The sequence below is a fragment of the Ischnura elegans genome, chromosome 1 (genome assembly GCF_921293095.1).
Source record: "Ischnura elegans chromosome 1, ioIscEleg1.1, whole genome shotgun sequence".
Lineage (NCBI taxonomy): Eukaryota > Metazoa > Arthropoda > Insecta > Odonata > Coenagrionidae > Ischnura > Ischnura elegans.
The window spans coordinates 163,830,994-163,903,082 of record NC_060246.1 but is presented as its reverse complement, the minus strand read 5'-3'; the positions used below and the strand labels follow the sequence as shown (position 1 = coordinate 163,903,082).

Genomic DNA, 72,089 nt, shown 5'->3' with positions numbered 1-72,089 from the left:
GCACATAATAACCAAAGATGAATTTTCAGGAAATTTGAGGGAAAAATGACGGTCCTTGCAAACATCGAGTACGACGCCTGATGTATGCTGAAATTATTCGGGACTTAATTTCGAAAAACTGTTCCTGATGGTAAAGCATAGGAGAGGATTCATGTTATTGGAAATTTATTTTTGCAAAAAATGGTCATCATCTGCTTCTTGCACTCGAAGGTTCATTTAATCATAGGATCCTCCAATGAAAGTTTATTTCCTCACTGAGCGGTGTGCAATTCACCAAATTGCCTTCAACTGCACGTCGTATCGTGCATTGCACTACAAGCAACAGGTACGCAAATGGAATTATTTACTATTATTTAGTGAGAGGGCCACTAAATCTTTTGTCCTCAAGCGAATATTGTTTCATAGAATGAATTAATTGTTCATTCACTCCACACGGAATTTAACACTCATGTTTCCTGTTGATAAAAATCCTTCACCACAGAAAAATAGATGTTATTAAATGGGTTTAGTTAATTTTGGTTTGAGAATGAAAATATAAATTTAGCCCCAGTCTCGTTAGAACATCCCCTTCATAATAATCGAACCCTCGGTTGTGCGAAAGGCGTTGAGTAGCGAACGAATAAGGCTAGTCGAATATTGGAAGGAGGACATTTTAAATTCATTAGTTAAGAAATTCCCCCGTTCTTTAAAGATCTGTTGAAATAAACTTTGAAACTATTCCTTTGTGACCTTAGAAATTATAAAAAAAACATTGCGATCCATTTGCAGAGGTCGTATCTAAAGTAGCCAAGTCAAATGAGTAAAGTGAAATCCTTGAAATTCTAAATCATATATGGTTGAGACCCACACTTACAATGAAATCCAAGAAAACAAAAGCCATGGAGGTAGATAGAAAGATAAGTGGAAAGATAACGATCAGGAAGAAATTACGGTGTTATGCTACTCTGGTAATGTACCGGAGAATAATAACAAATGATCCTCTGAAGTAAAAAAAAACATTGCGTTATTCAAGTAAACGCTTCAAATTAAGAGGTCTTCTAGTAAATATCAGCGCTAGTGACGGGACTTGGAAGAAATTGCTCAAAAATTTTGAATGGAGTGTGTTGACTCATGGATGTAAGACATTGGCACTAAGGAAGGGTGAGGTGACCAAACTAAAAGCAGACTTAAGGTTTGGAGGATGGTAGAGGGACTATTGTAGGTGGGCAGGCAGAGTCCTAATTGAGCGCGTACCAAATAAAGGCCATTCAGAATAAAGTAGGTATTGGAAAAAAAAAAAATAAACACTTATGGCCATATGACAATTAATAAAGCACCAAAACTTCATACTGAATCATAAAGTAGGAAATATTGTTAGCCAAAGACAGACAAGACGACTAAGACGTTTATGCGTTAAAGAATAGGCGATGGGAATTACGTCTCTTTTTCGAAAAATAAAGTAAGTCTAGTACAGGCGTAAGCAACCATTTTACAATTATTTGATCTTACTTTCAACCATATTTTTCACAATATAATGTTTTCTTTTATTACAACGCAAGCAATGACGGAGGAGATAGATGTTCTAAAAGATAAAAGAACAGCTTAGTAGGTTATTTAGGCTTCACACTATTAACTATCTATATGAGAACCGTGTGTATCGACACACAAGTTTGCTTATGGGAATACTCTCGCATGATGTATGCTAGTGAATCACCCCCTGCCGAACACCCTAGACGTGACTCGCACAGTATTATGTAGATGTAGATCTATTCCAAGGATCTCCTAATGGCACACCCCTTAACTGATGTTACAACTAAATACATTTGGATGAAGTGAGCGATAAGTCAGGAGCCTTCGCCTAAAATTTACTTCATCCTTAAGATATCACCGCAAGAACATACCAAAAGCTGTTGGGGTTGCGAAGAAGAGAGCTCATTCAACGTTGATAGATTTTCAGTAATTTTTCAAGAGACAAGACAATAAGACTACTTTATCAGGTTAAAATACTATCGAATAACAGCAGGAAATTCTATTATAAGTAAATTTGAGACATAAACGTGATAATGTTACAAAGGAACCAATATATTGACCCCACCCCCAAAACAGCAGCGTAATGATTACGGCAAACCATTGGCCAAGTGCCAAGATACCGAGAAGATCACTCGTCAAGGTATTCAGAGGACGCAACGAATACTCAAGTGTTGGTAAGATTTCAGATGCCACTAAGAGGTCTAATGGTACATTTAGAAACAAGTAAACTATTCGAGGGAAAATATGTACAAAATTCCTTCGCCTCCGTCTCGAAAATCTGCATCAAGAAAACCTGAACCCAAAAAGTTCCATGCATCTTATCTGGTATTATCTCAGATATTTGATTTTTTTAAATTCATGTAGGGACAAGGCAAAAAAAATAAAAGTTTTTCCGTACGCATAAGCACACAACCCCCCACATGGAAAAAATTCCTACTATTTCCAGTGAAGATGAAAGACTAGCATACCAATGGCAAATTTATGGCATATAACATAATAAAATGTTGAAAGAGGAAATCTACTTACCATTCATTCCGCACGGCCTCTTTCCAATGTGGAAGAATCCAAAGAAATATCACTCGCATTGCTAACACACCACTACTTTCACAAAGACTCGATTCGCTGCAAATAATAAGAAAAAGACGTACATTAATATGATGGTGTCGTCATTCAGGAACCAGGAAAGCAAATGCATATTAGCTGAATTATTACATCCGGCTACAATACGACGACGAATAGATTTAGACAGGAAATGAAATTAGCGAGAAATGATAGTTAATTCACTTACAGATTCAAACGTCTTTGCTAATAAATTTTCTTTGGACCACGTAAGCCAACGGCCAAGACGAGAAAATTAAATACGAAAATTCAAAGGTCTCGGCTGGTTGAATTCGGAGGAAACTCCGGAATAATTGCGATATATTTGAGCAATGACCACCACCTGCCGAGTACACAAAGTAGAGGCGTCTATTATCACCACTCAAAACGATATATTAAGAACTGAGTCCCCCGCAAAACACCAAGTGACCGATAACATCAGGGTACGGCAGTCTACAGTCAAATGGGACAGTCTTACAAAATTCGATTATCTCGGTGACAAGCTCCCGAAAACTCTCTTGAGAATTATCTTATGCCAAGAGCACACGAATGCGTGAGTACTCGATTACAATCGCTTTCAGCCAAAGATGGGGTACAAAAATCATTGTATTATATAGCTGTTTTCAAAATCCTAAACAAATGAACCGAGTAGCACGTACGAGTAATCTAAGGAAAAGCGCTTCGTCAACGATTCACAATCACTCAAATAACACTAAAATAATGAGAATCCACTTAAGTGACAAAGTTATAACAATATTACCAATGTATCGCTGTAAGGGGCAATCCACCAACATATGATACGTGAGAAATTCAGGAAACATTACCGAACATAGATTACGAGGCATTGCAATCACTGATGAACAATCGAGACGTATCTCGTCTCACAATAGCAATCGAATCCGTGAAAGTGAATAAACTATAGCTATAATGGACGGATTGCAAAAATATTCAAACTATTCTCGTATTGACTGGAATAATGAAATCATAAACATCACTTACTAAGATATCACAAAAACACTTCCTTCAAGCGTTGAGTATCTTTGCAAACGATAAAACAAGATGGCGGAATAAAGCAGTGAACTCACGAATAATTATCGTCAATAATCACATCACAGCAAATAATATCTTACACTATAAAATGAAACAGCAATGAAATAGATATGAAACGTGTAAACGATGACTTAAACATGGCTTGCTCACTTACCTCTTAACTCCGCGTCGGCTATCATCAGACTGATGAGGATCGCAGCTCCGCGGGAGCGAATAGCCACACGCGAGTGAAGGTCGCCTCTGACGTCACGAAAAAACGTCCGAAATATTTTCTTAAAAACTGTAAAAATGGAGTTTTTGTGTGAAATAAATTAATAGGATTTATATGAAATTAATTTTAAAAAGTAATAATTCATATTAATTTGAGTAAAATCGTTTAGTTTTCTGAAAAATTGTTTTAACTGGAGGGGAAAAATTACTACGTCTCCTGTTGATCTCCTCTCGCGAAATTTGATTGGCTATTGTTTTCTTGTCTCTGATTGGCTTTTGTTTACTGTCCTCGTCATACGAAATAAGTTCGTGAGCTTCGTAGCCAGGACGCCTTTGACTTAGGGACAGTTTAAGTGCTCCATTCAACCACGTGCCACTGGATTCCATTGTTAATCCTCCCCACCTCCTAACTTTCACGGCACACGTCGATATTCCACCCCCACCGAACCACGACTGTCTTGTTAACTGTCATCAGATTATGACTCATTCATTTGTTCTCGTCAATTCAAACTACTTGCAACATGTTAACGCAACAGTGTTTATTCCTACGGACCACCGTCTTTGACTTCTTCGACATCGATGTGACGCCCAACGGACATACGGATTCATCGACGCGAAAGTTTATTGCACACAGTTCACGCTGCAGAAATTAAAAAAGGAGTGAAACAATGTGTGAACGTGAGGTTACAAATACAAGGCAACCATACGCAAACAGCGGCTTGCTGGGACGAAATTCACGTGAATGATCGCGATTAAGTGAGTGAGTACATTATTATCAATCTGCATTTTTATTGCCATCATAATTTTCATTCCATTGCTTGGTACACCGGTTGTCTGAAAATTTGTATCAAAATACGACAAATAGGCAGATTTTTGGCATTTTATGATGCAATTTCACTAGTTATCAATCCTCTCTATAGCTCCTAAAGGGGTAATAATCGATATTCCTTCAAACTTCGGGGTATGCCGATGGATTCTCAAGAGTAAAAAAAACTTATTAGTTTCCGCCACTTATGCACGTTTATCAGAAAACTTCTTCATTACCGTTTTTCTGGGCAGCGACCCTAAGATTGGATCTGCTTTACTGCTCAAATAGATCGTGAGTACGGAGGGAGGGTAAGATTTGGTACGAACGTGCTTGCGGAGCAGAAATTCAAGGGAGTGGTCGTGATTACTCGAGTGTTGAAGTGCGAATACTATCTATTAAGTGCCGTCATCATAGATAATAGATTGCTTTTACGCAGCTCTCCACTCATCTCTCCTGTCAGCTGACCTTTCCATAACTACGCCTATAAATACCTTCGTATTGAGTGAGCGATGGCATTGATTATATTATCGTAAACCCAATCAATAACACTTTTACGCCCCAATACAAATTTTCAGTCGCGCACTTTAACTGGCACACATGAATTAATATCCCGCGAGCTCATCGGGTGGCATTGAATGCGTTATCGGCATTGCTTTTTTAATGTTCAGTTCTGTAGCAATTAATTTTTTTTCATTTTCTCAGGTTACATTCCTATTTCTCAGCAAGATTTAGTTAGAATAAAAAATGTGGTCAGTCATCGACATTTACTGTTGTCATTTGTTTATTTAATTATTTTATCAGTATATTGCCAAGAAGTGATGAAGATAAAGATAACATTTATTCAAACCATATGATTCATATAATGGTTATCAGATGTTTATACTTCTATATTTTCATGTCGTGTTCATTGGTGTAATTTTTTCAGTTTCGCTGAACTGAGCGTTTTCCTTGCCATTGACCTTGGTGTTCGTTGGGGCTGCTGTGACGTATATGAGCATGAAGTGAGAAGTTGATCTGGTGTGGACGCCTGGTACGAGCATCTTTGCAGAGACGACATTCACGGGAATAATAGTGTTTACGTAAGTGAAATTTTTTTCATTCTCGTTTAAGTAAAATTGTAATCTATATAGGGGTGTCAACTCCCTCCCTGTCTCTAAGATGGCTCACCATTTCAAACCTAAAGGCTAAATCCTACAAAACAGGTGACTCGCCTCCAACCGCCGTAACCTTTAATTTGTACGTATTTCAATAAGCCCTATACGTCCATCAATAAGTGATATTTTTGGCAGCATTCCGCTTTGTTGGGTGATTATCCGAAAGTTACTCTAGACCGCTAAATAGCTCATTGGATGTGAGGTCGACGGGGTAGTAAGAGGGTAAATTTATACGAACACGCCTTACGAGGAGGGAAACTATCTTTAACTCATTATAACCCAATGCCGATGCTAAGCAACATTAAAAATTTATACACTTTCGGCTATATTGAGGAAGTATTTAAACTGCGCATTATTTTGTGGTGCGAATTATAATTACGAAATATTTATCTCCCACGATAATTATGATTGAGTCCAACATTTTCAAGTTTTCAAAATGAGAATCTTGAAACTTGATTTGTCCCCGAAGCAGCTCGGATTTCGAAAAGGTTGAATAAATTCTATTTGTGACTATTTTCCCTTGATAACTTTCACCATTTCCAATGTTAATATTGAGGCTGGGGTTCCTTTGTTGGCTTCAGTTAATTAGGCGGTTCTCGTGTATAATGCAAGAAAAACACCGAAAGTAAATTTATCTTTATTTCGAAGTATGCCCTCGGCCAGTGCAATCCGTGGAAATAACAAACGACTATCGGACCGATTTTCTTCCGACCGCAACCTTCAGTTTTCAGCACATTTTTCGGGAACCGTTTGAGCCCCCACCTCTAAACTCCTCCCTCGAACCTACCTCAACTGACGACCACCTCTGCTTCGAATGAATGACCGTATCTTCAAGTAAAAATCCCCAATCAGTCCTCGTTTTTCCCAGATGATCATGTATGTTCTAAGTACAGTAGAGCGTAGCTAATCCGAATAGTCACGAGACATAATCCATATTTTCAAAAAGTATGCATATTCGAACATAACCAAAAGAGGGCGTTTGACTCATTAAACATTAAAAATAAAATTATGGAAAACTAGAATTCACTATTATTCTGACTGTATAATCGGCAGCAAGCAAGTTAATAAAAACATTTCAATGAAATATTCCTAAATTTCTTCATATGTACTTTTTAGTCTCTCTATCTTCTGTTCCGCCAGATAAGAATCCAAAGTATCAACGGTCCTGTGTTTTGACAACCGGTTTAATAATGCTTTGCTCACTTTACAAAGTCTCTCTTTACGGTAAAGTGAGACTTTAGCTAAAGTTCGTTTCAGAGTCGTCCCAAGGATCTCACCTTATAAAGTGGCACTTTAGCTCCTAAAGTCTCCATCGTGCATTCAAATTTTGAGTGTTGGCAATGAACGCTGCGAAAAAGTGAAGAAAAAGATGACACACGATATTAAATGCGTAGTTGTTTACATGTTTCTGGCGACTGGGTTTTCGTGTTATATTTTGCTAAGATTTTATTAAGTTGCATTTTCTCGTTTTCTCATACTATGTGCAAATGTAAATTAATACTGCGTCATTGAAAGCTTATCCCCACTAGCTTTTTTGTACGTTAATGACTGAGTTGGCTGAATAAAAGCTCACTTTTAATTAGCTTCGTGCATTGGTAATACCCTTCGATGTTTCCAGCGAAGTAAATATTCTAATGCTGATATTTTCACGTCATTTTATGATCATTTTCTATGATTAACTGCATGCGGTTGTTTGGACTTCATGTTAGTCGAAGTTTGATGGTGTACGTTCATTGAAGGTGGGTGAAATAGTGAAATTCTCTCGCGTTAACTTGAAACTGTACCAATTAATTTGAAGATTTACCGATCAGAGGTTGCCTCAGTTGGACGTATATTTTGAATGCGGTATGGATGTTTGTTGAATTATTTTGTGCTTACAAATATTTTAATTCTTGGAATGTTGACCTAAGGGGTTATATATTCTAGAGAAATGGACGTGAATGTACATTCAAGAATATCTATATCATCAAAGCCAATGAATGAATAGCCACGCAATGAAACATGTTGAATGTGACAATGGACTTATATCCATAAATATCTCTTTGTCTAATTCAAAAGATGCCTCGACATATGTGAATACATAACCCGAGTATCCATTCACGAATTTTGTAGTAAAAAATGTCAATGAAGTCTGTGATGCTGTGTAAATAAAATTTCATAACATTCCTACATCCTCGAGAAAACATTGCTTTGCTGCAGATAATATGACTATGAAGGAAAGTATGTTTCACTTTTTATTGCTGCCTTTCATGACGAGATCTTATATCATCATGGTGAACATTCAAATGCATAGTCGAAAAACGAAACAGAAACTCGACTCTAGTTTCAAAATCACATAAACGTGTTAAACGTGATATGGAGGCATACGGAAAGAGTACATTAAGCAAATATTGAATGAAAACGCTTAAAATGCAATGCAAGGTATAGAAACTAGCATTTGGCCGGCCAAACGACATGAAAATCAAGTCTTTCCTTACGAAGGCTATTGACGCCAATGTAAACAGAATTTTGCTATCATATAAGGAAAATTCTAGAACATAAACGCATAAATAACCTAAGAACTTAACAATTAGCTTGTATACAAAATCAACAAAAATTATGCCAACCTTTCCAACCACTTACTGTGTTGTAATTATCACACGACCGATAGAGTTAAACTTCAAAATATAAGTAATGGGACATCTCCATCAATACTGATTCGATATATTTTCAGGGAAAAGACATATATTACGTGTCTGGTTATTTCTTGAAACTCGCCAGTCTGATGCTGTGTTCTCACCATAAAATTAGTTCCTATTCATTTCCGTAACCCAAATATCTTCATATTTCAACTTCAATAACAGCCGGTGCAGCCATATTTATTCGTCCGTAAAGGACACTCTAGCCCTAAAGTGAGCTCCGGTTGGGCACTTTACGGTAAAGTGACGATTCGGCCATTTTGCTTCTAAAGTGGCGTTTATGAAACGGAAAAAGCAGACTTTAGCCCGGCTAAAGTATACTTTAGCCTAAAGTGCCGTCTATGAATCGCACCCTAAGTAAAATAAGAGAGAAGTTAAGAAATTTTTTTCAAGGGTGAGATTTCATTCATACGAACGCTAATATAATATTTTATAGCAACTTTTTTTACATAGCCCTGAACTATCCGATACTCTAATTTATTCTCACCTACCGGGGCTGGATTATTATAAAATACATTATTATATTTACTATTTAAGGTTCCGGTATGCAATTATTTAAAATCAATGGTGATTTAATTTGAAAAAGGCGCTTGTGATTGATATTTGTAAATTTTACCTAGTACTACTCTTGCGGAGAGAATGAAAACAGGTCCATGGTAGCACAGGCGGATTTAGGTGCAGGGGTCACATGCCCCCTACACACAGAGACTTAAAAAATGTAGAAGATTTTTAATACGGCCCCGTTATCATTACTTTCGTATTGTTTTGTGTTTCGAAGCGTTGAGATGAAGATTGCGTTTCGTACAGTAATTTTTGTAATTTGTTCTTAATCCAAATTATGAGAAGACCGTTGGCCTTTCAGACCCATGAAACAGGCCTTTCCGAATCCCCCCTTAAAAAATTCTGGATCCTTCCATGTAAGGTAGCACTGCTATCCAGTGGCTCAGCGAGGGGGGAGGGTTTTGGAGGATAACCCCCCCCCCCCCCCAGAGCTCAGAGAAATTTTTAAGTTTAATCCATTTTACTTAATTTGATTGATATTACTTATGGACTAGTGTAAATATTAATAAAAATATCCCTCACTAAGCCGTAATATTCACAGTATTGAACCATTTATCTTCAAATTCCGCAATTTATTAATCTCGCACCTACCGCTGATCCTGGTGGGCATACCATACCCCCACACACACCGGTATTAACTGCACCGAAACCCCCCCCAGCCTTAATTCTTAGCTGCGCCCCCGCCGTGGGATAAAATATAAAAAAAGCGGCCAATATTAATTTGCCATTATTATATATGAAGCTCTATGAAATCTTTCCAACTACATTTTTAGGCAATATAACATGAATCTAATGAAATTTCGCCGGAAACATGACCCGGCGAGTTTTTTTTAAGCAAAGTGGCGGAGACTGAAAAATATTTTTTTTTAAATGGACACTCTTAGGACGGCTATAATACGAAAGGAACATTTCATTGAAATTTTAATTCATAGTTCGCAATGAAAAATTAAGGAAATAAGTAGTTTAACATAAAAATAAATTGTTTACATGAAACTATTTAAGTTACTATAAGTCGTCCGAAAGTGCACCACCAAAATTCTAAAGACGAACTCCCTTCATTATATTTATTTTATTTTTATTTTATTCCTTAACCACCGAATACTGCTCATGTTGGCCATTTTACATCGGGGTATTCAACAAATTTAATAATTAAACGCACACGAACAACCATGCCCTGGACAGGGCAAACCTACCCAGGCAGGACTCGAACCCGCGACCTCTTGTTTGGCAGGCAAGAACGTAACCCCTCCGCCACCGAGGCCTCATAACTTCAATTAACCACTTCACGAAATGAACATCACCGAACCACAGAGCAATGCTTTTCGTGCCGTCCCTCGGGATACGGAGGACACAGCGAAGCACAAACAAAAGAATACTGAAGAATACCTCGGGTAGACCCTCCTGAGAAAGCAGTGAATCGGCAAAATTGTCTCTTTAAGAGAGCTTTAGTCTATACCCGTAATAGATTCGAGAGCAGCGGATAAGGCTGTTTTTAAGAGTACTCGTAATTGCCATGACAAGGTGAATTATTTCAAGTAGCATTGCATGGGGGGGGGAGGGTGTTATATTTTATTTACGAATGAAAATCATCGCATTCTGAGAGCTGTTATCATCAGAACAACAGAAAAACTCCCTAGCGATATTTCACTTCCACAATACGATCTAAGTGCTCACTGGAATTGCAGTCTTTGACTCTCAAAAAGGATAAGTTGTCATTAATCCTCTGGGCTACTAAGACTATGGCTGAAAGAGAGACCGCACTTTCTTAAGGCAATCTCCTCGATGGCATGCTTCAGTTGAGTCCATCCGCGATGTAAAAGGAGTGAGTTAATCTCACAGTATGGTTGTACTCAGTTGGGGGGGGTCAGGAGGGGACAACTGCCCCCCCTCCCACCTAGAAGCGAAAATTAATGTAATTCTAACCGAAAGTTTGGAACAAATTTTATTTTGAAGAAAAAAGGTTCGAGCATAAAACGAGTACTTAAATAATTCTTTCAAGCAAAATATTTAGAAAATGGACTACGGCTTGCCCCTTCCTCTAGTTGTGATCCAGGGTACATCCTTGTCTCGGTGGTCTAGGGATAACTACTGTCACTATGTCTAAACATAGGAGATAATACTGAATGCGGGTGAGGTGACGTCGAGATGCCAGTAAAAGAAGAAGGCAGGGATATGGACAAGTGAACAAAACAACCGACTAACGACGTGTAATCTAGCGATTAACTTACCATTTCAAGTCAGAACATCCCGAATGAACTTTAAAATGCATCTAACTTACTGCCACCTGACTCATCCACAATCCTTGATAATCAATACTCACCACTATGAATTGCAATTGCAGGCGCAATACATATTTAAGGATTTGGAGGACAAAACGACTGATCCAGAAAAACATTCAGTTCATCCCTGTTAATAAAATTCAATTGAACTCAAAATAAGGAACAATATACGAAAGGTTATGGAATTCCCTCTCCCTGAAAAAGATCCACCAATTAAAGTGACATTAATCAAGGTTATCTGTAAAATAAATTAGCATGCATGAAATTCTGCTAAAAACCCTAATCAAAGTAACTCAAATTAAGTCTTCCTATCGATTAAATAGTTTCAAACAACGTCTATGATAACATCACCCAAACCATATCGGGTTTACTTTTAACCTTACGAAAAAATAAGGTTACCATCTTGACATTTTTAGCGTTAATACCTATAGTATATCCCATTCCGACATTTTCCCGATCACTGATATGAGAATTGAATCACACTGCGATAAATAACTATCGGCTGGCTAGTGGCTAACCTTTTATGAATCGCCCGAAAGTGCACCACCACAATTCTAAGGACGAACTCCCTTCATTTCAATCTAAACTCCTCACGATCTATATTCAATTTCTAGACTCGAAAATGGCGTATTTTTCCAGTCGTCACAATAACGAATATATACAACTCCTGATAACGTGGACTTGTGCGCCTTCTTGAAAAAAATCTGAAGCACTTAGAAAAAACATGAATAACGAATGACACGTGAAATCTTGAAAACATGACATCGGCGGGTATCAGCATTCCGTTAAACGTGAAAAACTGTACCGAAGAAAATGTTACTCTTGACCGGAATTCAACACCGAATATTATGTAATAATCAAATGAAGATAGCATTACCGCTGCATCTCGTGGGGATAACTAACTACTATTTGATGTACGGGTGAACTCCGATAGATTATAATTACACCCACCAAAATACTCAACATTCCCGCTCTGTTCTTCGAGAAGTTTTGTAAATGATTGTTTAGGCGTCAGTTGTGTCGCTCATAGATTCATTGTCATTAACTATTTCCACCCTAGCGGACGAGGTATTTCTATCCTTTAATCTAATTAAGTACCGACTTCATCATGAGTTAACTATCGCTTCAGCACTTTCTCCCGTCTCTATTACTGATTAGGAAGCAAAATGAATGCAAAAAATTTATCTTAGTAACCATCGCACAATTGAAGAAATTATGAAACCGGACTAAGACCAAAATTTGAATGCGAAATCCCGATTTGAAAACTAAGCAAGACACGAACATTAAAAAAATATAATCAGGTGAGCGAGAAAGATGAGCCATATTCGTTGTCATACATACAATCTTCCGTGTGAACACCAACATGAAAGCCACACACACGACTACACTAAGAATATAAGACAAAAAAATGAATGGACAGAAAAAAGGTATATGTGTATTAGAGATTGGGAATAGGGATAGGTTGCATGGGTTTCCTGTCGCCACCCAAAGAGGTACCATGCTAGCATCGTTGGAACCCAATTCTCGGCCTTCGTCATAGAAGCGACGAAGGCCGAATGGCCGGCCCAATCACGCATCTCGTATCTACACCTCTCATGATGATAGATACGAGAGACGTCCTACTGTGCCATGTTACAGCCCCGCCTTCAAAACAGGCGAATGAAAGGCTGCCTTCGGAAACGAGAAATGACGAGACAATATTAATATTTCCTTAACAATACTTTATTACAACATGTAGAGTCGCATATTGCTTACAAACAGGTAAAACACAAATAAATTACACTATAATATAACAATTACAGAAAAATATAAAGACGTGCAAAAGCATTCATTAAAAATTAGAGAAACATTATTTCACATTCAACCCAAATAAATGCTGCTATTATATCATTAATGGAGGAATGGAAGTTTCATTTAATTTCCTAATGCCTTTAGGTGTGTGTTTGAGAGTCACATTAATTGCCTAACATCTTTAAGTGTCCTACCTAACCCATCAGCTAAGTCACTTTATTCTCCCTCCACTTCTCTAAGGGGTTTATACTCTGCACGCTCCAAGAAGATATTTAATTTATTACCACTAAACGACACAACTTAATTCAATTACGCGCGCGGAACAAAATTTAAGATGATTTGAAGAAAGTCGTTAACGTAGGTTAGACAATCTAAATCTGTCAGAATAATCTTATTTCAGAATTAGGGTAAAATTAACGGAAACTAATTTATCACAGCCACCTGAAAAAAAATACACACGACATAATGAAATCACAGCATAAGAAATAAGCACTATCGAAATCAGTTGAAGCACAAAAATAATGAAAATAAGCTATTTCTTTAACTATAATATCGTCCACCTGAAAAATAAACTACGCACTACGCAAAGTGCCCTATTCAAAGGAACTCGGAAAGAGGCAAATTTGAAATCAACGGGAGAGGATTCGCACAATCATCAACTTGGAGCAGTGAACAGAGCATAAAATGTTTCTCCAAAGCCCTCGGAGGGCCCTACCGCGAATTGGCCATGTCTCGTGAAGTAACCTTAACCACCCTACACACTGTGTGCCCTGGAAGAGGAGTCGATCCCTTACCTCGAATCATCTGCAAGGTCCCTCGGCGGAAGAACTCTGCTTTCCATCGGCGATCCCACGTCGCACTGCACTAATCACACGACTGACCATTTCACAAGAACACTATTACACTCACACTGCACTAATCACTCTCTTCTCTGCTCCTTGCTGCACTAATGATGATCTTGTAGAAGGTGGTCGAAGGTGAGGAGATCGAAGCCACAATTAAGTTAAACGAAGACAATTGAGAAACGATTGCGGAAAATTATGCTGTGAGAATTGCGAATGAAGAGCATTTATGGAAAGCTACGTGTTTTCCAGGGAGTATTAGAAGAACTTAATGCAGTGTTAACAGACTTTAGAAAGAAAGACGAAGTGAAAAAGTTCGAACTCGTGATTTCGATACCCAGCAAAGTTTAGAAAAAGTCGATGAAATCGGATGATTTAGAGAAAAGCTCAAGAAAAAATACATGAAAAACTAGAAACTACCCTGGACTTGCTGAAGTAAACCACATGAAGTAGAAGGAAGTAAAGATTGTAAAATTGAGTTTCGAGATACACGTTCTGAGAAATAATCTTAGTCCCCGTGAAAGACGCGTGCATTGAGGATAAGATTCAAATAGCATTACTGAGAGTATTAGAGGATCCAGAAGAAATTTTATTATGGTAAAAAACAAAAGAGATTAACCAAGGTGAGCATTGGCGCAAGCCGCTTTTGTGTACGAACATCAACGAAGTAAAGAAAGACTCAGTGAAGACAGATTCAGGTGCTCTGCGAGATAATAGAGCATTGAATAAGAAATATAGTAAAGCAAAATGAAAGATAACGAGTACTATGAACAACTTGCGATGTGCTAGGAGTAGGAAAGGAGAAAATTCAAGTGAAGACTCAGCTGGGAGAGCATTTATTACGGAGCAGAAAATTGAGGAACGGACCGAGACATAATGACTCCCAACGCAGTTGCCTGAAATAAAAGGATTAAATATATTTTAATATCTAATTTAAATTGAGTACTACGATACAATTATTAAATACTAACATTAGCATTTGATATAGATTATGTAAGAGTCAGATTAGGAGGCTAGTAATAAGGCCGATGATATTGGTAGAGATTAAAAGACACTACGGAGTGAAAGCACAAATATTCACGAGTACACACGATAACCATATTAAGATCTCATATATATCCAAATAAATTATGGCAGACAATTGAAATAATTCTTGTTCTTCGGCATTCAATGATCGACTTACATTTTGAAAGCAGGAGACGAGGCAACCACGATGTCCAGGAATCCGCAGACACACCAACGCTTCAACTTCTACGTTACGATCACAGGCAGCACTCACGTATGTTAACAGCACGACGGACGAAGAACCATTGAGAACCAGAAGTGAACGCTCTTTGCCTTATATACACATCTAGAGGAACACTCCAGAACAAATGAATTGGAGAACTTTCGTTTAATGGTGTTCGTTAATATTATGTATAATAGGGTGGGAGAGGGCCTTTCAAAAGCGGAGAAAATGACGACATTCTTGAGAGCTGGCGTCAAACAAAAGGCAATCACACGACCATCTCTCTCCCTACCACCCCGACTGCCAATAATAAGGAGCTGCATGAAGTCTGGCCCGCATACCGATAGCCGTCAAGAGGCCGAGAGCGCGTTCGATGACTGCTATGTCCCGCACAACCCGAAAATGCACCCTCCGAATGCTCAGGCGAAGTATTCGATTTTGTCCGATTCGACTTGGAGGCAAGCAATGGAAGGGCATGGGATTTTCCACAGCACCGACGACTCAGAAGATCGTGTTCACGGAATTATCTGACGATGCCGATACGAACGTGGATCTTCACACTCAGCAGTAACGCAAATGAATATTTAAAAAAATTTACAAAAACGTGATACTGGCAATATTTCTAGATTTTATGATCGGGCAGTCTACATCCTTTCAATAGCTCTGCACTTTTATGTGTTCCTTTATTGAAAAATACAGTGATCACCATTTATGCAAAATGCAGTCGCCTATCTGCCCTTCAACACGTCACTAGGGTGTTTGGCAGGGGGTGACAAGGCATCAGCTTTCAGCGTGCAACATGATCCCTGGTTAGTCCTACGTAAGCGGTGTCTTAACGTTGGACTACGTCAGGTGATCTGGCGTAGACGTTAAATAGTGGTATCCTGGCAGGCAGTATGTATCACTCTAATAAGACGATAGCAACTTTTCCCAGCAAAATGGTTGTCTCCTGGGAATTTCAGACACACTTACATAGTTTCAAGGATATATAAATCACTTTATTCCGTCATGACACAGATAGAGGGTTTGAAAGAGGGTGGGGTTAATTAGGGTTAGGGAGGACGCATTTTGGCAGTTGGTGTTTGGGATGTGGCCCGGGTGGTACCCAGGGGCGGTCTGGCCAGTTCGGCTGTTCGGCGATCGCCCTCACAACGTCGCTTCTATTGTGAGGCATACATGAAGGGCGTAATTAGAAATGAAGCAAATTACTTGAACTTCAGTTTTATTCAGTTTTCAAGTTCTAATTTTCCATTAGTTGCTTTAACATAAGAACTTACATGGGTGAGTCTCCAGGGCGCGAGGGAGGTTAAACGCCCCTAACTGGCTTCACTTGCAACTGACTACACATGCACCACCCGTACACCCCAAGCACCAACTACCAAAATGCGCCCTTCCTACCTCCCTACCCCTAATTAGACACCACTCTCCTTCAAACCCTCATCTAAGTCATGACGGAGTAAAGTGATTTATATATTTTCAAAACCAACTGTACCTGAAATTCCCAGGAGACAGCCATCTGGCTGGGAAAAGTTGCTATCGTCTTAAAGTGATGCATGACATTGCCTGCCAGAATTCCGCTATTTAACGTCTACGACAGATTACCTGACTTAGTCCAACAGTATGACACCGCATACCTACGACTGACCAGGGATCATGTTGCATGCTGAAAGCTGATGCCTTGTCACCCCCTGCCAAACACCCTTCTGACGTCTCGAACCTTTTCCCATAGAAAAACCGTGAGTAATGCAGAGCTATTAGAAGGTCCTGCCCGGTCTGCCCGGACCTCCCGGTCATAAAACCTCGAAATATCGCAGATAGTTAATCAATTATATATGTTAAGTTCTCATCAGGTACTCCCTGCCTCGCTCACTTCAAGGCTCACGTTACCTGCCTTCTCTCTCTCGCTTCTTCCTTCCCTCCCCTTGCATCCAAGTACGCCTTCAATAATGCGTAGACACCCACGAGTCCCACTTAACTGAAGGGGTCAGGTAAGTGAAAACAGGGACACATGAAGCAAGCCTGCCTTCGCTACACCAAGTGCCGAATAGGGCAGAAGCGGACGCGACTGAGCTACCGGCGCCGGAGTCAAACTCCAGGAGCAAAAACCCAATCCCATTTAAGATTAGTGGATGGAATGCACTGAGGTAACCCACGTCCACATTCACGTTGGGCCTAGACAGGTTTTTTTTCGGGCTCCTTGGCGAGGTTCATCCTCACCGCAGATTTTATTGCAGACTACTTTTTGAAGCGAAAACTTCCCATTGCGCGTCACGCACTTTGTTTCAGAGGGGTAAAAAAAAACAAGAACTCGCGTGATCGTCGCCTCAAAACCATCATCGCCTGGCTGTTAACGAAGGAGAGGGAAATTAAGAGAGAAAGATTTTTGAAATTGATCGTTCCGCAAGCCTGAAAATATATTCTAAAGCAAAAATGGTCGCTACGTTTAGTGTTGCCAATATTTTAGAATAATAGAGTTTTATTCCACTCATATTCAATACATTACATCGAGAAGAATAAACCCTGTAATAATTGTGGAATATATAGGTACCCCTATGTGGAAAGGTTTTGGGGCTACCATCTTACACTATTGAGAACACGACTGGTGCTAACATACATAAAAATACATTTATTTCGTTTAATTGAGTGATTTGTTTTCTTGACAATTGCATTCGAATGTGAATTTACAGTAATTTACACATGGATAACTTTTCTTAACAAATACTAACATAACATACTTTCTCTCCTCACGCATTAGAATTACATACAATGTACCTTTATTTGAGAACGTTTTATACTACCTTTCTTAGCAGAAACTCTACTTCCTCATATTGCAAAGGCATTTTTTAACTGCGGATACAAAACCCCATCCCTAGTTTTTGGTCGATTTCGTTCATAACAATAGTTATAAAAATTATTTCCCTCATTTCGGCTAGTAACTTGGCTTTTCCGAGATTGTATTCCTAATCCAGTTGCCGGCATACCGTTTTTAGTATAAATATGAAACTTGCAGGAAACGTATATTGTACATTTTTACCGTATTATGCTTTCAACTCAGTTTGAACGTTGTTATGTTTGTTTATATATGTTTTGGACGCAAAATATGGAATTTCGTAAGGTACAAATCAATCGCCCGCAAACTATCTTATCTTCCTGTATGGGTCCTTATACGCTGCGTATGAAATTTGAAAAAAACTTTATTCATGTATTTTTTTGGTGAAAAAGTTATAACTTTATCTTGAGTACGAAAGGAATTTTGAATTTTTATTTTTCTCAAATATTTTTACCGCTCCATAATTTAATACGCTTGCTACTTCGCGGCCTTTTTTGTGGATTTTTTATTCAATTGTCGGCTTACAGTTTTCAACACCATCCTAGAAACTGCATGGAAAGTTTTTGATGCCTAATTTCTCACAAAGGTAAATCTTTTTATGTTTTTAGCTGAGTTTGGACGTTGCTATATTCAGTTAGGTATCTTTGAGCCTAAGTGTCCTATGTTTGTAGGGTGGGAAGCAGTAGCCTACTTAACTATTTAAGTCTTTCCTGGTGAATACTTCTGACAAATATTTCTCGGGTTTGCATCCAGGTTAAAGACAATACCTTAAGACTACATTTTTACGGAATGGCTATGGAAAACAAGAGATTTTTAAGGCCCTGAGCAGATTCAACATAAAACAAAAGAGTTGCCCGGATGAGCCGCCTGAAAAACCGCTATCAACAGCCTTAATCCCATATGTGTCAACCATATCTGGTAAGATCCACCGCATTCTACGACGGTATAATATCAAAACTTTCCATCTGCCACCACCTAAATTAAGGCACCGCTTGGTGAGGGTGAAAGATCAAATTGGGTTGAAGACACCAGGGGTTTATGGAATACCTTGTGAATGTGGTAAAATGTATGTGGGGGAGACAGGCCGAACGATTGAGACGAGGCTGAAAGAACACCGGAGATTTTTCAGATTAGCGCAACCAGAAAAGTCGGCCGTGGCGGAACACAGCATTAATGAAGACCATGCTATTAAATGGGACGACACCAAAATCCTTTGCCATGCTCAACGTTACTGGGACCGCGTAGTTAAGGAAGCAATAGAGATCCGCCTCAATCCCAAAAATTTCAATCGGGACACCGGCTATCATCTAAGCACTACATGGAGACCTGTAATCAGCTGTATGAAAAACATAAGGGTTAAACGTGAAGAATTTCAAAAGACCTACAGCCAATCGGACGACACCTGAGCCGTATTGTTGTCCTCGGTAAACGGTCGATCCAGTTCAGTGTGAAATTGAACTTCGATAAAGTAACACAGCCTTGAGGATGGAAGACAAGTCGTCTTCCGAAACGTCGGCTTACATAAAAGCTTTAACCTGGATGCAAACCCGAGAAATATTTGTCAGAAGTATTCACCAGGAAAAACTGAAATCGTTTATTATTCACCTCTACGGGAAGGAGATACATCGCTATGTTTGTGAACTTGGTGCGTTGCGGAAGGAGAAGGCAAGACTTCTTTGCAGTCTTAATTTTCTCGTGAAGTGCCGTGACGAGGAAGTCATCCCAACCTTTGCCAAGATCAAGTCACCACTGAAATCGAAGAAAGTGGATCGTATCCTTCGACGGACGAGTTTTGCCTTGCTTAGAGAACGAATTCAGGACAAGAGACGAAGTCTGGATTGCAACGCAAGAAGACTAATGGACCTCCACCTTCGCCTCTCTACCATTTTATCACCACTCGATTGGGAGTTTGTTGATCGTGCAACTAGTGCTTTGGGAGAATCAGTTCACAAGCAAGACACGGAAAGGCTGAATAAGAAGTTGATTAATAGAATGTCTTCCGAAAAACGGCTCCCCACGACTGATCACCACCGGACAGTTATTGACCTAACTGATGAGAGGATTGATGAAGGTACATTTTCAGTTCTTTCTAAGGGACTGAATTTCGCCCCCGCTCCAAGAAATATTCCATTTGGAGATATAATTGGAGGGGTAGAGGAAGCAATTCGGAAACTTCCCAGTGATGCAGCCGAGGAGGTAAGAAGTGATATCTCTCATGTACTTAAAAATGCAGTTCTGCCCAAAGCCAACTTTTCTAAGAATGAGAGGAATGCTCTGAATTCTTTGAGAAGAAAAACTTCAATCGCTGTTCTTCCTGCGGACAAGGGAAATGCTACCGTTCTTATGAAAAGTGATGATTACCGTCAAAAGGTTCTGGAATTACTTAGTGGCAGTACGTACAGGAGAATACCCCGAGACCCTACGGATATCATCGCCAGAAGGACCTCAAAGTTAATTAAAGAAATGAGTTTGCCACCAGAGACAGCAAAGAACCTGCTACCTCAAGCACCAGTGCCTCCTAGGTTTTATGGGTTGCCCAAGATTCATAAGGAAGGAACACCGTTGAGGCCGATTGTCAGCGCAATTAACTCTCCCACATATTACGTTGCCAAATATCTTACGGGTATCCTAACACCATTCTTGGGTCTCAGTGAACACCATGTGAAAAACTCACTAGAATTTGTGAACACTCTTAAGGATATTCGTTTAGATCCTACCGATTTGATGGTTAGTTTGGATGTGGTGTCTCTCTTCACGCGGGTCCCTCTTGTTGACACCTTGAGTCTGCTAGAGAGTAAATTTGATACGAAGACGGTCAAACTTTTTCATCATGTGCTCACGTCTTCCTTTTTTTCTTTTGAGGATATTTTTTATGAGCAAATGGATGGAGTCGCAATGGGTTCACCAATATCACCGGCTATTGCTAATTTCTTCATGGAAGATTTTGAGAGAAAAGCCCTCGATACCGCTCCCTGCCGTCCAAAATGTTTTTTCAGATATGTGGACGATTCCTTTTTAGTTTGGCCACATGGTACAGCTGCATTGCAGGAATTTTTGACACATATGAACAACCAACACCCGAGCATCACATTTACCATGGAGGTAGAAGAGAATGGGCGACTTCCTTTCCTGGACATCCTAATACATAGGAAAGAAGATGGGAGCCTAGGTCATTCCGTTTATAGGAAGCCAACGCATACTGACCTATATCTCAACGGACAGAGCCACCACCATCCATCGCAGAAGGCCGCTGTATTTTCTACCTTGGTCCATAGAGCCAAGTTAATGTCAGATAATACAAGCATCTCAGCCGAGTTAGACCACCTTAAGACAACATTTTTTACGGAATGGCCATGGAAAACAAGAGATTTTTAAGGCCCTAAGCAGATTCAACATAAAACAAAAGAGTTGCCCGGATGAGCCGCCTGAAAAACCGCTATCAACAGCCTTAATCCCATATGTGTCAACCATATCTGGTAAGATCCACCGCATTCTACGACGGTATAATATCAAAACTTTCCATCTGCCACCACCTAAATTAAGGCACCGCTTGGTGAGGGTGAAAGATCAAATTGGGTTGAAGACACCAGGGGTTTATGGAATACCTTGTGAATGTGGTAAAATGTATGTGGGGGAGACAGGCCGAACGATTGAGACGAGGCTGAAAGAACACCGGAGATTTTTCAGATTAGCGCAACCAGAAAAGTCGGCCGTGGCGGAACACAGCATTAACCCATTACCGGCCGAGTAAAGAAATAGTTGAAAATATATAATTTTTTCTTTTCAATTGACCTAAAAACATGCTAAATAAGGTAAATTGAAAATGTGGGCCTTCAAAAAAATTTTCTTATGGTAAAAAAAAAATGTTGCGTTTTCGCAACGTTGGCCGAATCCGGTATCAGTATGCAGTTATGCAACCCGCATTATAATACATTGCCGCCTCATAGGAATATGCTGTTTTTACTGTCGGATATAATCCTATACCTTTTTATGCCACGTATATGACAAATATCGTCATATTGGATAAATAAAATCCTTAGATATTATGTTTCCAACGAGATGTTGTTGTTATTTGACCTAAATCCACTATAAAATAGACATGCTTTACGGTTTGAAAGAAATAAGTCAAAGCGAAAATTTTCTCAGAAGAGCATGTATTTCACATTTTTTCATTGACTTTAATTTTATCATTGCAGATTGAATTACAAAAATTAATGGCTAATTATGAAATACTCAAGCATTTTGGGTGCAATGGAACATAAAATTTCGTACATTCAAACATGGTTTGGCTTTTACACTGTTTCGGCAACTACTGAATTTTTTTTTAACTCTCTGGCCAAATTCGTCCCTTCATGCTTCACGAATCCGTGATGAATTATATGGCCTAACTTTTTCTATGTTTATGGACGCGAATTGTATAGGGGTACGTCATCTACTGACTTATTCACTTCACTTTTTAGATGCGTCCCTGCTAGATACGATTTGGAGTCTACCAGTGAAATTTACTTCCATTGCATAACCTGTACAATCTCCTGGCGTTAGTGCAAACGCTGTCCAGTAAGTTGATAAGCTAGGACCGTTTTTCCCCTGAATTCTAGTGCGGTAATTTTCATTTGCATTATCAAGTAGGTCCACACCTCCCATGTATTTACTATACTCCCCAATAACATGAATGGTATTTTCTTTTATTAACATAGAATATTATGTGAAATAGTATTTTCTTTTTTCTGCTGAAACTTTTCCCTGTGCCAAATGGAAGCGAAAAACTTGTATTGCTGTCTACAGGGACAATCTATTTATCATTCCATCGAACAATACTAAGACCTTGGGCTTTATCAAATGTTAGTTTTCATGTTCCTCTCGGTTTCACGTCGATGGTTTTATTATATTCTATCAGGCACTCCTCCGTTATACATATTTACTCGTATTTTCACGGATGGCTCCATTGACAAATAATCCTTTTTCTTTCAAAACAATAAATAGTCTTCAAGATGAAAAGAAGTTATTGAAAAACATACGATGATTCGAGGATCAGGGATAATCTTGAGAAATTCCAGAATAACACTTGCTTCCAAGCCTAAATTTCGATAGAAGTAATTTTCTATCGTCTGGTTGAACCCTAAAACCGTCTGAATAACATAAGCACCAAAGTTAAAAGCAAAATCTAAAAGGCTTGTTTTAAAAGAACATTTATGCACTGTAGTGACCAAAGTAAGGTACCATTTGCTCATTATTTCAAAATTTATGCGCAAATATTCCGAATTGTAATAATTTTTCAAGTCGTCAAATTGAGGTCATAATTTACAAATCTGTCATTTTTGTCCAGACAGGAATTGTCTGAAAAGTGTAGATTATTTTTTATTAATCTAAATATGTTTTGGTTCAATCATTGCCGAACCATTTCTACGCCTTATCGTCTTCATTCACCCAATATCCTGTTGTGGAAGTCGGTGATATCGCTGAATCGTGAAGTAAGGAAGAACTAATTCGGATTGAAAGTACAAAGTTGTGTGTTCCATTCCACCCGAAATGCTTTCATGTAATTCATAAATAATCATTATTTGTTGTAATTCAATCTGTTGTGATAAAAATGTCAATTAAAAACTGGAAAATACGTTATCTTCTGTAAAAATATTCACTTTGACTCATTTCTTTCAAGCCGTAATGCATCTCTATTTTATATTGGATTTAGGTAAAATAATGCAGCATCTCATTGGAAATATAATATCTAAGAATTTTAACTATCAAATATGACGGTATCTGTCAAATACGTGGCATAAAAATGCGTAGGATTATATCTGACAGTAAAAACGGCATATTCCTACGAGACGGAAATATGTAGTAATGCGGGTTGCATAACTGCCTATAGATATCGGATTCGGCCAACGTTGCGAAAACGCAACATTATTTTCCGGATCTGATTTTCGCTTAATGTTGACTCCCTGACGAAATATAAGCTTTAATATCTGTTAATTGAAATTTCTACGTCCACATGGACGAATAAAAAACTTAATAAAGGGAATAGTTACTCTTAGGAAAAATTATTTATCTTGCTTAACAGGAGACTCGAAAATTGACACATTTTGAGTATTTTTATAAATATCGAAATACTTATTAAATGTCATTATAATCTCACTAAAAATCAGTTTAAACTTATTTTTATCGAAAAAAGCGAATTTTAAATGAATAAAATTCAATTGAAACATTTTTTTTGCATTTCTCAATAATGTTGCGTTTTCGCAACGTTGGCCGTAAATGGGTTAATGAAGACCATGCTATTAAATGGGACGACACCAAAATCCTTTGCCATGCTCAACGTTACTGGGACCGCGTAGTTAAGGAAGCAATAGAGATCCGCCTCAATCCCAAAAATTTCAATCGGGACACCGGCTATCATCTAAGCACTACATGGAGACCTGTAATCAGCTGTATGAAAAACATAAGGGTTAAACGTGAAGAATTTCAAAAGACCTACAGCCAATCGGACGACACCTGAGCCGTATTGTTGTCCTCGGTAAACGGTCGATCCAGTTCAGTGTGAAATTGAACTTCGATAGAGTAACACAGCCTTGAGGATGGAAGACAAGTCGTCTTCCGAAACGTCGGCTTACATAAAAGCTTTAACCTGGATGCAAACCCGAGAAATATTTGTCAGTAGCCTACTAATTGTAGTATCATACGACAAAGGTCCATATATGCTGCGTATGAAATTTGGATGAAACTATAAAATTATTTTTGGTGAAAGAATTGTAACTTTATCTGGATTACAAGGGGAGTTATGAATTAGTAATGGTCGCACCCCGTCAAGCTTTCCTTACTGGCCTGAGTCTGCGCTGAAAGCTCCCACCTCTCAAGGAGGACGTTTTGCCATTAGATAGGTAGGCGAGGTGTGGCTATTGTTTTGACGAGGAAGACATTTTCCTTAAGGAATGATTTTTTTCGGATCTCTAAACTAAAAAAACAATGCACTGTTAACCTTTCGCTAACGGCCGTAGCCTCTTCACCACATTTGGTAACATCAGCTGTAAAAGTATTTGTTAATCAATTCTTAAACCTAGCCGCTGCAAACGAACACAAGAGGTAAGGATCAGCAAATGAAAAGAGGTCGAAAACTCATCGTGAAAATTTATCAATGGAATTGGAAAGGCTGGAGCAAAACTCTTTACAAACAATCACGAAACCGCTGCTTTAAATAAACATTAAATTGCATAAAATTACATTAAAATAGGAATGCGAGATTGGATCTATAAACTAAAAAACAATGCACTGTTTGGACTAGCCACGCCAAATGATCGACTTAAAAGCACCACAAGATACAAAACTAAAATGGATGTTGTTTTTACAAGACATTTGGATGGATTCGAGTCAAAATTGTTTGTTCCTTACTTCAGTTACCATAAGCCTATATTATCAGTTTTAGAATGTACAAATAAAGACAATGATAGCAATACAAGATTAACTGAAATTACTGATGAAGATGAGAACTCAGATATTGTTAATACTGAAAATAGATAATTACATTCCGTTCATTTATTAACATGGACTTCTTGTACATTTTTAGTTAGTGTATATTACCTGTATAAATAGTATATGTAACAATTTTCCAATTAGTAAAAATAATTAGTTCAATATAATTTTTAATTAAAATATTACTTTTAAAATAAATCGTCGATCATCGTCCTCAATTTTTGAACATATAAAGTTTTCACTTCCAACGGCAGTCCCACGAATGCCATGTTTTTTTAATAATGGCTCTATTTGCTATAACAAATTAATTTCTGTAACGAAAGGGCTGACACATTTGTCTGACATGAGACGAAACGTGTGGTATTCTTGATTTTCTTAGGTTTACTGAGACGACAGGGTATTCAAATTGATCATTTTTAATAATAATTATTCAGAAACAAGATGGATGGATAACTTCCATCTTAAAGGTAGATATCCATCAACAACTTCAGCAATACGTTAAGAAAAAAAATAAACACAACTGAATAAAATAAATAAATAAACAAAATACAAACGATTACATAGCACTTAAAGAAAGAGAAATATCTCTGCACAACAGGTATTGGTATAATTCTTATAAAATCTACTATACTCAGAATATTTTAAATGCTAATTTTAAATACTTTTCTTTTATGTAGTACTCATTCGCGTCTTACATTCTCTGGTAATGAGTTTCAACATCGACCTATTCTTGAAATGGAAATTATTCAGATACGAGAACACACTTATCCTAACGACGCGAAGGTCCTTCAACTCCTGGTAACAGCACTGGATCGCTTCTATTGCCATGTCATTCAGTTCCCTCGTCGCATTTGCCTCTACATCTGGAGTCGCCTCAAATCTTCTTCCTTTCAGCGGTGTTTCTAGTTCTGAGAGAGAGAGAGAAGGGGAAGTCGCAAGGAGCGAGGTCAGGCGAGTGAAGAGTTCAGCGGGGAAGCCACTGCGATCGAGTGGTTGGTCAAAAGCTTACGTGCAATAACTTTATCCGATGATATATTTCGAGAATCGGTGAAGCTCGCAAATGATGTGCAAATAACACATAAATTATCAAAATATGTTTTCTTACATTGCAATTTGTTGCATAATGTTATCTGTTCTGTTTATAATTTGTTAAAATTAGTATATTCTGTTGAATAAAAATTTTGGCCTATGTCGCCGCGTCAATTCTTGGGTAGCCCCAACGTTTCCCGACCTATGCTGGTCGCTTTCTCAAGGGATTCTGATTCTAACTTTTCTGATTTTAATGAAGTCGTATATTCTGCTTGATCAACTGTGCTTAATCATCGTCCTTCTCGCAAAGTTTCGACGCAAATGTACTTCCTAATCTCCGCATGGCTATCATGTCAGTCAATTTGTACACTGAGTGCTAAAGGTATTCGGACAGCTCTTTTTTCTAGCTAAAATTGTAATTTTCTTTGTGTTGCGCTTATGTTTCCGGCTTGAAATGATTCTCAGCGTGTACTAAAGACAGCCTTTATTTATACATACACTGCAGCCACTGCAAGAAATAATTAACTTTCGATAGTTTAAACAAAATAGAAAAATAACTTAAAAATTTTCGCACAAAAAGTATTCGCACACCTGAGTTTTTCATGTTGAATGAAGTCATAAGTAATACATTATACGCAATACTTAGTATTTTTTGGCATTCCTTCTGGTTTTCAGGACTACCTAAAGGCGATTTGGCATTGAATCGACCAATTTTGATGTGAAAATAGGGGGTGTTTCTTCCATCCTTTTGGCACAGCAGTCTTGCAGTCATTCTTGTTTGATGTATGCCTTCCCCTAATTTTTGTCTCCAGAATACTCCACAGATGCGCTATCGACTTGAGGTCTGGTGATTGTGGAAGGGTGTTCGACCGTTAGAAAATGTCATACACGATCCACAGCTTTGTCTTTTTTGCCGTGTTTTTCGAATCCTTGTCCTGTTTCTCAGTCCGATATTTTCAGTATTAACTTAAAAATTTTTTGCTTCAGTAGTACCTAGCACTAATTTCAGTAGTACTTAAATATTTTGCTTAAGTATGACTATATTCATCTTGTTGTCCACGATCCCTTCCATAAAGTGCAAATTAACCACTCTATACAATCCCACGCACCCCTACACATCAAAGAACCCACACCATGTTTCAGTCTTGCTTTCAAGTTCTTGCGATCAAGCTCAGTATTATTCTGACGCCACATCATTTGATGACCATCGGATCAGAATATGTTGTACTTGATCTCGTCAGTGAAAATCACGCCATCCCACTACTCTAAAGGCTCATAATTGATGTTCCCGCGAATAATAAACCTGCCTCTTGCGATTGACCACGCTGGCATCCTCCTTGTAAATCGGGAGTGGTAACAGTTTTGCTTCCACACATTCCGGACGGTACCTATATATACGTAAAAAAACAACACTTCTGTTGATCAGTAGTTACCTTGGGAGCGCAAGTTTTTTGGGTCCTTCTTGATCTCCCGCAAGATGAATCGGCTGTCACTGACAGTCAATAGGGTAGTTTCCTTCATCAAAGAAAAGGAAAGGCATTGATTGCGATTCGTTACCCACCATTAGTGTATTCATAATATAATAATTATTTGGTTTTAGAAATATCAGTTTTGAGGAATGTTAAAGGTCACTTTTTAACCTCATTTGAAAGAGGCCAGATTGGCGCCCATGCGATGCCACTCCACGTGACGTCACAGGGACCTAGTTCCTGTACGAGTAGATAGGAGTTTTACATCGTCTGAGATTACCAAGGCATGCATGAGGCACAGAGTTCAGGGAAACATCTCTTAATAATCACCTATTAAAATCGCCCAAGGTCGGAAAGTTTCCCTCGTTTGATAGGGTATTAATAATCCTTATTTAAGCCAAGCGCTGCCTGTTAGCAGGGTACTCTGCTACCTTCTAGCAGCCTGCATCGTAGTGACGCACCTATCCTATCACCTATCAAGGTCACCTCGCACGGCGACAGCGGGAACCAGAATAGCGTCATACGGGCTTTTCCCAGCATTCATACTTAGCCGCCGCGTTTTCGCGCGCTTGAAATTTTTTTTCACTTTGAATTTAATCGCGAAAAATAGGTATGGCCATTTAAAAATCTAAAGATGTGAAATTCGTACTCCAGGAGTAATAATCTTTCGATTTAGGCAATTAAAAAAAATAATAGGAAACCACCCTATTGCCGTGGACATCCGCTTCGTGTCTTGTTTGGAACATTCTTGGTCTCCTACAGGGGTGCCGACTTAAAAAAAATTATTGGGGGGCATAATGGGGGTCTGGCCCCGTAACATTTTACAAATAGCGAGTTTTATTTTTTAAGCATTTTAGAAGAGTCTTTTGATCAACATTAGAACCCTGATTCGATATTTAGACACCCCGGGGATATAAACAAGCCTGACAGATTTTTCCCTCACACCTATTACAAAATTTTGAGGGGGCTCGGGCCCCCTCTGGCCCCATGGAGTCGGCGCCACTGCCTATTTTTATCGTTCCGAGATATCCTAAACTAATATTTCTCAACCAATTGGAAAGGAGCATTCGTGGAAAACTTCGCAGAAATCGTCCGTGCAGATGTCGAAGAGAAGCGATCCTCAAAAGTGCAAAAATTCCTTCACAAATTGAAGAAATGAAACAAAAGCAGCATTTCTACAAACGGACACCTATGCATCGCGAGTACCAAATTTATTAAACAATAGATAACTAAAAATCGTAAAGCTAAGGTAGTGTTAAAGTTAATCCAGTTTGGATGGGAAACCTTCACCGCGATTACATATCAATATGGCCAGATGGATCTGAGATGATAGCCGAGTCTAAAGCCCGCTTCGACCAACTGGTTTGCGCTCTGTAGCTCAGGGTTTCCGCATGCCATCCGTAGGCACTCCCGCACGGAGGGGATGCAAATAACCTGTGACGGATAGGAAGTCACTGAGTTGCGAGGGATGGTTCGCACTCGCAGGCTCCCCACGAGTCCCACTTGGAGCGAATGACCAATGGCCGGCAAATCTGTCGTCTTGATTTCGGCTCAAATGGTAAATGCTGCGTAACACACAAAACAAAACCAACGAAATGATAATGGGATCGTACCAAAATCTTATCTATTTTTTAAGCTTTTTTGGGGCGGGGGGAATGCCTCTTTTCTTTCCGCCTATATATCACTTCCAAAAGATCACTTCCGCATCCTTAAAACATTGCTCACGAAGTTATTGCGTGTCCCACTCTCGTGACGACTGTGAAACATAATTCATATTGTACGAAACGACTATAGCGGGGGCGGATTTGGTGGAGTGGTGTGTTACAGTGGTCATGCCCCCAAATTTCATCAAATATTTATTAGTTTTTGTACACTTAAATTGTTTCTATCCTAACATGTCTGAATCTAAAATTCCCTACTTTCTGTAAAAATTGGACTTAATGCTTGAATATATTAATCTTCACCACTTCTTTATAGTAAAACATTTTCACCAACATATTAAATAGATCTTTTGGGACCGTTTCAGAGTGCCTGGACTTTTTTTATGAAAAAGACTTTTAACTAGAATTTTTAATTTTATCTTCATCATGTTTAGTTGATTACGATGTGTTCATCAATTTTATTCAAAAGGAAATGCAACCATATAAACACACTTTATGAGAAAAGGCTCGAGAAGGTGATCACGAATGTGAAATCCAGAGGAAATGTTTTAATCCCCTATTTCAGAATTACGAAGGAACTCTCTCACGTTTTTCCACAACGAAATTGGCAGGGAAAAGGAAGAAGTAGAAAAAGGGGAAAATTTAGCAGAAATTTGATTGATCAGTTAAGTTGATGGATCTCAGGGAAAGCATAACAAATACGCGATAATGCTGCTTCTATCGTGAACTGTATTACCGCAAAGGCTTCAATTTATCGATCGTTTGATTTTCGGAGTAGCATGGAAGTTGGAATTACCAGTTCTTGGAGTTTTTTCTCAACTAGACCAGAATTTACATTATTTGCATGTGGACAACAGATATCTAAAAAAAAATACAATTTCCCATATCTCCTAATGCTCATAGCCAGAAATCGACAGAGGTGTAATTTAAGTTAGACCCACGATAGGCTCGATATATTGTCTTAACGTCTAAATACATGGGCATATTCAGCGAGGGATAGAAGGGGGCAGCTGTCCCCCCCCCTGAAGCAAAAATCGCAATTTATTTAAGGAAAATAATATTTTTTTCAAGCAAATAATTTTAAAAACTAAGAGCTGTTAGTTTATTTAAAATGTTTATTTAATTCACCTTTTCCATGCTTAAATCTTACCTACAACTTGAACAGCCATGGTTCCCCCCCCCCCAGTTTTGATCCTGTGTTCACCCATGTGTTGATACTTCATCTGTTGCCTTTTATGCTTACATCATCCAGGGCGTACGTACGTGTATAGTTGGACAGCTTCCAGAAAAAATGTACCACAATGCATTTGCTTCAGTCATACATTTTTTTTCTCCTCGTTTGTAGATATTGTGGTTTTACTATTTTTATTAATATGCGGTCTTAAGAAAACTTTATGCCAAGACGTTTTGCTATCTTTCACACTGTAACTTAAGTGGTTTATATTTATTATTATGGAAAGAGCTACTAATGAGGGACGAAGAACCCCCAAAGGCATCATGCATGTCTATTTTAAAGGACACAATGACTGAAAGGCTTATGCTCCCCCAGTTAAGAGTCGGCACTTATGAAGGATGCTTAAATCCTGTAAAAAATCCACTGAGAAAACAATCATTTGCCTCGACTGGAATTCAGACCCGGATCCCCATATTTTCCAGGCGAGCGCTTAAGCCAGGTAAGCTAAAACAATAATTTTCCTCCAAAAAAATAAAATATCAAAAAATCTTGAATTTAAAAAATATTTCTGTGACAAGCAAAGTCTTTTCGATTATGTAAAGTGTTACAATTAGTTAAAAACCCACTATTTAGTACCCTGTTTTCAAAAATTTTCCCCCGGTTCTGGACCCCCCCCCAAACTAAAAGCCTGGCTACCCCACTGGGCATCATTCTCCTCTGCGGACAATAGGGTAGTTGCCTTCATCAAAAAAAAAAAACAAAAGGCATTGACTGCGATTCGTTAACCACCATTAGTGTATTCATAATATACAAATTATTTGGTTTTAGAAATCCCAGTTTAGGTGAATGGCAATGGTCAATTTTAACCGCATTTGAAAAAGGCCAGATTGGCGCCCATGCGATGCCACTCCACGTGACAACCACGTCCCACAGGGACATAGTTTCTATAAGAGTAGATAGGAATTTCACATCATCTGAGATTACCAATGCATTCATGAGGCACAGAGCTCATCATCTCTTAATAATCACATATTAAAACTGCCTATGGTCGGAAAGTTTCCTTCATTTGATATGGCATTAATAATCCATAATTAAGCCAAGTGCTACCTGCTGGCTGAGTACTCTGCTACCTACTAGGAGCCTGCGACACCACTCTCCGCTTAGAGGCGGACACATCCTCGCCCCAAGGTCATCTTGCTTTGCGGCAGCGAGAACCAGAATGACATCATACGGGCTTTTCCTGGCATTCATACTTAGCCGTCACGTTTTTGCGCGCTTGAAAATTTTCACTTTTCATTTAAATCGCAAAAAATAGATATCACCATTTTAAAATCTAAAGGCTTGACATATGTACTCCAGTAGTAATAATCTTCTGATTTAGGCAATAAAAAACACAAGGGAACCACCCTATTGTGGACTATAATTGTAGAATTTCAAAGTCATGCAGATCCCTTATTCCATGATATGTCAGCATCGTCCACCAAGAAGAGTATTTTACTGCTAATTCAACAGCATAGATTATGTATTTAATGAACAAAAGGGGGCCAATTATGCTTACTTGTGGGACACCTGATGTAACTCTCAATATTAATTACATCAGAGCCAAGTCCATGAAGAACTACTTTTAGCTTATGATAATTCATGAAGTTGCATGTTCAGTTTACTACTGTTTTCTTTAGCCCGCCTGACAGTTATTTGTGTAAAAGTTTGTGGTGAGGTTATGAGTGATAGGCCTTCTTAAAAACTAGAAATAATGTGTCAAATTGTCTTCTCGATTTAACTGATCTACAGAAGCTGTGCTGACAGCCACGGAGGAAGGTATGACTCTCCAGGGAAAGTCATAATACTACTAATAACGATACGTTCAAGCATCTTGCCTGTATTCAATTTTAAACAATGTGTTTATAGATTCAGATTGTAGATACTTCTATTGCTAAGCATTAAAAAGTACTAAACAATCCGGGAACACAAAAGAAACAAAATTAAGAAAAGTCTTTTTTGATTTATGTTTCATTGGTAATGATCATTAACATTAATTGATAGGCCCAATACAATTACTATACAATTGCAATGGCCATTATCAACATTATATTACAGATAAATTGAAAACATTTGAAAATAATATGGTGAGAAGAGAAAATGCAACTATTATCCATGAATCAATGCGACTTCAATACGGATCATAAAAACATGACCAAAATAAGTCACAGTTTCATGAAAAATAAATAACATCCTAGCGTGTTGATCCAAACAAAATCCTTCAAAGGCGGCTCAGAGAAAATGTCACTGCAACATTATACAATAAATTTCATTTTCGCTCAATCTATTTGAAAGGACTGTGCAGAAGTCATAATTATATAGCTTACTACTTAATAGTTAGCAAAACACCACGCACCTGTCCTCACAAGCAGCTAACCATTCCGCCACAATGATCGCATGTAAAAGTCATTTAGATAACACCAAAACATGAACCGGGCATTGAACCCAACGTTCCTTTTTAATGTCCTAGATCTGATGTTTAAAATTAAAGCCTAGAGATGCCATTCAGGAAGAATGCTAGTGACACGCCATAGATAAGGAATACTTGAAGAGCACAACTAACTCTTTTTCAAGGGGTTGAAGGCATTTCATGCCCTTCCTGAATGACTCCAGAAAATTTAAGCAGGAGTAGTTGATGGGACATCTCCAAGAGGAAAAAGCTGGATCAAACCGTACATCACTTCATTCAGTAAACATATACGTTCACATCATTTTCCTATTAAATAATTTATATTCCCCTAATAGGCAGACGATTAGTGGGTCTGACAATTCACTTTGCTAGGTCCATTGCCCATATCATCTTCTTCATATGCATTCTTATATTCTTGCCGCCTAGCCTCCTGCTCCGGGTCCAACTCTTCCAACACACACTCTTCAGCACCGTCAGGAATGATGATTTCAGGCCTGTGGACCAAAGTCAATTCATGTTTAGCACAGCATATTGAAAGGAAAATTCAACCATAGCCATCGTCACATGTATGTATATGAAAATCTCTGCCTATGGAACCCATTTCATATACACGACAGCCAAGACCCGGCCACAAACAATGTGTACACCAGGAAAAACCTCTCTCCTAGGCACCTCTTTTACTAACATCAACCCTTCATACACAGAATGATTTTCTGACTCCATGGCCAATCATGATTTTGAGAAGTTCAAAAATTGCTGTTTCAGGCAACCTAAGTTGGAAGTCAATACATGATTAGCAAAGCTTACCAGAATTTTGAAAGGTAAATTCAATCGAAGACATAGTGTCATATACAGGAAAATCTGTTTCAAGCAATATTACGCGTCATGTTAAAATTTGTGGAATTAAAAATTTATTATCATTACCTTTTTATAACAAATTCAAAACTTGCAACATATACCATTGTAATGATTCTCGTAAATGACATGAAGAAAAAAGAAGGTAAAGTGATTAACAGTCAACAATTCTGGTTGACGAAGTGAAACACACAAAAGGAAAGTATTGTAATGAAATAGAGGCATTTGGTTGCACATGCCGTCTCCCTCTACATGTGCTCCTGATGTTTCACCTCAAGAACTTATCAATCGTTTTCGTAAAGTCTGTCTATCATTTGATTTGTGAAGCAACAGTTCGTGTTGTTGTCCCCGAATATTCTTTGCGAGTACCTTTCCTGGACAAGTGTGTTTGCAATATTTCGCAACTAAATTTGTGAATTAGCAGTAGCCGTCATCGCCCCCTCATTCTCTATGTGAGAGCTTATCCAGGGCCATTGGTTTTAACATTTATGAATTAATTTGTTGTGTTGAATTAAAAGGGTGCCGAAGTTAATATATGAGCCTGAGTGATATCTTTAATGTGAAGTGAAAGTGAAAGTGAAAAATTTAAAGTGAAAAATTTTTAGACCCCTTAGTTTTACTAAATTATTCCATTAAATTTTTCCCTCCATGTATGCCGGGGCACAATAAGACTATGGGAGTAAGATGTAATATTCTGCGGATAAAAAAATACACAACCAAAAACCAATAATAAGTACACAAATAAAAACCAAGAACAATAATAATTCAGGTCTTACATGGGAACAGAAAATTCAAGCTGAAGCAGCTTCTAGTCAATCATGAACAGTAACTGTATTGCACAGAGAAGACAAAGTATCTCACCTTGGTGGGAGGCAGTGCTCCAACATGGGAATTGCATCAGGAGAAATAGTGGTCAGGAACTTTACAAAGAATTGAATAATTAGCCGTCCCTTCTCAAATGGATTCTTGTATTGAGGCATACCTTCATTCATTATACACTTGACGTCAGCATGCTTCGTAACATTACCTAAAAATATGCAAAACATCACTTTAATGAGTTAACAAATTACACAGATAACAATTTTAAATATTTTTTAAAATGAGGAAATACATATAAAGAATTTCTACTTGGCAAATACTTTTGAAACCATGCCAAACTGTAAAGGAAATGCAGCCAGTGGTGTTTAAATAGCAACTTATTTTTATAACTGATCTTATTTGCAAAATCTGCAGTCTTCATTTCTTATAGCCAGTACATGGTTCTAAGGCAGTCAAGTCAATTTAATCAGCTAGTTTTGCCTCATTTTTCTACATCAGTACCAATCAGTCAGATCATTTGGCTAGAAAATGTCAGCCAATAGGTGAATACTTAAGATGCCAGTTGGATAAGGTGGGTTGAGATAACAGAGGACCCCTTCTTACAAGAGTAGCTTTCTGTGGGGCTTATAAGCAGACACACAGAAATTTGAGGGACTGTTAATTTCTTAAAACATCATTAACACATCGTACCCATGAGACTCAATTGTGTCTACAGTGCAGTGCCAGGATGCCATATAACAATGCACATTTGCATCCATGACTTACTGCTAAGTAATAACATCCATCTTCCCAGCACTGAACATCAAACTTAATTGGATTTTTAATCAATTGGTATCTTGCTCATTTGATGATTTCATTTAAATCCTCCAAAACAATTTCCAATGTGTGCCGAGTTAAAAAGTTCAATTATGACCCCCCCCATCCCAATGAGCACCCCTGTGAATACACAGAGTAATACTGAGATAAAGGAAATACGCTGTTTAATTATGAGCTGTAGCTAAGAAAGGGATACTTACCAGGTAAATTCGTAATTAATAATTCCCTATCATCTAAAGTTTTAATCACTTTTTGAAAGCCACACAGGGATTCCACTAATTCAAGATTCATTCTCATGATTAGATCACATCCTGAACGCCTGAAATAGAGAAAAAATATTCAATCAATATATCACTTAACTTAAAATACAATGCAGCCCCTGAATAATGAAATTGAGGGGGCTGGAAGTTCACTTTGTTACGACCAAACTTTGTCATATGTGGGTCTGCATTAATTAAATTTTCATTGAACTTCTAACCCAGCTTACTTCAGTGATACCGTGCCAATTATTTCATTATCTCACACAGGAATGAAAAAAAAACCGAAAGCCTTTAGAAAAAGGCTAATATCTAAATCAACTCATAAAATTGCTGCCTTTCTCCATTTCAGAGCCTTCCACCTCCACCAACTCTTATAGAAATTCTCACCAGAGATGCTCAAATGAACGTACCAATTCATCTGTCTTTTGAGCAGTTCAGATAGTAAACAGGGAAGGGGTTATGTATGATATTAGGTTTTCCCGGCGTATCAGTTGCAGAAAAGTTTCTCGGGTTTTACACCGGTTGATTTTGTCCATGTCTCCCGACGTTTCGATCCGCGACTTGCTGATCATCCTCAGGGGATCTTCAGGGGGCGCAACATATCTTGAGTTGTCTTTACTTTTATCGTAATAAAAGATGATAAAGTCCCAGGCAAATTATATGAAAATTTAATTTAAAGTGATTATAAACATGTAAAAGACAATGCCATCTTATGATATTAAAAAGTTACAATTGTGGTTTTGCAATGTTCAGCAATACAAGCGGACCCGCAAGGGGGGGGCGCGCGCCCCCTGCGCCCCCCATCTGTATCCGCCACTGTAATATAGACGAACTTCCAACACAATCTACCATATTGTGACTCTAAAACCCCGAAGCCACTTCCTATTCTGCAGAAAGAATCGGTCAATCGCACTTCGATCAATATAATAAACACAACGTCTTCAGGTGTTAATAAGTTACTTTTGTAATGAAATCCTTCCTAAAGTAGCATTAAAATGTGAATATTTTCCAAACAGATTCTTTAATACATTTTAGGAGCTTTTCTCACGATATATCTGAAACCTACTCTTAAGGCGAGCTCATCGTCATTGCGATCGGTTGTCACTTAAAAATTCCGTATCGGAAATCCTAGAGGGATGACCTTCGACAATGACCGTTATCACCTGCACTCTCACTATCAATGGAACCCGTGGTGTAAATATCATCCCAATCCAATTTCTATTTGGTTTTAACTGGGGAAAGAGCAACATATGAGAGAACTGCACATTCTTTGGGCAACTTATTTGGGTTTGACTTTCCCTCAAACACCCTGTTTCCCCTGTGGTGCACATCAGTCCTACTGGTCCTACTTTATACGATGGCTTGACAACCTTTAAATGGATCCTTGGTTTATCCTGACAACCAACTAAATGGAAATTGGTGATCCAGACATGTCTTCTTCTTATCTCCATAGTTTCCAAATCAAGGGCCGCGGAACATTCCTCTTGTGACACAACTTTTTCTGAAAAGCAAGCAACGGCGTAGAATAAAATCAAAGAATGCTGCGGTTCATTTTTTGTGACCACCTCTGGATTCCATTCTTTTTCCATCTACAACTTCCTTTATCTTTCGGGGTAAACCATGGGACAAGATAATGTTAAAAATTTTCATTAATTTATAACAAAATATAATTTCTAAAAATACCCTAAAGCCATTTTATTCATCCGCACTGATGAGTGTAAATTAATGTGGAAGATGAATGCTGTAGACGTAGTAGTTTTCCTTAGGTTGAGTTGCAAAGTTCATGAAGTTGACAAAACGGCTAATTTTTCGGTGCGCGGAGTCATTTATTGCACTGGCCGTGTCTACATTTTTCAATTTTTTTGTAATAAAATAAATCAGAATTTAACATAAAATTTCCATTAAAATGACGTATAGTTCATTATATTAGCATGCTGTGAAGCCAGGATATAAATTTGCAAAGTACAGCGGCACATCATTTTGACGCCGACAGTAGAAGAAAACGCTGTCTTCTTGGCTGGCACTCGAATGCATGAGGATCAACGTTGCTCTATATTTTCATATTTCCTCCCTTGATTTTAAACATCATGGAATTTTCTATGTCCTTCCGTAACTGAAATTTAACAAGTGCCATAAATAATTTGAGTCCATCGTAACCATCGAGAAACACCTATCTCGATTTTTGTTGAGAAGTTGAGTTTTTATTCTACGGCGCGGGCGGCCGAATCATCGAAAAATTTCAGTTTCAAGTTATTCAGTCGATGAAATATGGAAATATTATTTATATTAAAGTTATCTTCGCTCACATAGCACACGGGTTTATCATTCCGTTTATTATACTCTTATTTTTCCGTAACGCTCATCCCGACAGACGGCATACATCGAGGCTTTTCTTCTAATTTCCTCAGTGGAAATGCAGACGAAAATTTTTTCTGGGGTGTTATTGCACAGAGGAACAATGCACCACTTGTAATTTTTCCTTATTTCAGCCATGTTCTCCTTTAAACGCAACGTGGCTCTTCCAAACCTGCAGTTACTGGGCTTGGATCTTGGACTCCTACTGAACTATGACGTCACGGCCTAGATTAGTGGGGGCGGTATTTTTTAGCCCGCGAAACTCGGGAGACTTTTGGGAGTCATTTTCTAGAATATAAACTGAATTTTAAGCGGAAAAAAGTATATTGCGGTACTTAGTGTTTACTGTAGTATATCAGCATACTGTTTATAAAAAGTATGCAATTTCCCAATTCTACTAAAACAATTACCTTATCAGTGCATAGTTATACGGAACCCATCATACTATTTAAGTAGGATTTGCAATTGCCAACAATAACTCCAAGAATACTTGCCAGAACAATGTCTTCCACAATTCAAGGGGACCATACGAGTACTACTACTTCATATGTCACACACCCATGATGAACATCATCAACTTATTCGCGAAAGGGTTAGACTGCCGCTTTTACGTCGCGAGTAGCACGTGTATTAGGCGACTCGACGGATCGAAAAACGAAATATCACTGGTCTCTCTATTTTTCAAGCTATATCACAATCGACATTTAACAAAAATTGATGAATGACTCCATTCATTGAAAGTACGGAACTAATTCCAAAATTCCAAACGAACATCCACACCATAACAAAAAAGCCCACCAACACCATCCATCCATGCACGGCAGCCCGTTTTTCCGATCTCAAAATCGTCCACAATTCAAGGCCTATTAAACAATAATTTGTATTAACGGGAATGTTGGAAAATTGTTGAAATAAAAAACAAATAAAGCTTGTAGCCTGTATCAGACATCTTCAATTTGAAATCATTAGCAAACGGCTGCTATTGCTAAAAGAAAAACACAGAAAGATAAGCAAAAGAAAATGAACAGGAAACTTTGAATCTGACTCAGACACTGCTATTGATGAGAAAAAGGTTTGTGAGGACGAATTAGAAAGTGAGTTACTTTTAACGGAAATGGGTAAAGAAACCACTTTCTATTAACGAAGACACCGGAAAAGATGAAGAAATGTGGTATCAGTGCAATACTTGTGAATTAAGGGCACATCAAGAATGTTCTAGATGGAACACTCCTGAGGGGTATTTATGTAACATGTGCTCCGGAATTCAAATTTAACTTAAGGTTCTAAAAGCTCATAAACTTATGTAAGCCTATTAGCAGTGCCCTTAAAATTTTCAGCCCTTTTTTTACCAAGGAAAGATATTTTTTAAACCATTGACTTCATATTAAGTCCATATTTCCATTTACTTTTTTGTGCTTTCTTAAATGCGGAATTATTTAATATAATAGACATAAATATTTCAGTTAAACGTGCCTTAGTCATCTAAAATCCTCATATTTCTTATTTTACAATCATTTAGTAGGACATGACATTAGCGACTGCCGTTACCCCAGGATATGGGTAATACAGGTCAAAGCTGATTTTACAATATTTTTAATTTTATCAATAGCTAAGGTTAATTAAGGCTCAATTGAGGTCTGAAATAGGTAAACTATACCCACTATATGTAAGCCTTTCCACACGATTGCGTTCCAAATTCAAAACAAAGTGAAGCTTTACACTCATTTTCCCCTCACTTGACCATCATTACCCCAGTGACCCCTACTCACACCAGATCTCTTCCCTTGGGATTTACGAATTAATTTAATGCCATTCTAGCCGATGTATGCCATTTCGTAAAAAAGATGAAAAAACACATTCAATTGTGATTTTATCGGCAATAGTGTTGGAGTTCAGCGAAAAATAGTGGAACCGTCTGAGGATATTAAAGGGCAAGCGCGTAGAGAGCGATGTTAGAATTCAGAGAGATTAGAAGTTAGAAGTGTGACGATCTCCTGTGATCGACAAAGGTTCCTCGTCAACCCATAGTTTAGCTGAAATGTTCATGTTGAAAAATAATATGCAATAATTATGCAAGAGCATATTATTTATTAAAAAAAACTATTTCATATTCAATCAGTTAAACTAGGTGCACTTCACCAACGCTAGCTGCATCATATTACGCGAATTTAACAAAGAAACACTTATTGATCGAAGGATCGTAGCACTAATGGTCTACGATATCATGAGATAAATAAAATCAGTATTGTTGTAGCACTGAACAGGGTTTTAATAAAGATATGCGTGAATGTGAATTATGACCAACCGAGAATAAGGAGATAGAGGAAAAATAAAAATTTCGAAGAAAATAATAAACAGTTGTGGGGAAACGGATATGAACCTTGGTTTGAATGAATTTGTTCCTCAACCGAACGCAATTTGTTCGGTTTCTTCCTCCGAAATCACGGTGAATCTAGTGCTTTAGCAAGTTTAGCTGCGAAGATATTTGTGGGCAATATTCGACATGACTTTCTGGACTGGTCAGCACATGCGCACTTCGTCACAGCCGGAGAGCAAGTTAGTCCAAATTTAACAAATTCAAAATTAGCAAAAAGCCGCGAGCTTTGAACACTAATTGTAAGAGATGTTCGCCCTTGTCCACAAATTTCGGTAACTGAACTGGTTAAAGCACTCGATCGGAAATCTTTGGATCCGGGTTCGAATCCTTGTCAAAGCTAATGATTCTCTCTGTGGACATTTCGCACAATGTGCGATCTGCGGGTGATACCGTAAAGTTTGCACCGTGGCTATTTCCGGTATATTCCAATTTGCTTTAGGTATTTGAATGTAAGTATGTGGTAATGAAAATGCTGAATAGACTGATTGTAAAAAAATATGGTGATTTCTCCTCAGATAACTTCGATTACTATAAATTCGAATTCATGGTTGAACTATTACCTGAATTTGGTCGGTGATAAGAGTATTAAGATGAAAAACGGTATCCTACCTGCATGGATGCAATCTTCAGGGTTGGAGCGAGGAGGTGGCCTGGTGTTCTGGCCTGGGAAATTAATTTTAAGGTATAAGATAAAATGCAACAGAAGATACGGCAATTTACCGAAGCACCACCACGTGTGATTAATTTTATTATTATAATTATAATTTTTTCTTTTCTAATACTATTTTTTTATATTTTCCTCCTTTGATTTACTCTTATTTTTCACAAATGCTCCCATTCTTGCCCTATTTTGAAAGCTCTTGTTGTTATACTATCCGCAAGAGGATAAGACTTTTCTTTAATAGGACTTAGTAAAAGACAATCATTCATCGTCGCCCGAGGTTGTGAAAAATATTTTTAACAAAAATGTTATAATTATTTAAAATGATAATAAATTGACTCAACTCGCTGATCTATTAATCAAATTAATATTTTAATAAACTTGTGTTGCATTATAAACATTCTTTAGTCGTCTTTCTATCATTTCAACGCTTGTTTATGCCCATATACAGGATAGTTCGCCTAATTGGGGCAGCCGCTTAATTGGGGCAAAAATCACAAGTCCCGATATGTCCCAATTAACCGGAATCTACTGTATTTTTATAATTCTAAACTCAGCCCAACAATTTAAAGTCAATAAATAGTAATCCATGAAATTATTTTATCTCACTTTTCATATTATTAGATCAAAGTTTTCCGCTGCCTTAAATTTTCCTTAAAATATTTTTTCACGCCCACTCCCAAAACATAAGACAATCTAATTCGAAGAATACAGCCGATGCAGATGGACACCGACGAGTTTTTGAGAAGCTCGAAATTGACATACGTGGAAAAAATTCCTAGAAAATGCCAGAGGACTAAGAGGTCATAAAGATTATTAGTATATTTGGGAAAAAAACGCAGCTAGCACTGAGCAGGAATGCAATCCTCTCGTGAACCTTATGCGGATATTATCTCGTCGTCAGTGTGTGAATCCATATTCCTTTGCTCGGCTGTGTTTCGCGATTCATCCAGTTTTCACACTCGCCATACTATCGCTGTTCATATCGACGAAATATCTTGTGCCTCAAGTACGGCTATTTGATTCACATCATGTCATCAAAGGATAACCTAGGCATTTACGTGGCCCCTCTGCCCCGTGGATCATACGCTGCCAAAGGGGTCCGGGAAAACTTTTGAAAAATTACATGCCTGGAAATACATTTGAATTTAAAATTTGCATTTAAAATTTAGCTTCAGCACAAAATTAATTGTAACAAATTACTCAGTTAAAAAGTATAAATTAAGGAAAAGGTTATGAGTAATGAATTTATCAAATAATTTTAACAGAAATATTTTAAATGATTACCACACGCTAAAATGAGGGATATGGGTCCATCTACGTAGCGACCCCGGTCCTTCTCGTGTTAGAACAAAATCACACCCCCTACCCTCCCCTTCTCATCCCCTCGACATACACATCCAATAAACTCGAGGCATGTCAGAGAGAAAAAAGGACAAGAAGTTCATCATTGAAATTGGAAGCTGTAGGCCATACTATACTCGCACTGTGGATTGGTCGTAACATTTTGAAGCCCGTGGATTTTACATGCATAGGTTGCGAGAAGCCAAGGGCTTTTGATTTGTTTTAATAAAACATTTCCTAATCCGAAGAAGAAATTTAGGGGCCACTAAATGACATCACCTTTTAAGCAGGCATAGTAAGTGAAGCGAAACGAAAATATTTCGTTTCGACCCCCGGAGGGAAACGAAAATACTAGGCTTAGGTTTATTTTCGTTTCCACACGAAATTAAAATCACCAAGGACTTTAGTTTCGACCCGGTACGAAACTTTACTCCCCGGAACGAAACTAAATTAATCGAAACTCCGCTGCTTATAGTTAAGTTTCGATCCCAGAAGTTGAGTGGAGCGGGAAATGAGGGAATAGTTTCGACCCATTAAGTTAGACATGCATGTAGAGAGGTTAAACATATAAACTTCCAGTTTGCGTTCACCGTTCCCCTGTTAGTAGTAAAAATATGAGTGCACCATGCATTTAATGCATGCGGTAAGCCGAGCCTCTACTCAATTCAACCACACTTCGCCCTCGGTGTGTGGGTCGAAACTTAACTGTTCGAAGGTGAAGCACGCGGTCTCTCCAGTGCGAAACATTATTATCTGTGTTTCGTTTCGACCCAGAGTTTCATTTAAGTTCAGATCCGAAGTAGTTTCGACTCCGATTTCGTTTCGACCCTGAGCAAGGATGCCGACTTACAAAAATTATTGGAAGGGGGGCAAAACCGGGGATCTTTCCCCGAGAAATTTTACAAGTAGTGAGTTTTAAGTTTTTTAAGCATTTTAGAAGAGTAATATGATCAACATTAGAACCCTGATAAGGCGAATCTCGATATCTGGACACTCCGGGGAAAATCGACAAGCCCGACACATTTTTTCCTCACGCACACAACGAATTTTTGAGGGGGCATGGTATCCCGTGAGAGTGGATAGGGCTGGGTCTTCAAAGTGTTAAAAGTACTCGTTGTTGCAACGCGAAAGATGATTCACTCACCTCTTGTTGGAGGCCGGTTGCGGGCCTCAAACGGGGCCCTCTCCATGGGGCCCGGCCGGCGGAAATCGCACCTCCACGGCGAAGGGTGGGTGGCCCGGGTAGACCACCACGAAGTCGAGGGGGACGACTACCTCTACGCCGCGGATCACCCACTGCCCTCGGTCATCTTCCGCAGTAATGCGTAGGTAGAAATTGAGGTAGCCTATCCCCTCGACGCCTTGAAAGGCCCTTGGATATTGCCGTGGAGACTCCTGGCCCACATCTGGGCCAGCATCACCCGCCCCAATATGAATTGGCCCGAACAGCCAACCTGGGATGATTTTTCCTTCGCCCTCCATCGGCGGATTGGGGGGTGGTGGAATTTCCCTTGTTGCATCGAGGGCGCTGAGTCGCGCCGCAACCACTGCCGATGGAGGGACATCATCCCGGCAGCCCTCCTCGCTCCCTCCGGGTCGATGTGTGTCCTCACAGTCGCCCTGCCGTTTGCGCTTGCCTGGAGGGAAATGAAGGATTTGACAGTCCTATAATCTCTATATGAAAACGATCGTCCAAGGGTCGGTGGATGCGAAGAAGGGTAGGGAGTTACATACAGGCCGGCCGCCAAGAGTTGTCCGTTGACAGCTCAGAAGAAGGGGTGGGGAACCCTTTGCCAAAACGGTTTTCAGCCAATCGCTGTCCCCCAAACGCACCTCACACCCTCGCCTAGTCATGCAACGTTGCCACATGCTAATGAATCACCGAAACAAGCCTGAATCACCAAAACAAAACTTTCCATAGATTGTCTCTTTGCTCTTGCGTGCGTTCTTAGTTCACTGTGCTGTAGGTGTTGCTGTGGTGGTGTTCTGGATAGTTACTTGTGCTTTTTCCAACGCTTTTCACGAAACCTCTCAGCGCTTTCAACGGAAGTATTTCATTAAAGTGGTTAAAGAAGGCTTCGAGTTTCTTTGTTTAAATAGTATTTCTGATTGATTTCATCTTGTCATCATGAGCGGGAAGAAACGTGGTCATGGTGTGACACTGAATTCCCAGACACGGGAATTAATCGCGAGTATTTATGAATACTTTGAAAAGGAAAAATTCCATGGCAGTCCCCTAATTCCATTAGCAAGAGTGATAGATAGAACAGCTGAAGCATGCGGAATCAGTTCCAAATCAGTTTCGAGGATCCTGAAAGAAAAACATGGTGACCGTAATAGTGAAAACATAGAACCTCCTGTTTTAAGAATACCCAGAAAGAAAAGACGCAGGCGAAGTCAGAAGACAAGTATTGACAATTTCGACGAGGAAGCAGTCCGTAAGCATATCCACGGTTACTACGAGAGAAGGGAAAAAGCATAGGATAAAACGAATAGAAGGAAAATTGCTTGCTTTATTTAATGTCAAATCAGAAACTGCATTTGGTTCACTGGAGTCCTTTCTATGATTGTTTTTTTCCTAGAGTTATCATTTACACTCCGGCATTTAAATTAGCAGCATTTTTCTATAATTACTTCAATTACCAGTTCGTTTGAGGGCAATACGTGATATTTGCGCGATCGCTATTTTTCTCAGTGAGGGCAGAGTAGTAGGAAAGAAAAGGATAAAAAGGTAATGCTGACCGCGACTCTTTCGTTGGCATTGCACGCCCGTCGTCCCTTCTGGCTCCTTTCTTCACGGATCCCTTTTGTTTACATGTGAGGTGGGCGTTTCCCTTTCTGACCTGGCAACATTGCCCCCTACCCCTTCTAGCTGTCAATTTTCGGCGGCCGGACTGTAGGTCAGGTCAGTGGCGTAACGATGGGGGTGGTATGAGGGGGATAAATTCCTCCACGAAGGGGGATAGATTCCCCCAGCCTCAGAGAGATAAAAAGAATATTTAAAACCATTGACTAGTTTTTCCGCATAATAACTGCATCTGCCGTGAGTTACATTTTAAGCGTAGAACGATGTAAAATGTACTTCCAGGCATGCCATTTTTCACAATGGGAGGGAGGTCGCCCCCTCAGGCCTAACCCTTCCCCCCGCTCCCAATGCACATTCCTAGTTACGTCACTGGGCCAGGCTGTTAAGGATGCGAAAGGGATAAATACGCTACTGTGAAGTAAAAAATTTATTCCCAGTGGCGTAGTCGGGGGGGGGGAGAAGTCACAGGCGGCACGTGCCAACCTACCAAAAGCATTTCATATAAGGAGAATAATATTAACCTATAAAAAAATATATTCTGCTCCACCAATATATTTTAGCAAATAAAGTTTCCCGACGACCCATGAATTGCTTAATATTAACGTCCAAAATAGCATAAAATGTTATTTTTAGAGATAAAAATGTTCAAATATTACCCCCCGGGTCGTGCCCCCCTAACATGTCGTCCTGAATACGCCCCTGCCTATTACAATGTACATATTACCATTATTACACAGTACTGCTGATAATTAAAAGTAAGTCACATACGGGTGTATGCCGCGAGTCGTGATGGAGATAGCCCCGACGTTTCGCGACCGACTGCTGGTCACCTTTTCAAGGGAATAATGTAAGGATTGGGTTTTTGCTGCCTTTTTATATTTCAGGTGGGAGGGGTGGGCGGAGGGTGTGGGGAGTTAGGACTGGAGGGGGAAGATAACGAAATGTTGCGGATGACTGGGTTCCAAGTAATGCTGATTCTTAGTCCGGTATCTCTATTGTAGTTGTTCTTGTTTTTCTTTATTTCTATGGCCTCGCGGATGAGTCGGGTTTTAAAATGTTTTATCCTCGCGATGACTCTTGATTTTTCGAAGTCGATCGCATGTCCGGTGGCTTCGTGCTCCGCTACGGCTGACTTTGAAGGGTAACCCAGTCGAATGGCCCGCTTGTGTTCTTCTATCCGAGTTTTGACTGTTCGTCCGGTTTCCCCGATGTATTTCCTCTCACAAGATCGGCAGGGGATTTCGTATACTCCTTCAATTTGAAGCGGCGTCCTATCCTTGGCATTTCCGAGGAGGTGTCGTACTTGGGCGTGTGGTGTAAAAATGGCTTTTATGTCAAATTTCCGGAGGATGTTACCGATCTCATCCGTCATCGTCTCCTAATGGAGATACCGATTTGTTGATGTCGGTTTTCTATACACGGCGTGGCCTAGGCTTCCGTTGTCATTCTTCTTCACCAAGACGTCGAGAAATGGCAGTTTTCCGGATTCTTCTATCTCCATAGTGAATTTAATATTGCTGTTAAGGGTACTTAATATTCAAAAAATTGTTCCAACTTCTATCAACCATGCGTCCAAATGTTGAAAGTGTCGTCTATATACCGTAACCAAATTTTGGGTTTATGCGTTGCATTTTTGATTGCCACTGTTTCCAAGTGTTCCATATAAATATTCGCCACTGCTGGAGAGATGGGAGATCACATCGCCGCCCCTGAAACTTGTTCGTAGAAATTATTTTGCCATCGGAAGAAAGTGCTGTGCAGGCAAATAGATGTCAGAGAAGCGATGTATTTGTCGAACCTTTCTTCTATTAGTTGGGCCGCCTCTTCCCCCGGTATATTCGTGAAAAGTGACGTCACGTCAAAACTGACGAGAATGTCCTCCGGGTTCACTCGTACGTCCTTTATGATTTGCAGGAAATGCTGTGAGTTCTTTACGTACGATTTGACTTTTCAATTCAATTGTGACTTATTTTTAATCATCATGAGTCGCGAAAGATTCAATCAAGAAAAAGTACTGCTGGTAGTTCATCAACTAAAATTGAGGAAAGGACACTTTAACGAGTAACTGATTTTTTAAAATGATTATTTCAACCTGTCCCACATTCATTTCCAATGAAAAACAAATTTATGAACCTCATATCAATTAAATTGCATGCAAACATACATAATCGGCTAAGAGTTGCAGATTAAATTCCTATTTTATGCATTTCTCGAAACACCGTTGTATGTGAAAGACAATCAATTCAATTCAATCAGGTCTCGGGCGTAGATTATCTGCGATTTAAGAACACATTAGGCCTTACTTCTTCTTTGATTAGTATTCTTATGTAATAAGACACTATAAAATACGCTTCGTCGCAGTAATTGGCCCTCGCAGAAATTAAGCGATTTCGCATAACGAAGCTAACGAGAGCATGAAATCTGCGCTTCAATTCAGGAAGCACGCCATCGAACCGAACACATCAGGTTTACGATCCCGAATATTGTTAAGTTAATTGCGTTCAGAGGGATATTAATCCCAAAATTAAGACTATACGCAACTTTTTGTGCATTAGCACTCGAAAACTGTCGAATCCTTCGAGGACCGACCAGCCATGACGATTATATCCAAGTGGTTGCTAGGCAATACCCTTTTCGCCACGTATTTCTATTAAAATCAGCCAATATTCAGTGGATTTAGGTCTAAAAATACTATCCTACAATGGTTATGACACTTACGGCACAAGCACTGGCCCATGCTGGACTTCAAGTTGCTCAATTAACAGCTTAAAAGCTATTTTCAGTTGTCAAACGTCTGCTCTCGATTGCTCTGAATGCATTCGTATGAGGAATAACAATAGTCCCGTAGCAACGTTTGGCGTATGGTTTCGAAAGCATTGTTGCTCCGGAACCGTCGCAGGTCAAGCATTGCAATAATGAATTACTACATGATATGCTACTGAGTTTTATTTTCTAATTATGATTACATGATAATTTAAAATATATGGCATAGAACGAAAGAATATAGTTGCGAAAATTTATTGCTAACCAGGGATTCCATCTGAAGTAACTACTCAATGTGGAATTGTAAATTGATACTAAGTGCTAATATTCATACGTTTTTTAGTGATTCTAAACATATGAACGGCATTCAAATGTGTTGATGATTTATTTATTTTTTCATTTTACAACGGTCTATTATCGAAAACTGTGGATAGTGGGAATTGTAGAAAAGACTGCCGTTATATCGTTAGTTGCTCAAGCGGTAAGTGTGACTATTCTTTACATGTTCCGTCTTGTTAAGAAATTTTCACGACATGGTTTAGATCCCTTTCCAAATTAAGAGCGCAACGTAATGAATTGGGCATACATGTTTTTTCAATGGGCACATGTAAAACCTAAATGTAAATTTGGGAAGTTTTTTCGAGAATTGTACGCAAGAAATTTTTTTTGGGACCCATGCATTTTTTTAATTGCGCAATACTTTTTTGAAGGGCCTTTTTTTTCGTCGTCAGTCATAGGTCTGGAGATTTTCTGATCACGTGTATTGCATCCAATCCCGAAGTTTTGAATTTGCTGACCTTCTAGCCTCGGGATTTATTTTTCAACCGCAGATTGCTCATTTTTCTTTAAATTATACAGTGGATAGCAAAAATTGAATAAGATACCATTTCAGATTGTGTGGTTATCTGGAATTTATTTTGCTCCACTTTCTCTATGAATGGGCCACTATTTATGCGAAACTCACACGTCAACTTTTCAACTTAGTCATCAAGGTCTTCATTTGCAAGCCTGAAAATAAATATTTATGTTCTCGTCCAGTACTGTCAATGTATTTCTGACGTTTCAAGAAATAGCCTATTTTTCTCTCTTATATTGTTGCTTTTTATAACCGAATGTCAAATGTGTATAAATACATTTAAAGTTATGCATTTACTCGTATTTTAGGTATGTCACCAGTAGAGATATTTCTGCGTGCACTAGATTTCTAGTCTTCAGTATAATAGGAAGATCTATGCCTTATATATCGAATCCGAAGACATTAATCACTTTTGTTTTCATAATTGTTTTACTTCAAGAACTGTCTTCATCATAGTATAGAATGCGAATGAATTCCAGAAATCTATTTTAGAAAGATTGCCATGAAATTTTTATTTATTTAAATTATTTATTAACTTTTACCATGCCCCATTTCGCCCAATGTTTCGCATTCCTTTTTCTCGCCCTACGGGAAATGGGGAGGTGTGTGGCGGTATTTTTTAAGTGAATCGCACTGGAGCGTAAGAAGCACGAATAAAACAAAAGACGATCCTCAAGTCGGCTTTTAAATGTGTTGTTATCCGCCTACCATTAAAATGTGTTTACAAAAGTCGCCACTCACGTCGCTGTCGGGCATATGGTAACACGGGGAAATAACGTGTAGTTAGGGGTGTTAACCGATATTGACATTAATGATCATGTGATCTATCAATTTCATAACTTTTCATTGCTATTCCTCGCATTTGGTGTCCAAACACCCCCTGCCACACGCCTTTTAGGCGGCCTGCGGGGTATTATGTAGATGTAGATATGCAAACATTACACCGCAAAATAATGAAAAAAATTGGATAGCATCGCTTCATAACCGCGCTGCGGACATTTTTAATAATCTATTAAAATGCGATCGAAGTAGCAACAGATATCAATATATATTAATCGAATAGGTGGACCATTGCATCGAAAATAAGCATAGAGATATTGAATCGAAATACAGAGAAGCCAAACATGAACCTGGATGGAACCTGTTAACCTGGGCGCCGACTGCAGAATGGGTCCATAGGAGTTCAAAATGGTTAAATCAGTACATGATCGCTCTACCTCTTCGGAGCAAAAACCCTTGTTGGATTAACCCTTGGGCTGTGGGAGTTGACGATTTTAGCTGCCAGCTAGTGCAGAAGGGACCTCCTCTGCAGGAGGCACCCCCTGCCACGAGTGCTGGTCTGGTAGAGTTAAGCCACTTGGCGATCCAGAAGGCGAAGGAAAGTGCTCAAGTGTAAGATATCCAGGTAGCAATAAAAATTTTGGATGAATGTCAGCGTGCAAAATATATAAAAACGTTTCCGCAATCTAAGAGTTAAATATCTTCTCATTCGAGTCCATGGTTTTCCTCTTCCATTCCTCCAAATTCATATAATTTAACAGTCAGTCAAGATTCGGGATTCCATTCAGACCCTATCTGTTTTTCTCATGTTTTAATCTATTTCATAGGAAATAATGTTTTTGCGAGGCAGTAGTCCACAATATCTGGATAATCCTTTGGCGATTCATCACTTCATTCATTAGTAGTCTGATCAGGTGTGTAGCCAGGACGATGTTTTGTGGGGGGGGGGGGGGGGGGGGAGGCACGACCCAGGGAGTAATGGAAATGGAACCTTTGGAGAAAATGCGAACATTTCTATCTCTAGAAATCACATTTTATGCTATTTCGGAACTTAAAATTACACAATTGATGGGTCGATGAGATGCTGTTTAGCTAAAGCATTATACAGGAGTGGAATTAATTTGTTTCATAGGTTTATAATTTTCGACTGAAATTAATTGGTGTTGGGGGTGTTGGCGTGCCCTCCCCTGTTTACGCTACTGAGTCTCCAATGGAACATTTGTGTTACGAGGGGCAACTTACGAAACTCTTCTCATTTTTAACTTACCCAGACATGATTTTGCAGACTCTATTTGCACCCTCAAACCTTACACTGCGGAGATAATTTTATACGTTTTGTGGCACGGTGTTTTTATACGGTGTGTTGGCTATGCAGACAGATACTGGAGACGGCTGCCGTAACATATCGAGGATTTCCTCTAAATTTTCGCCGCGTAACTAGTTGACAAAAGAGAAGGGTGCTTTGGTTTAGTAGCCTGGTGGAGCTTCATGGCAGATCTTCTCTTTCTCCGCTGTGAGAATGTCATCGCTCTCGTGGTCGTAGAAACAAAATCGCAAATAGGTAATCCGATACGGCAGATGAAAGGGAATGACAAGTTAGAAAAAATATATACCCCATTCTACCATTTTTTATCAATTTTTGAATAAAAAAGCGCGAAAAAATTGCCGTCCAATTTTCAAGAGTTGTTGGCATGGTTCCGCTATCATGGAAGTCGATTAATTGACAATGGACGAATTAAGAAAGACATTCTAAGGGGAATATCACTGGCAGCAGTGGCGCAGCGAGGGCGGAGGGTTGTGGGATAACCCCCCCGCTCCCCAGAGTTCAGAGAAATTTTTAATTTTAATCCATTTTACTTAATTGAATTGGTATTACTAATGGAATAGTATAAGGAAAAATAGAATATCACTTAGAAAGCCGCAAAATTCACCATTTTGAACCATTTATCTTAAAATTCCGCAATTTATTAATCTCGCTCCTACCGCTTATCCTGGTTGGTATACCATACCCCCACACAACCCAGTATTAGTTGCACCTAAACCCCCCCCCCCCAGCCTTAATTCCTGGCTGCGCCCCTGACTGGCAGAGAGGGTATGCAACAAAACGAGTTAAATTACCCAGATAGCTGAGAATACAAGCGCAGAGGTAAGAAAACATTTATTAAGATTTAACTCTTTCCCGACGAACAACACGTAAAAACTCTTCTCGGTATACTGCGCGGGTAAGATTATATCAATAGCCGTGAGAATGGGTAGCGAGTCGGTACCCGAAACATCGGCGCTATCATATAATCTTACCGAGTCAGTAATGAATAAGTGGTTAGAAGAGTGGGAGAAAAGAGAAGTCTTCTACTTTCTCAAAAAGAAGTCACGGGCGCATTATCAAGATTTAATCGGCCATATCATGACATATGATGGCCTGATGAAGGCAATCGTCGAAGACACGTGGACAGGGAGAAAGGCCAAGGGAGGCTCCGAGTGAGTTTTAATGGACAAGTTGTTAGGGATATGTTTATGCGAGGAAAAATGCGTCAATATGAGTAGACCAGCAGAAAGAAGAGTAGTTCCGACCGTGGTCGCTACGTGAGTAGCAGAGGCGGATCCAGGATTTCTTTCTGGGGGTCACAAGCAAGGCCGTATCCAGGATTTAGTTCTGGTGGGGGAGGCACAAGGATACCTCGTAATACAAAACGAACGCAATGATAATGGGACCGCATTAAAAATCTTGCATATTTTTATGGGTCTGAGGGGGGCATGTGTTCCCCCCAACCCCTAGATACACCTATGGTGCGTAGTGTAAACGGGGCATAAGTGGCCGAAGGCAATGTGAACGGGAGAATGTCTCTGCCAGTGGCGTAGCGTGTGGGGAGGTCAGGTGGGTCCGGACTCCCCCCCGAAATAAAGAAAACACAAATATAATTATGTATACAAACAAATAATATTGAAAAATCATGCATTTACAATAGCTTTGTTTAACAAATGAAGTTCTTTCGGTTATAAAAAAGTGTTAAAATTAGTTAAAAACCCTCTACTTATTGTTAATACCCTGATTTTCAAAAATTTTCCATCCCGGTTTTGGACCAAATACCAAAGAACGCAAATATAGCGTGCATTGGTTCGCATGGATTGACTTAGTGTCGCTAATATGAGGAGTTCATTAAGCTAGAACAGTAATGTTCTCGTAAAAATGTACTATCGTTTTCAAAAGTATGTAGACACCCACGAGCCCCACTTAACTGATGTGGTCGGGTCGGTAAAAACTTGGAAGGTTGGCACATGAGGTAGCCTGCATCTCTCACCAGTACGCCGACAAGAGCCGACGAGGACGTAAGCGGGGCGACCGGGCTAGCGAGACAGGAGTCAAAATACAGGCTCAAATGCCCTAGCGGATAGAGCACTGAGGAAACTCACGTCCACGCACAGGTTGGGACGTCGGGAGTTTTCTTGTGAGCTCCGTGAGCACAAGTTGTATTTTATCCATGCTACTTTCAAATTTTCGTTGAAGAAATGGATGATGTATCCATTCGGTTATATTTTTGTAATTATTTAATGTTCTCCGTTCGATACGGTCTGGTCAGGTTGGTTGGTCGGCTATCTCCGAGGCCCCCGAGGTTATAGGGCCCCCACAACGCTCGCGTCTATCTCGAAGTGTATATGAAAGGTGTAAAAAAACTCAGATTACTTGAACCAAATTATTTTTAACAATTATAAAATTCTAAGCTCTGATTATTTGCCTTATTTACAGCGTAATTAGCATACAAACTTTGTAAAAATTAATTAATTAAATGTTGAGGAGATAAAAGAGAACCTGATGCTTTTTGAAAGGGTTATTCGAAAGTTATTTTCGGAGGATTTCATTGCGGTTTTTAGGTAGAAATAGAGATTTAATAGATAATAGAACCATCATACCTATCTTAATTTTTAACCTATGTAATTCTCATTTTTCTTAGTATTTTTATTTACGGAATTGCTACCTTTTATAAACTTTCATCTAAATTTTAAGAGCCAGAATAGCGTCAAAATCCACTTCTGGGCATGCGATTTCCCAAAATCTTCCGGTAGAGGACCCCCGAGTCCCCCAGCCCCCCTGGGCCCCAGCCGAGGTCACACAATCACTCCAGGCCGCTTCTTCGTCCGTTTTTTAGGGTGAAAGATTTCATGTACCAATTTACTTCCTCTTAATCCTTGGAGATATTTTTAGTTCGCACTCATATTGGAAGCAAAGCGTTGGTGCTTTTAATTACATAACTTTCTACGCTGGTGAACAAAGATTTTGACCTGGAGACGTCGTTGGATGATCTTAGACGTATTTTTTGCTGATTCGGAATCTGGGTTTACCTTATTTCCATCACGTCTAGTTTCATTGGGACAGCTGAATGTATGTTTTTTCTTTTACAAAAGTAGTAATTTATTTCATTTATATATCATAATAGCATGAACAGGTAAAAATAATAATATCATGTCATAACATATTGTCCTACGATGGCATGGCGTGCCTTCCTATCTCAACAAAATATATAATTAAACTTGTAGTAACCTATCGCTTTTTTTCGATGCAATGCATAATCAGCTCCCACTCCAAATAAGTATGCGACTGTAGGCGCGTAAAGACGTGTGTTTTTCATCTGCAGGTGGTTTGAGAATTTTGTTGCTCGCAGGAAATGTCAGCTTATTTCATTGTAATCGTTGTGAAGTGTCTTAGCTTTCATCGTGGGGCAATCCATTTCAAATCACCGAGGCAATGTTGCTCAGCATTTTTAATTATCCTGAATTTTTTTTAACATTGGTTCCCTACAAGTAGACAATCACAAAACACCATTTGAAAAAAATTTACAACCCATACTTTTTTTGCAGACATTTTTAAAAGGGTGAATGGGCCTAAATAGTGCGTGAACTACCACGATTACTATTGTTAAGTGTGCGGTGAAATTACTTTGAAGGCTAAAAGGAGGAATTTTACCTTTTTGGGACAGTATTTTACACTTTATTTTGACTGTCTGTTGGGTGACTTGGATACAGGATCGGAGCCTTCTGCGATATGTAGCAGGAGTGAAAGGCTTCTCACAGGTTGGACTGAATGTCATATGAATTTTTCCGTCCTCATGATTCGGCGGGAAGCTAAGGATCATATTTCTGACTACTATTTTTGTGAAACAGAAATTAAAGGAAAACAACGAAGTTAAAACACACAGTAAAAACAACCTAGAATCAGCCCCACACTTGAAAAATTTACCAGTGCTGGAACCACACAATATTTTAATCTTAGCGAATATTTAGAAAGTATGTGAGAAGGATGGATTCGAAAACTCGAAAGACCCAATTTTCGGACCAAACATATCTGACAGACCTCATTCTATGAGGATTTGAGTGATCTATTGCGCAATTTAAATTTGTCTAAAAAGCAGAATGAAATCTTAAGATCACAATTGAAGGGTTGGTATTTGCTGGATCCAATAACAAAAATTTCTATACATAGATCTCTCAATGACGACTTTAAATCATTTTTTCCCATGAAAAAAATCTTCATTTTTGCAATGATGTTCTCTTTGTTACGGCTACTCTTACTTTTGAATACAACGCGGATGATTAGGTTCATTGATTTCTTTAACGTCAGCTTAAAGGCTGTTTTATAACATAATGGAATTGAACTCCCCTCGAAATTATTAGCTCATGGAACTGACATGAAAGAATCTAACCAGAATATGCAGTAAATTTTTCACTACGCAAAATTTGTGGAAAATTAAAAGTAGCTGCATTTTTACTAGGCATATAGTTTGACTACACGAAATATTTTTGCTTCTTCTGCTATTGGGATAGCAGAGACAGAAAAAATCATTACTTGAAAAAAGGTTGGCTATAACGTAAGCACTCGTTCCTTGATTCAAAAATGTCCTTTTCAACTTTTTCACGATCCTAAAAATATTATTTTGCCACCTATAAGTATTAAATTAGGGCTTTTCAAAATTGTGTAAAAGATATAAAAATGATGCAGGTTTTACTTATTTGAAACAAATGTCCTTAAAATCAGTAAAAAACAGATAACAGGATTTTTATTGGGCCACAGATATTTTTTTAAGAAGCGCTAAGGGATTCGGAATTTAGACTGCTAGAGTTAAACAAAAAAGCGTGTGGAAGGCATTCAAAAATGCAGTTGAAGGTTTTCTATGAAAGAGAATGGCTAAATATCATCGCGATCTGGTGGTCAATGTAATAAAATTGCACAAAAAATGGGTTGCTCTACGTATTCAAAACAAATCGTTTCATCGGTTCACACCTGCACTTTTTTCCTACAAACCTTGGCGCCGTCTCCACCAGAATATTCTACTGATGCACAAACGGCACCAAGAAAAGTTCAGAAACATATTATCAGAATAGTGGTGAACACTGAAAAGGGATTCGTCAGAAGCTTTATATGTGAGAAAATTCCGAGTGAGTACCCATTTTCACATCATTTTAATTCACAATTTATTTACTTAAACTCCCTTGAATCCTCGTTGAATCCGATTGTCTTAAAAACACTTAACATGATAGAAAACATCTGGGACCAGATTCGGAATCAGCCCGAAAAATACCAGAGGATCACCCAAAAACATGGCTAGAACAGAAATAATTATTTTTTGGTTGATCAGTGTAATCGATTGAGTTGCAAACATCATGCTCTAGGGATATCATTCTGATTTCAACAACGAGTGTATTTATTGAGTATTGTCCATAATATGAGTAGAGATTTTTATCAACGGAAATTTGACAGCAGCAAGGATAAAATACAACCTCTGCCACTTCCCCTGCTTATTTCCACTCTTTGAATATACTTGCTTGGAAATAAATGTGTTGACGCAGATGGAGTCATTAATTTTAAAAAATTAGTCGCGAAAAAAAGTCTGTGTTAATGTTTTTCTTGAGTCAACTATATCTATTATGTTGATGTTATCAATTGACCTTTCACAAAATAAAATAAATTAAAACTTGCTCAGATTTGAATCCCCCCCCATAACTTCAGTGCATCAAATGCGCGTGAAGCAACTCAGCTACGGAGCCACATATACTACATTCTATGTTCACGGTGAGTCCAAATACGAATCTGAAGAGAGGAAATCCTCGCCACGGAGCTCACAAGAAAACTCCGACGGCCCAACCTGTGCGTGGACGTGAGTTTCCTCAGTGCTCTATCCGCTAGGGCATTTGAGCCTGTATTTTGACTCCTGTCTCGCTAGCCCGGTCGCCCCGCTTACGTCCTCGTCGGCTCTTGTCGGCGTACTGGTGAGAGATGCAGGCTACCTCATGTGCCAACCTTCCAAGTTTTTACCGACCCTACCACATCAGTTAAGTGGGGCTCGTGGGTTTCTACATACTTTTGAAAACGATAGTACGGTTGGCCCCATACCATGATGCTCTGCCTATCTGCATGGCGCCAGGCCACCCTGATTTAGAGCATTTTCGAGTCAATGAGACGCTCGCGGCTGAGTCCTCAAGAACACAAACCCGTATCGACGCCCACCGCACTAAGCAGAGATAACAGGATTCTTTATGAGCTGGGAGTTATCATGGGAAACCAAACAAATTCGTCACACAGTTTACCTGCGCGCTAAGCGCTTTGCTTGTCTGAAGATGCTGCTACCATCAACACAAACTCAAGAGCAATGGGACTCTATTGTTCCGTTGAAAATATATTTTGATGGCACCATAGGCGCACTTAAATAGGTTTTCACGAAAGTACGGAGTGCGGTGATGAGCTGACAGCGATCCATAATTTTTCAATATTTGTTTACCCATAACTGCATGGATTTCTAAATACGTGTCAAATATTTTTTTCTGCATAAAATATATCCAGAAATGCTCCAATCACCGGGTAAATTTTAATAACCTTTTCAGCTATTTTTTTTTAATTTTTAAGGAAACATTCTAATATGTATCACATTATGGTTATAGACAACCTTCACATAAAATAGATATGTGTCACAAATGTGGAATTTTCCACAAAAGGTTTTTATTTCACTTATTCATTGAAAAATTCTTGGCACCCGTACCTTTCCTAATTAGATTTATAGATATCACTCGGGCAAATCCTCTTACTTGTTTCTCATGCGGGGAGCTGAACCCCTTCAACATAAATAGAAGCTGATCACCTATGTAACCTGCTGACTGCTTCGAGAACCACACATTATAACGACTCATACCATATCTGATACACCATGCATTATAGAGAAAGAATTGTGCCCTTCATAAATAACAGGCAATTAATGTAGTTTATCATATTTGATGTCAATGCATTTAAATATTATACAATACTTATCATCGTGAGGAATAGCATTGAAAAGTTATAAAATCGATGTTTCATTTCATTCCGAATATAATTTTAGGTAACATTCCTATTTGCAGCACATTTCCCTTAGAAGTATGATCGCTTTCTCCTCAGACTCTTTTGTAAACCTATTTTAATGCGCAGTGGTTGATGACACATCAGATGGCCAACAAAATAAAATCCTCCATTGTAATATTCGTTCTCAAGAGTTTCCACGCATTGGCTTCCTTCGAGTTTGTATTCGTCAAAATAGCGAATTTCGCCAGATGTAAACGTAAGAGAATCAGATGCTTCAATGAGGATAAATGTCGAAAATTTACTTCAAATGGGTAACACGAATTTTAAAGTTCTTAATACGAACGTTTGTAATCGGCGCCCCCAATATTAAATAACCACTAATTTCAATGCTTGCCTTTAGTCTGTTTCTCTGACTTTTGTCTTTTTCAAAATGAAAGTTTATCAAACTGATGTAATTAACCGTCAATAAACTTCAAAATTACATGTTAAAATTTATTCCAAGCTTCGCTCTTCATTGTTTAAGATTTGAGGTGGGCCTTTCTTACTTCGTGTAAAAACGTTAGAAAACCAGATTGTCTTAACGCTTTCAACTCTACGCTACGCTTCCGCTCACGATAATTCCCCAGAGAGGTCAAATATGATTTCATTAGATTGAAATTTCCTCCAATTTCTACCAAAATGAAAAATGTTTTTCAGTTTGGTCCTTAACAAATGAGGATTTTGCCAAATAACGTCATCGTCTACTCTCATTCAGTCAGGTTGTATTTGAAGGGCAATTTCAAATCTCATGAAGTAATTTTTATCGTGCTCTATTTCACTTATTTTTGCTTTCATTTTCATCTGTTGTTTTTTACATTTTCTCTTAATTTACAACAAATTTTTAAATAATTATAATAAAACCACTTACAATCAAAGGATCTCTATGAAGACTGTTCTGGCCCTATTCTGCCTTACTTACTCACGATACTCACATGTTGCTAACTGGCCACTTCCCGATAGGTACACTTCGAAAGGTTTTCGAGCAGACGAAAAATTAGCAATCGCCCACGGGCAACGAAATACGCTTGCGTCATCGTGTATTTCCAGTGGCGGAACCCGGATCGGGACAAGGGGGGTTGAATGGGGGTTATATGGGGGTTAAAATTCCAGCAGTCGATGGAGTCGGAAAAATTACCGTTCTATCATGTGTAAACTGGATACCCAAGGAGGGATAGAGCCCCCCCCCCTATAGTCCCGCCACTGTGTGTTGCCACCTTGTAGTAGAACAGAAATATGCTTTAATCAAACAGGGTATGCAGGGGAGCCGACTTACAAAAAATATTGGGGGGACCCAAACCGGGGATCTTGCCCCCGGAAATTTTATAAGTATTGAGTTTTAGGTTTTTTAAGCATTTTAGAAGAGTCATATGATCAACATTAGAACCCTGAAAAATCGAATACCAATATCTGGACATATATCTGGACGAATATCGAATATCTGGACACTCCGGGGAAAATCGAAAAGCCTGACACATTTTTTCCTCACACCCATAACGAATTTTTGAGGGGCTCGGGCCCCCTCAGGCCCAATGGAGTCGGCGCCACTGATGACATGTAAATCTCGGCTGCTACGATGTTCCTTTTAATAGGACCATTGAATGCGTGAAACTAACCCTGAATATGCAGGGTGGAAAAAAATGCGCCACGAAATTTTAACACTGCATAGCTGATGTCATAAGGAACCAAAATTAGCAATGCTGTTTTGGTCGAAAACGAAATATTTTTAAGCTACAGAAACTTTGAGCCAATCACTTCGATTGGACGCAAGTTTTCTCTGTTGCCCGATGCTCTGTACAACTTCGAATGCTTTGCCTGCATTTGCCTTTGTCTAGATCATCAGGCAACAGGGCAAACTAGCAACCAATTGAAGCACCAAGGCAAAGGTTTATGTAGTTTAAAATTTGTGTATTTTCGACCGAAACTTCATGAGTTATTTTGGTTCCTTATGGAATCAGCTATGCAGGGTTAACATTTCCTGAGACAATATTTATCTCAGTAGAACCAAAAGTAGCACTAACAGGTTAGAGGGCAACAGATGTACTCGCACACTGTCTTTGGTCACAATCAGTGCAGCCGCATGGAAACCCATAGCGGACAGACAAACAGACATCCACTTTCGTACATATAGATAGATGATTTGAATGCAGAATGAGACCTTTGAATCAGTATAGTTGTCTTTGAAATGAGAATTTTCTAGAAATTGAAAATGAGCCTCGAGTTCTACCATCGAGAAGCCCCTTGGATTCAGTAAATCGTGAGTGTGGCATAGGCGCCTGGGTACACGTGACCCTCAATACACGTATGGTTCTGTCCGTCGTCGCGGCGGACGAGGTAGCGGAGAAGGGGCACGAAATCTTTGCTAATGGCAACAAACAAATTGTCTTTATAAATTATCTTCAGAACATACCTATGATTGATTGACGAGAACTCATAATTGGCATTCAATACTCAAAATACACGGACTACATGATTGCTGTGAAATTTCAAATCCCGTGTCAATGGTTAGAGATTTCGGCCTGAAGCCACTACAATGCTTATACTTAGTAAATTATTAAAGCAATTGCATTTATAAGCAATTTTAATGCAATAAAAACAGCGATTTAAGATGCAAACGAAAAAATGGCAACAAATTTAGGAGACATTGTACTTGAGCACAAAACATATTTCATTTGCACAGAAAACACACAGAAAGCAAAAATGTGCTTTTGATATTATGACTAAAAACTTTCAATAACATTGAAATCGCATATTAGGAATGGAGATGGGATAGCAGTGGGCTATTGAGCCCATGGCCTCTTCCCAATGCTATTTAAAGTTTGAAGCTTTACTTTCTGTTACCACAGAACAGGAAAAGAAATTTCACTTCATGGTACAACTGATATGGGTAGTATCAGTAGTACCATGGTTCACCTAGTATGTCCAATGCTAGTATTTTATTTCCACCCATAGTTTCAACACTAATCAGTTTTGTGAAGGCATCAAAACATAAAAATAATTTTTGACCATTTTCATATCATAGCACTCAGACAATCAGTGTGAAACAAAACCTAGCGACCCTTCTATTCCTTATGCTTTGGATTGAAGTCAAAGATTGAAATAGTTCTGTAGAAAAACGATCACAATCCTCAATATAAATCGGAAATAGCCAAAACTAAATATTTAACCATAAATTCAGCAATATCTCAGCATGCATAAAATAAGTTTACGTTGAACAAACTTCGATGGAGTGACTTACTCAAGCAAATTTCTTACTCATAATTTCCATACCCTGTCCTAATTCACCCTTGTCCTTTTCTCTTCGCTCGTTCCTAAGCCTACTCTAGCAATGTTGGATGGTTACGCAATTTTCATTGCTAGATTTTACAACTGAATGGAAGCATTAATATGGCACATAATTTTCAATAGGGTTTATCTTGGACTACTATACATAAGTACTCTCTCTGTATATCACAAACCTAATGAACCCAGTAAACGGAAAGGACATCTCGAATGACCGTATGATATAGATAAAGATGCTTTCAGAAATCAATTTCCTAGTCATCAAAAAGAAAAGCTGAAATAACCACTGCTCTTGTACATATAAAATGATTGTGATATTCAGACTTTAAACCAACATAAGCACTGCTACGGTTATAGATGTTTTACTTTACATATTAATATAAAAATTCTAACCGTCCTCACTCAAAAATTCCCTTAAAAGGTAAAAAAAAAATCCATAGAAGTTGTCGCCCACTTCTTTTGAGAAAATGACATCATTAGATACCTGGATAATTATCTTGTTCAGAAGGAAACGTTCACTCAGGGAAGAAATCACTATCAAGAGAGACGGACTACTTGAAATTGATGTGCAAGTTTGACAAGCAACTGAGAAGTGGTGACCCGTTCGGCAGGAATGCGTTTCTTCTTCAATTTATCTGTCAAAGGATTTATACTGTTGATTTTTCACAGCTAGTAAGAAGTACGTAGGCAGGGGAAAAAGAAACAGAAAAAAGCAATTCCTTTTTTTTTATCTCTATCAAAATCGACAACAAAAAAATGGTGAACCTGTCGGCTGCAGATTGTCTCTTTCCAAGAGTGAATTACGATTGTTTTAGGGGTGGGAGTGGTTCACTATTTTTTTGCAGTGACTTGACCTTCCTAGTCTCCAATTATCTTCACACTTTGTTAGTTGCTGAGCTGGTGACATTGAAAACTTGAATTAGAGAGCAACCTTACTTATAACTACGTTTCCTATTATGTATTACCAGAATAACAGGCGTAGGCGACCACTTTTATCCACCACTGACCACAAGAACAGTGGGAATCCTCTTGCATGATGTACGCAAGTGATACACCCCCTGCCGAACACCCTACAGGTGACTCGCACAGTATTATGTAGTTGTAGATCTATTTCTCTAAGATCTCCTAATGGCACATAATCTTTAACTGATGTTACAACTAAATGCATTCGGAAGAAGTGAGCGATAAGTCAGCAGCCTTCGCCTCAAATTTTACTTCATCCTTAAGATATCACCGCAAGAACATATCAAAATCTGTTGGCGTTGCGAGGAAGACAGCACATTCAAGGTTAATCGATTTTCAGTAAATTTATACGAGACAAGAAAATTAATATTACTTTATCATGTTAAGACACTATCGAATAACAGCAGGAGAATCAATAACAAGTAAAATTTAGACATAAACGTGTCAATGTTACAAAGAAACCAATATAGTACACCCACCCCCCAAAAAATACCAGCGTAATGAGTACGGTAAACCATTGGCCAAGTGCTAATATACCGAGAAGATCACTCGTCCAGGTGTTTAGGGGACGCAAATATTCACAACGAATACTCAAGTGTTGGTAAGATTTCAGATGCCACTAAGAGGTCTAATAGTAAATTTTTAAACAAGTAAACCATGCAAAGGAAATCAATTTAAAGTATCCGTCACCTCAATCTCGAAAATCCGCATCAAGAAAACATGATCCCAAAAAGTTCCATGTTTCTTACCTAGTATTATCTCCGGTAATTGATTTTTTTTAAATTCACGGTGAAACAAAGAAAAACAAAAATAAAACTGTTCGTTCGCACGCTTAAGTACACCGACCCCGTGCATGGAAAAAACTCCTTCTATTTCCAGTGAAGATGAAAGACTAGCATACCAATGGTACTTTTTGGCATATAACATAGTGAAATGTTGAAAGAAGAAATCTACTTACCATTCATTCCGCACGGCCTCTTTCCAATGTCGAAGACTTCGAAGAAATATCACTCGCATAGCTAACACACCACTACTTTCACAACGACTCGATTCGCTGGAAATAATAAGAAAAATACACACATTAATATAACGGCGTTGTCAGTCATGACCCAGGAGTGCAAAATGCACATTAGCTCAATTATTACATTCGGCTATTATACGACGACGAATAGATGTAGACAGGAAATGAAATTAGCGAGACATGATAGTTAATCCACTTACGGATTCAATCTTCTTTGCTAATTGATTCTCTTTGGGTCACGTTAGTCAACGGCCAAGAAGAGAAAATTAAATACGAAAACTCAAAAGTCTCGGCTGGTTGAATTCGGAGGAAACTCCCGAATAATGTCGATATATTTGAGCAATGACAACCACCTGCCGAGTACGCAAAGTAGAGGCGTCTATTTCAACTCTCAAAACGAAGTATCAACAACTGAGTTCCCCGCATAACACCAGGTGATCAATAACATCAAGGTACGGCAGTCCGCAGTCAAATGGCACAGTCTTACAAAATTCGATTTTCTCGGTGACAAGCTCCCGAAAACTCTCGAAGAACTATCTTATGCCAAGAGCCCACGAATACGCGAGTACTCGATTACAATCGCTTTCAGCCAAAGATGGGATCCAAAAATCATTATATTGCACAGCTGTTTTCAAAATCCTTAACAAATGAACCAAGTAGCACGTACGGATGATCTATGGAAAAGCACTTCGTCAACGATTCACAATCACTCAAATTATGCTAAAATTAAGAGATTCCACTTTAGTGACAAAGTTATAACAATATTACCAATGTATCGCTGCAAGGGGCAATCCACCCCATCTGATGCGTGAGGAATTCAGGAAACATTACCGAACATGGATAACGAGGCATCGCACCCACTAATGAACAATCGAGACGAATCTCGTCTCACGATAGCAATCGAATCCGTGAAAGTGAATAAACTATAGCTATAATGGACGGATTGCAAAAATATTCAAACTATTCTCGTATTGACTGGAATAATGAAATCATAAACATCACTTACTAAGATATCACAAAAACACTTCCTTCAAGCGTTGAGATTCTTTGCAAACGATGAAACAAGATGGTAGGCGGAATAAAGCAGGTAACTCACGAATAATTATCGTCATTAATCACAGCACATCTAATATTATCTAAAACTCCAAAATGAAACAGCAATGAAATATATATGAAACATGTCAACAATGACTTAAACATGGCTTGCTCACTTACCTCTTAACTCCGCGTCGGCTATAATCAGACTGATGAGGATCGCAGTTCCGCGGGAGCGAATAGCCACACGCGAGTGAAGGTCGCCCATGACGTCACGAAAAAAATGTCCGAAATATTTACGTAAAAACAAAAAAATAGATATTTTGTGTAAAACATATTAATAGGATCAATATTAAATTAATTTTAAGAGGTAATAATTGATATCAATTTGAGTAAAATCATTTAGTTTTCTGAAAAATTGTTTTTACTGGAGTGGAAAAAAAATACTTCGTCACCCGAAGATCCCCTCTCGCGAAATTTGATTGGCTATTGTTTTCTTGTCTTTGATTGGCTTTTGTTTACTGTCCTCGTCTTACGAAATAAGTTCGTGAGCTTCGTAGCCAGGACGCCTTTGACTTAGGGACAGTTTAAGTGATCCATTCAACCACGTGCCACTGGATTCCATTGTTAATCCTCCCCACCTCCTAACTTTCACGGCACACGTCGATATTTCTCCCCCCCCCCCCCCCCCCCCCCGCAACGGTCTTGTTAACTGTCATCAGATTATGACTCATTCATTTGTTCTCGTCAATTCAAACTACTTGCACCCTGTTAGGGTAACAGGGTTTATTACTACGGACCACCGTCTTTTACTTCATCAACATCGATGTGACGCCCAACGGACATACGGATTCATCGACGCGAAAGTTTATTGCACACAGTTCACGCTGGAGAAATTAAAAAAGGAGTGAAACAATGTGTGAACGTGAGGTTACAAATAGAAGGCAACCAGGCGCAAACAGCGGCTTCCTGGGACGAAAGTCACGTGATTGATCGCGATTAAGTGAGTGAGTGCATTATTATCAATGTGCATTTTTATTGCCATCATAATTTTCATTCCACAGCTTAGTACACCGGTTGTTGGAAAATTTCCATCAAAATACAACAATATGGTAGATTTTTTGCATTTTATGATGCAATTTCACTAGTTATCAATCCTTTCTATAGCTCCTCAAGAAGTGATATGGGTAACAGCTGATATTCCTACGAACTTAGGGGTTGGCCGATGGATTCTCAAGAGTACAAAAAACTTCTTAGTTTCCGCCACTTATGCACGTTTATCAGAAAACTTCTTCGTTGCCGATTTTCTGGGCAGCGACCCTATGATTGGATCTGCTTTACTGCTCAAATAGATCGTGAGTACGGAGGGAGGGTAAGATTTGGTACGAACGTGCTTGCGGTGCAGAAATTCAAGGGAGTGGTCGTGATTACTCGAGTGTTGAAGTGCGAATACTATCTATTAAGTGCCGTCATCATAGATAATAGATTGCTTTTACGCAGCTCTCCACTCATCTCTCCTGTCAGCTGACCTTTCCATAACTACGCCTATAAATACCTTCGTATTGAGTGAGCGATGGCATTGATTATATTATCGTAAACCCAATCAATAACACTTTTACGCCCCAATACAAATTTTCAGTCGCGCACTTTAACTGGCACACATAAATTAATATCCCGCGAGCTCATCGGGTGGCATTGAATGCGTTATCGGCATTGCTTTTTTAATGTTCAGTTCTGTAGTAATTACTTTTTTTTAATTTCCTCAGGTTACATTCCTATTTCTCAGCTAGATTTAATTAGAATAAAAAAGTGGCCAGTCATTGACATTTTCTGGTGCCATTTGTTTATTAAATTATTTTATCAGAATATTACCAAGAAGTGATGAAGATAAATATAACATTTATTCAAGCCATATGATTCATATAATGATTATCAGGTGTTTATACTTCTATATTCTATGTCGTGTTCTTTGGTGTAATTTCTCAGTTTCGCTGAACTAAGCGTCCTCCTTGCCATTGACCTTGGTGTTCGTTGGGGCTGCTGTGACGTATATTACTATGAAGTGAGAAGTTGATCTAGTGTGGACGCTTGGTATGAGCATGTTTGCGGAGCCGAAATTCTCGGGAATAATCGTGTTTACGTAAGTGAAATTTTTTTCATTCTCGTTTGAGTAAAATTGTAATCTATACAGGGGTGCCAACTCCCTCCCTGTCTCTAAGTGGGTCACCATCTCAAACCTTAAGACTAAATCATACGAAACAGATGACTTACCACCAAACCCCCCCCCCCCCCGTAACCTTTAATTTGTTCATATTTCAATAAGTCTACTTTTTTCACTGATACCCCTCTCCGACCATCGTATTTGTCGCAGCAGTTCACATTTTTTGGTGATTATCCTAAAATTGGTCTAGACGTAATCTAATCGTAATTGGTTATCTTTATTTCGAAGTATGCCCTCCGCCAGTGCAATCCGTGGCAATAACAAACGACTATCGGACCAATTTTCTTCCGACCGCGGCCTTCAGTTTTCAGCACATTTTTCGGGAACCGTTTGAGCCCCCACCTCCAAACTCCTCCCTCGCACCTACCTCAACTGACGACCACCTCTGCTTCGAATGAATGACCGTATCTTCAAGTACTAATCCCCAATCCCTCGTTTTTCCTAGATGATTATATATGTTCTAAGTACAGTAGAGCGTAGCTAATCTGTATAGTCACGAGACATAATCCATATTTTCAAAAAGTATGCATATTCAAACATAACCAAAAGAGGGTTTTTGACGCCTTAACCATTTTAAAAAATTATGGAAAATTGGATTTCACTATGATTCCGTCTTAATATGATTATAGCAAGTTAATAAAACTATTTCATATGAATTTTTACGCAACATTTCAATGAAATATTCCTAAATTTGTACATTTGTACTTTTTAGTCTCTCTATCTTATGTTCCGCCAGATAAGAATCCAAAGTATCAACGGTCCTGTGTTTTGACATCCGGTTTAATAATGCTCCACTGCAATCCATATCTCACAAATGCTTCCTTAAATTGTAAGCAAAGTGTAGATAATTAATTATGAAGTGGGAAAGCTCAATTTATGTATTTCAGACTTTCAAGGTTGTGACATAAACAATATGTTACTGTTAGGGATGGAAATAAACACTGGAGACCCTTATTTGGATGTTTTCAGCTGATTTTTACGAGGAGTGCCTGCAATACAAGTAACCAATAGGCATCAAAATACAAACATTAATACGAATTCATCATGTAGTTTATTATTCAGATATCACCGAATGTTTATGAATGTTAATTATATTCACGTCAGCTTGTTTTTCGCCTAATGTGAATCCAGATTTACGACGTTGGTATTAATGACGCTCAGCTGTACTTCAATGCTAATGCTTTGTTCGCAAAAAAATGGACCACTAGACTATTTATGGATCAGAACCACCGATGACTTATTCTTACAACCACAAAACGAACCGCGTGTCAGTCACAAATATATTTAAGACTACATAATATTTTAGAGATTTGTTCACTAGGCTAGACACAACAATCCGATTTGCTTCGTGCTGAATTTAAGTTAAAAATTACCTTAAATCAAGTGTTGAGTATCCAAAGTAATGTTACAGAATTTTAATTCGATTTGAACCGAAAGACCCTCTTTAAGAATTTCATTCCCCAACTAGATCATTTTAGGAAGAAGACTACTCCGGAATTACAAGCAAAATAAACCATGCGAACCTATTTTAACCGTTCTAGGAAACCTTTTCTAATAATTTTTCTAGGAAAAGTCTATTTTATTTTGTGGGCGACTAATGAGCAATGGGGGATGATTGCAGTGCATTTTGGTACTGAGAAAAATCAGTTAAGGGAACCTCAATGGCCTTTCATTGTTGAGTCAGATTAAAAATGTTTTAATATATATTGTATTTCATTTTGATGTGTGCTTAATTTTTCCTCCCGACCTCATTGATTCACTAATTCACCTCCCGACCTCGTCACGTGATTCATACAACGAGTTTTCCTACATATTTGTTTGAAGAGTAAGCCGCCCTCTGCTAATCCTTATACTTACTGAAAGAAGGGACGGCAGCTTATTTAAATCTACTTTCAACCAACAACAAAACGATGAAAATAAAATAAGAAATTGAGATCGTCTCTAGCGCCAACAGCAATCATAGGTGGGAATAAATTATATAGCTCTATCACACAGAAGAATACGTTATTTTCGGATTCATTCGTTTGCATATTCTAGTGCTGTAGGGTGAAAGTAAAGAACACTAATTACACTTGGCGTCATTAATGAAGCCAGTGTGACTGTTATCTCAAAAGGAACTGTACTATAGATAAAATAAGTTTTAAAAGGTATAATTATCATTACATACTGGGTTATTTCCTTGGATTCCGAGCCAATTACCTCTTTATACGAGGATGAAGCCAAATACTAAGATCCCAGTATCGTTGGTAATGCTATTCCTCTTCTGTACAACACAAACAACAAACACAACAAACTTCACTATGCAATCAACACAAGATGCTTCCTCACATATACCATCAAACGCACTTTACACTATGCATTGCGCTGACCCAGGTGTTTTCCAATTCCGATTTTTTTATCACTCCACATTCAGCAATGCACTTCTTCACAATGCGCAACGAACAATTTACGTGTTTTGGAATACATAAATCATCTCCTTCACGTAATTAGAAATTACTAATAATTACTTCACAGCACGGAATAGGCACACGAATAACACAATAAATAATCTTCAACACTCTCATCACATGGCTAACCAGCAACTGAGCTGTATTCCGAGTGGCTTCGCACCGATCCCAAATTTTCTCCGAACTCAACTCTGAATTGCGTCATGCCTAAAGACCTCTTCCCACTGCCGCTACATGACCACAGTTCGACGCTTTTTTAGTCCGAAGGAAATGAAGTAAATATAAACAGTTGAGCGGGAGCGATGCGTCGTATTAACCGCTCGTGTGAAATTCTAGCGATTACTCACGTAATTCTGAGCAATTCTTCCCTTCGTGAGCATTTTCAAGTATTAAATAAAAGATACAATAGCAGTCCTCACCGCGGCATACGATGGAGTTGACTCAAAATTAAATGTATCAGGTGATACGAGGACTCAAGAAACCATACAATAGAATGACGATCGCTATATCAGCTGAAGCATAGTCGCCCATGAGACGTACCCAGTGGCGGATACAGAAAAAACTCAAGGGGGGGGGGTGGCGCAACACATCTTGAGTTGTCTTTACTTTTATCGTAATAAAAGATTACAGTCGAGTCACAGCCAAAGTATAAGAAAATTTTATGTAAAGTGATTATAAACATATAAAAGACAATGCCATCTTATGATATAAAAAAGTTGCAATTGTGGTTTTGCAATGTTTGGCAATACGGGCGGACCCGCAAGGGGAGGCACGCGCCCCCTGTGCCCCCCATCTGTAGCCGCCACTGGACGTACCGAGGGGACTATGCGTTGGAAGGATCTCGACCCATTTATTTAAAACGCGAAGGCTACGGTAAGTTCTAAAGAAGGAGGCATGAGTATTACAATGTAGAGAATTATCCATTCTGCTGCTTCTCACCACGCATTTATACGGCTTTACAAAAGAGGCAAAGTGATCCGAAATTCATGGGGAAATCAGGTAATATTAGGTAAGGACGATAACCTAGTATAGTCGGTATGACCGCGTGATGTTCTGGTTGACAGTGGAACAACGATAAGCGCATTAGAGGTAGTAGTATTTGGAAGCATTTAGTTTTTACATTTCACTCAATAAGTTTTATTTCATTCGAGAACCAAGACATGCTGAACTTGTAAAAGTTGTACAATAATTTCCTCATGGGCCACAAGGCCCCCGAAATAAACGAATTTGTTATTATTATATTTCAAACGAGGTAGGTACCGAAAAACATAAGTAACTAGTTGCTCTATCGCAGATGTGAAGCTTGACGAGAGTCATGGGTATGAAAACTATACCGAAGTGTTCTGCAATACACCAATACAGCAGCGGAAAGTGCATGCTGCTCACACTAAACACTGCTATTTCCTTATGCTCCGTTACCCAGTTGCCCCAGATAAGTAGACTGGAAGACGAAGGTTAACGAAGGAGGCTCACTCGGCCGACTGATTGAATTGGCCGGCGCGCCGCGTGAACGAACGCCATTTGACTCCAAGGTGCGATGTTATATAGCCGGATTCCTATCCATGGCGTCATAACAATCGCCTAACCGCCGAGTCCAGCGGCAGGAGACCTACATCAGAAAAGATTGCCAGAATGCTCAGAAAGCACAACGTGATAACACGTTTCAATTGCGTGACAAAGATATCAGACATGCTATCCGGAGCGAAGGACAAACTCCCAATGGACCTTTACGAGGGAATATATCGAGTGCCTTGTTCATGCGGTAAATATTGCATTGGCGAGACCTGCAGATCAATGAAAGTCCGATTGCAGGAACATCGAAGGGCTACTAAAAACAAGCAGCACCAACTCTCAGCCATATCTGAGCATGCTTGGAGTGAACCTGGGCATGACATCCTCTTTGAAGACGCCAGGATAATAGCTAAAGAAAATAAATACTTCCCTCGCCTGATCAGAGAAGCTATTGAGATAGCGAAAACGCCCGCGAATTTCAATAGGGATCAAGGCTTAGGCCTGTATATCGCATGGAAGAGGATTCTCCGACCACCAACAATGAGAGATGGACAACCGGCCAATGAGAGAGCAGCAGCGGATCAGCAGCCGCCGCCGCCTATATAAGGCGAAAAATTTTATGCCTATAAAAGGCGGAAAATTTTTTCGAGTTACTTCACCTTCGACCTGAAGACGCTGACTGCAATGTCAGCGAAACTGTTGTCACTAAAACACAACGAACGCGGTGAAAACCCGAATAGAAAGGAAAGATCGTCTAATCAACGCCGCGAAAATCTTCGAACCTACTTCAAATACGTGGTTTGATAAATCACATGTTTTTTAATGATTGGTAAAAATACCTTGTATCGTATGGATTTAAATATCTTTTCGTTCATTTCATTGCTCGTAATTCTTAAAACATATAACATGTTTTTTTCCGAATATATTACGTTATATATTCTCGAATATCTCCAAGATAACTTGTATAAGAATAAATCTATCCTAAGACTTATCCTGTGGAAAGCACATTCAGGAAACTTGCGGGAAATGCATTTTCGAAGTTTTATTTTAATGAATCCAAATTTACGATTTTCCTGCCCCCAAATATCCTGAACGTGCTTTCCACGGGGTAAGTCCTCGGTTAGAGGTATTCCTAAATCCCAAAATTTCCTGGACTCAGCATGGAATGCGCTGAAGAAACGGTGGAATATATAATTTCTTTGACACAAATAAAATCGAAATCTATCCATGTAAATTTAATGCTCAAATAAAATTTATTTTCGCTTAACTTTGT

The 72,089-nt window shown here is 38.8% G+C and overlaps 2 protein-coding genes and 1 long non-coding RNA gene across 3 annotated transcripts; all 3 read right to left on the bottom strand.

Annotated features, from left to right (window-relative positions):
• Positions 1-13,295: 13,295 nt before the first annotated feature.
• On the bottom strand, positions 13,296-15,275 carry LOC124153945. The gene is made up of 2 exons (XR_006863796.1): positions 15,164-15,275; positions 13,296-14,876 (listed from the first exon to the last, which is right to left on the bottom strand). It is a non-coding gene; the product is annotated as an uncharacterized LOC124153945 (long non-coding RNA).
• Positions 15,276-33,348: 18,073 nt separating this feature from the next.
• On the bottom strand, positions 33,349-36,125 carry LOC124173051 (dnaJ homolog subfamily A member 1-like). The gene is made up of 3 exons (XM_046552575.1): positions 35,978-36,125; positions 35,004-35,169; positions 33,349-33,781 (listed from the first exon to the last, which is right to left on the bottom strand). The coding sequence occupies exons 1-3, from the start codon at positions 36,072-36,074 to the stop codon at positions 33,631-33,633; spliced, it is 414 nt and encodes a 137-aa protein (XP_046408531.1). The 5' UTR covers positions 36,075-36,125; the 3' UTR covers positions 33,349-33,630.
• Positions 36,126-43,923: 7,798 nt separating this feature from the next.
• Positions 43,924-63,619, bottom strand: LOC124153940. Its single transcript, XM_046527364.1, has 2 exons — positions 63,539-63,619; positions 43,924-44,411 (listed from the first exon to the last, which is right to left on the bottom strand). The coding sequence occupies exons 1-2, from the start codon at positions 63,543-63,545 to the stop codon at positions 43,945-43,947; spliced, it is 474 nt and encodes a 157-aa protein (XP_046383320.1). The 5' UTR covers positions 63,546-63,619; the 3' UTR covers positions 43,924-43,944.
• Positions 63,620-72,089: the final 8,470 nt, after the last annotated feature.

Bases quoted from the DNA above. Each gene is read 5' to 3' on its own strand.
- LOC124173051 (XM_046552575.1), bottom strand. From the start codon at position 36,074: ATGAGAATGAATCTTGAATTAGTGGAATCCCTGTGTGGCTTTCAAAAA. The intron at 35,170-35,977 runs GTAAGTATCCCT...GCATATTTTTAG, and splicing joins ATTAATTACGAATTTACCTG to GTAATGTTACGAAGCATGCT. The intron at 33,782-35,003 runs GTGAGATACTTT...TTTGGTCCACAG, and splicing joins GAGCACTGCCTCCCACCAAG to GCCTGAAATCATCATTCCTG.